This window comes from Filicampus tigris, chromosome 1 (genome assembly GCF_054856515.1).
Source record: "Filicampus tigris isolate MCC_2025a chromosome 1, RoL_Ftig_1.0, whole genome shotgun sequence".
Classification (NCBI taxonomy): Eukaryota; Metazoa; Chordata; class Actinopteri; order Syngnathiformes; family Syngnathidae; genus Filicampus; species Filicampus tigris.
Window position 1 is genome coordinate 13,988,341 of NC_141217.1, and position 52,692 is coordinate 14,041,032.

Consider the following 52,692-nt stretch of genomic DNA (forward strand, 5'->3'; position numbering starts at 1 on the left):
TGCAGTCAACTGCAAGTGACAAAATGGCCGCCCCTTGAGATGGCTAAAAACGGGTGGATTTTGCTGCTTAACTCCACAAACACAATATTGATTAGAATGTTGTGTTTGGACTTGTGAATGCGCATGGAACATATTATTCCCCCAAAATTGGGGGCGTTGACTTCTACAAGTAATGGTAAAGCAGTAAATGTAGCTCATTACTACTCATTTCTGGTTTCATGTTGCTGTTGTTTTTTTTAACAGAATGACAGTTACGGTTAAGAGTTGCCTGCATTGCTTGCACTTTGTTGCACTTTAAAGCGATCAGGCAATGTTCATCACAACATGATTCACTTTTCAAGAAACCATTACAAAATTGCTAATGGAGTGAAAGAGCTCATGTTGTTACGCTGGCATTCTAAAGGCGGGTTGCCCTCCCACCACCTTACCAGTGAAAATATTGCTGTGCAACAGTGGATTCATATTGTTGTTGTTTAGCGTGGCGTAAATTTGTTCTGGGGCCACGTGATGAATGGCTGCTGATGTTATGGCAGGCTCATAAGGAGGCTTGATTTGCGTGCATGTCAGAAGCAGCATAAAATATGTTCAACCAGAAACCGAATTTGAATCACTTATATTTAAATTTGAATGACTAAACTTGAATGATTGCATTGAAAAATGGAATTTTAATTGAACAATTAGAATTTGAATTTATTAGTTTAGAACTGAAGTAAAGTGAAATAAACTTGAAACTGAATTTGGAAATGCGAAATATATTTCATTTTCTTTGAATCGGTATTTCGTTCGCACTGAAAATGCAACTCTATATATTTTCACTATTAGTTCATTCAAGGCAGATTCAGCTCTCTAAATTCAGATTTGAGTTTGCTGTGACAGACATTTGGACACTTTAGGAATCAATTTCAGCACCACCAGCACCTTCATTTTTGAGCATGTGACGCAGGCTCTCTGGAAAAATTGAAGCTCCTAAGAAGCTCGTAACATTTAAAAATCCTTCCTTTAAGCTTTGTGATACAAGTCATCAGGTCTGGGAGGGATGAAAAGGTGCTTCCTTTCAAATATAAATTTCGGGAACAGAATCCACACTGCCTTCACCCAAGTCAGGCAAACATACCACGACACAATCACTCACTACCATGGTATTTAAGATGATTTATTTATTTTATTTTTGTGCAATTCACCTTTTAGCTTTTTAGTTCTAGAAAGCCATAAAAAGTAATCCTTCCTATTTGATTTTGTGAAAAGTACAGAGGTTCAAGAGAGTCGGTGATCTGTAGCAAGCCAGAAGCTCTTTTTTATGCTCAAATGAATACATATTGTTACCCAAATCCATCCCCGTTTCCCTTGCATATATAAATTCTTTGTTTGGCTCGTTTTTATTCCTACCTTATCTGTTGTCTCGCTCTATCAAATTCCATGTCACTCCCCTTCTCCTTACATTTTCTCTGCATCTGCCTCAACATTTCAAAAGAATGAATTACTCATAGCTGTCACTTGGCCCTGGAAAATAATTCAGTTTTGTGGGTCAAGTGTTTCAAACTGTCATCCTTGACAAGAACTATCTCATACAATAACTACATTGATGGACCTTGACTTTTGAGTGCTTTCGTTCTATAGCCTCCCGCCTCCATTCTCCTCGTCCTCCCCGTGTGTATACTCAAAAGATCTCGGCCATTGTGGAATACAAGACAGGAGCAACCGGGCACCAGTGGCCAAGATAAATACTGGATTAAGAGATTCAAGTAAACCACAAGCAAATACAGTAAATGAAGATCTGCTTCTTGGGTGGGCTACTAGTTTGAAATACACGCTATAAGTTTTGGGGGGGAATGGTCACTGCATCAATGTTGCATCCAGCAGCTTGTCTCCATGGATACGGTACAGTAATGATTATAGAGCGGTGCGTTGAGCTTGAATTTGTTCCGTGATCATGCTCGTAACCAAGTTAAATCATCATTTTCCGTTGAAATGAATGAAAATGCCATTAATCCATTAGAGCCCCACTTCCCCCCAAAAACAAATATTTCTTTTATTTTTTTAATGAGCGACAATATCACTCTATATTATTTCACTTTATAAAACATAGCGTAATAACACATTTAACACGTTGGAAATCAACCCAAACATATTTTTTTTTCAAGTATATGTTCCCAGCAGGCCCACTAGTTGAAACACAGCATTCTGATTAGGATTGCGTTGGTGGAATATGCGTTAAGCAGCAAAATCCACCCCTTTTTAGCCATCTCAGAGGGCGGCCATTTTGTCACTTCTGTCAACTGAAAATGACATCACAACTACTCAGGCCTCAGGGAACAACCAATCACGGCTCAGCTTCAGAAAACAGGTCAGCTGTGATTGGCCGTTACCTGAGCCCTGAGCAACTGTGATGCCATCTTCAGTCAACAGAAGTGACAAAATGGCCGCCCCCGCAGATGGCTAAAAACGTGTGGATTAACTCTTATTCCACAAACGCAATATTTATCGGATGCCTTGTTTCAACTAGTGGGCTTGCATAGAACATATTCTTGAAAAAAATATGTTTGGATTGACTTCCCCTTTAAATACAATGCAATGAAATTAAAGTTATTGTGTGCATCATGATTTAATGCTGCAATCCAATTCTGGTGTGCTGCTCCTTCTGGTGTGCCCACCCAGGCCACCGGGAGGCAATGTAATACACACAAAGAAGAAGACTTGACATTCTACTACTACTACTGTGACTCAGTAAGATGCTTTAATATTGGTCACTTTCTGTGGAGGATAAAGAATATATGCCTGTAAATATTGTCATATCTGCCAACAAGTGTTGCTCCTTGTTTGTTAGCATTAAGCTAGCATTAAGCAATGGGGTTGTTTATGTCCGACATTGCCTTTCATAAGCATTTGTATTCAGCAAACACAATAGGCAAGCCAACAGATCACACGAGCCAGTGGGGGGGAAAAAACAGGCAATCAAAGTCACATTCACTTTTCCCATTCGAATTAGTTGCAAGCCCTAACAGCAGGATTGGACTGACAAACAAGCAAATGAATTTTCACCTTAACCTTTGAAAGGCAGGCGGACCAGCGTAGCGGCCCTTAGTTCATCTGATCAATGGTGCTCTTTTGGCTCCGACCGAATGGATTCCCATGCTAATTCTGCAGAATCAATTGACATTCATAAGGAATCGAATGAGCGGCTTTTTTTTCCCCCCTCACAGACTCCATAATAGCATGATAAAATGATGGAATTATAGATTGGGAATTTAATGATGCTGTTATGCAGAATAGCATTTCACTTTAATCAGTTGCATGGGGCGAATGGATTTCAGGCTTTTTGGATTGTACCATCTGATGTCATCATGACACGGTGGCTCTTTCATACTATCGCAACTGTAGACGTGCAATTTAAAAGCACACAGCATCACAATCGCATTAGAGTAAATATAAAACATGCTACGACAACCATGAAAAGTGAAGAAAAGAGGACAACTGTTTTGTGTGCAGACATATTTTGCTTTGTAACAAGTTACCAGAAAAAGGTATTTGACTGTAAAAAATATTATCCAAGCTGCTTCTCCTCATGCATGTTTTTGGAATGTAGGGAGGAAACCGGAGTACCCGGAGAAAACCCACGCAGGTACGGGGAGAACATGCAAACTCCACACAGGGAGGCCGTGAGGCGGACGTGCTAACCAGACGACCACCGTGCCGCCCTGTAAAAAATATTTAATTTTTAATCATGTACTTAAAGAGTAAGTCAAACCAAACATATTTTTTTCAAGAATATGTTCTGTGCAGGCCCACCAGTTGAAACAAGGCAATATTATTGAGATGAGATATGAGTTAAGCAGCAAAATCGACTCGTTTTTAGCCATCTCAGAGGGTGGCCATTTTGTCACTTCTGTCAACTGAAAATGACTTATATCTGCACAATTCACTACTACACGGTTCTATGTCACATGATGTCAGCAATTGTCTTCAAACATGGATAATCTACTGCATTTGGAAACACATCTCTGACTTCATTGACACGGTCTTTAAGATTGCTCGGAATACTTGGAATGGAATTGTGTGTCACCGTGTCCATTATTAGCCGATGTGCTGTAGTTATATCAATTTTCCTTTTTGTTGTTGCGCTCAAGATGGGCGTGGCCTGATGACATCCACAAAGCGCGCTGCCTGTGGCAACACCAGACACCTTTTCCTTCTCATCTTTGTCCTCCTCCCAATCACATCAAGCAGAACCTAAATCCCTGCTTTGACTCTAAGTCATCCTTGTGCCACATTTGTGAGTTATTTTCCCTCGGGATGAAATTTGACCGTGTACTCAACATTGTCAGAGATACTCGGCTGATAAAGGAATAATTCATGCCACATAATTGAACTCAATTAGGCGTTTTGAGATCATTCCAATTAGCAGCTGTGTTTGCATTTGCTCCCCCTGCAGGGGTGTTCTATATGCAACGGGACGACTTGATTGCCGCTATTGTTTTCAGCTTGATTAATTAGTCACAGATAATTAATTGATCCCATTAAGCGCATGCATCTAATCAAGATGGTCATATGTGGCTTGAAACCATCCCTCTTAATTTATAGTGAAGGTTGCTGCTTCTAAGGTGACTCCTTGTTAAAATCAGAGTTACTATAACTTGAGAGTTTCAGGGATAATCTGACCCAAATGTTTCTTTATTATTCTTCACAAAGTACCCAAAGCTAAGTCCGATTGGATGGAGAATGTCTGAGCAGCAATTCTCAAGTCTTGCCACAGATTCTCAGTGGGATTTAGGTCTAAATTTTGACATCCCAACATTATTTGAACAGATCCGTTATTTGCTGAAAGTCACCTATTGATTATTTTCTGTAACATGGTGGAAAAAAGTCCAAGAAATATTTTGCTTTTGTGGCAAAACACTGTCTTTGTCAGTGTTTCCCAAACGTTATCAAGTCAAGGCACCCTTTTTACGTTTGGACAATCTCACGTCACAGTGATGCCACAGAGATCAAATTTGAACGTGAAAACGTAGATGGGTCAGTCATAACAACCCAACTTCAATTGTGCCCGCTCACTGCAGAAGTGGCGAAGTACTGACACTCACAGTCATACCTTTGTACAAAACTATGGCAAAAGTAATGATCAACCTGCTGTCCTTACGCAAAATTTTTAAAAAAACAACAGTCTTTACTAGAGAAATTTGCTTGAAGCGGAAGTCAACCCAAACGTATATTTTTTAAGAATATGCTCTATGCTAGCTGAAACGCAGCATTCTTATTACTATTGTGTTTGTGGAATATGAGTTACGAAGCAAAATCCACCCGTTTTTAGCCATCTCTCTTGGGGCGGCCATTTTGTCACTTCTGCCGACTGAAAATGACATCACAACTGCTCAGGGCTCAGATAACGACCAATCATAGCTAAGCTGCAGAAAACAGGTGAGCCGTGATTGGTGATTATCTGAACCCTGAGGGTCTGTGATGTGATTTCTGCACACACTCTAAAATAGTTGGGTTAAAAATAACACAATTTGGGGTCACAAAAGTCCCGATCCACTAATTGGGTCAATTTGACCCACCTTCTTGCATTGTTTGGTTCAAAACAGCCCAATTTTTGGGGTTGTTTTGCACACAAATACCCATTTTTGCCGTTGTTTTACGCAAAAACATCCCATAGAGTTGGGTCAAATTGACCCAAGTAGTGGTTCACTCCATTCTTGACCCAAAATTGCGTTATTTTGAACACAACTGTTTTTGGAGTGCACCAGGGGTGTCCAAACTTTTTTGTTTGAGGACTGCATACAGAAAAATGGAATGATGCCAGCGCCACTTTAAAATATGTGGTCTTTAATTTATGAAATACATTAAAATCAAATTTGTATTTTTTAACTAGCCTTGCAAGCTGTGTAAAATGGCATTTTTAGTATATGCCACGGGCCGCTGAAAAATGCATGGCAGGCCGTAGTTTGGACACCCCTGCAGTAGACAGTGCACCAAGCAGAACAATCTGCTGTACAGGGAGTTTCATCTTAGTTTGACAAAAACGCCACTTAAAAGTCAATTGATTTTTCTCACTTATCGCTTTTTGGGAAAATAATCGCTAGATGGGGTGCGAAAAGTCGTTAAGTACATCACAAAGTCATTAAATTGGCAACAAGCCTGGCCATTGCTTTGTGGAATTGCCCGAGCTCAACTCCCCGTTGTCATGGTAACGAAAGCCGCATTTGGCATTGGACTAGCTATACAATGGGCTCCGGCGAGCAGTGGAAGGTTACGTGGGTCATAATGGCAGAGATATCCTTAAAACCCGTTCTGGGCGTGGTGTCACACAATTCCTCAATTAGCGTGTGATTAAATGTTGGAATGTTTGGGACTCGGGGGACTCGGAATGTCCTTGTTTGACCTGATCTCGAATATCTCTGGCATTTGAAGGATAATATTCAAATTCAATCGGATTCTTCCTAGGTTATTATTCTCACACCAGGGTGATGTTCAAGGAACGTTGAAGAAAGTTCAGTGGAGTGTTTCGGTGTCAGCCGCCACCTCCATCCGTCAGTGGATAAAAAAAACAACCGGTCTTGTCGCAGCAGGGAAAGACTCTTTTGTTTGTGTGTGCGTGTGTGTGTTTGTCAGGATGGCGACGTTTCCCACCGTGTTCACAGTCACTCTGGGACGGGCTGCCACGTTAGCAGAACGACTGACATGACAGCTAGCTTGCTTGTCTTCTGGACGGTTCCGACTGAGTGGGTGTCACGGAGTAGACTACCCTTTCCCATATTATGGTTAATTTTCGATTTCATATTGTTGTATCAACTATCTTGCCAGCAGTGTTGCAAGTTCGCATCACTGTGGGATTTTACTGCATTTGAAGGGAGGGTCGTATTCCTTTTTAAAGTAGAGCTGCTAAAAGTCAGAATTGGGTCAGATTATGGCTGCAACTCATGAAAATTGGAAGAAACGACTAATCTGTTGATTATTTTGTCGATTAATTGGATAAAAAAATGTTTTATTTTCCTTTCCTTTATTCACAAACGTGGCCTTATTTCAAATTGACGGTGCAGAAAATGCACACAAATTAATTATGACTCAGTTACTGGTTTGTATCGAAAATGGGCGTCACAGTCCGTCACCGACGAACGCGGTTAGTGATAATTACTCTGACGGATGAAAAACCACTTCTGTCAGTGGTTAGTCTTGTCATTTTTAAAAAGTGTACCGTCATTCGTGAAACGTCAGCCAACCGGGCGTCTGTCAGTAGCGGACTGCTCCATCAGTCTGCCGGAATGCCCACCTGTGGAAAAAGGCAAGCATGACTTAAAAGCAGCCGTCAAGTAGGACTTGAGAGAACGTTTTCTCATGACAGCTGGTCAAAATCCAGTCTATTGATGTCTCTTATCATTTGCTTGGTATAATTAGTCGATTCTTTGATTGGATAAATAAGTCAGCAAAATACAGTTTGAGAGAGTGGCGGTTGGGTGATTTGGTGGGGGGCTAAAAATCCTACCCAATGATGTGTGCTGCGTCACAATGGCTTGATTATTGTGGGCCTCGGAGAAGTCCAACGGCTATGAATCAGGTTTTGGGTCAAAGAACGGAGTAGGATTGGGAGTGACTGAATCCCTCTTTATCTGGCATGTGCTGGAGGTTTCTAAATCAACAGCTGTCAGTCGGATGGGCCCCAGGGCAAAAGCCACGTGCCATGTTCAGGGCTTGGACGATTGGGGTGGGAGGTTAGGGCTATTTGAGGGGAGGCGGGGGTGGTTTGACAAGGACAAGGCCTGACTGATGAGTGACGAGCATCAGAGTACAAAGTACGATGTACAATCTCCTCCACAGGTTTAGCAGCTCATCTTTGTGACTCTCTATCTTTAATTCATTAAAGCAACAATATAATTGGACCACTGGCTTTTATTTGGAGTCCACACTTGTACGTAATGAGGAAAATAGAATCTACGGTGTTGCCATGGCAACAGCTTGATGTGCTCATAGTGGTATTGGGAAAAAAATTGTCAACAGATTTTTACCACGTTTTAATCTGAGACGCATGTACGTTTTTCTGGATTCACTTTTTGCACCGATTCTAAACCTGCACTTGTTTTTTTTCTCTAGGTTTTAATAGTAGTAGTAATAATAATAATAATAATAATATATTTTGTAATGTTTTTCAATTAAGGGCTAGGTTTAGCAACAGGTGTCCTTTTTTCCCTGAAACATCCTAGCTATAAATCACAAATCATGGTCAAATTGGTATTGCGCAAGCTTTCTATCGGCCAAACTTAAAAACAATCAGCGTTGAAGGCGGTCTTCAAGTGCCCACTCAACAGTGGTGATCTGTCATCGCCCTGGGCAACTTTTTATGAGGTCTGCTTGCAGTTCCTTAGAAATGTACTTTAAACATATACATTTATACACATATTTTTTTTTAGTAACCAATCAGTTTTGTGCAAAAAATACTCTAAAAGACTTTTGGCCTTTAGTTTGCAACAATCTAAAAAATGCTTCAGTATAGCCTATAAGAATACTGTGTATAACCCTTTTTTTTTTCAATGATATGGACTCGCAGATGGACTCTTGTCATAATCGTCAAATAAGAAAGAAAGAACAAAGTTCTATTGGGAGGTGCATGTTGCCCTTGATGAAACAAAGCCAAGGCACTTAGCATGTGTTTTCCTCGTTAAGATTCCCTCTCAGCAGTTAGACAACGTTTGCTGCAAAACAAGGGGAAGGTCAAGAGCATCAAGAATAGATGTTGATTCCAATTATGTGTAATGCATTGGACAAGATGCACTAATGATGCTGTCGTCAAGAGAGGGAAAAAATACAATAAAGTAAAGGTGTTTATGTGCACACTCGAAAGGAAGGCAGAAGCAAAAATTTCCATAAAGGCTGATAGGACTTCAAATGACAAAGTGGTAAAAAAAAAAAAAAAAAAAGAAAAAAAGGAAAAACGGTTCTTGCTTAAGCACAGCAATTGTTTTGTATATTTAGCTCTGCCTACGAGTCCATCAGTTGTACTACAATGAAGACTCGCATATATAAGAAAAAATAGTTTTTCAATGAATCATGCAGGTGACCAATGATTTGTGTCCTGTGCAAAGTGGATTAACCACACGCGATGGCTCCAAAGCTCAGCCTCCCTCTGCACGACCCCCAATTCATCTGAAGCAGGCTGCATTGGCGCACAATGAGCAGAGTGGTGAGAAGATACCGCAACCAATTAGTGCATCTTCAACCATTTTGTCACAGGTAAAGTAAAGGGACATAAGAAAACAAGGAAATAATGGATGAAATAAAGAGGAAGCATCGGTGGCAAAGGAGGGATGGCACGAGGAAAAACGATGCAAACTCATTTGGAGTCACAACAGACGGGCTGAAGAACAACGCAGACAATCTTTTGAACTACCTTTGATTGTGTAAGTCGGTCATAGATTTGAAAACAAAACAAAAAGCCAAGCAAAATAGTGTTGTACTATAACAGAGTACAAAAATATGTTACTATGCAATGGTGACTTGAAATACATGTGACTCAACTTACACGTTTTTCCACATACATCACTTGGCAGATTTTTTGGTTTTATTTTTTTGCTTTTAATTGCAAGCGCAAACGTGAGATGTGAGTGACGTATGATGGCGGTGAACTGAATTCAGCTCATTTCACAATAAGTAGCAATAAGTAGTTTGGCTAGTTCATTTAAAAAGAAGTTCCGAGCCAGGGGCGGAGCCATGGGTGGGTCTGGGTGCGCGAAGGCCCACCCAGATTGACAGACTGCCCACCCAGTGAGATTCATGGAAAAAATAAATAAATAAATAAATAATTTAATTATTTAATTATTTTTAAGAAGTTTATATGTATACACACTAGGGCTGCACGATTAAGCGATTTTGAACCGAAACTGAATTTTCTGGATAAAACGATCAAATTGGCACATTCGATTTTGTTATTTTTGGTGTATCTAAGCCACCGTAGTTTCCTCTGCATTTCCTCCTCCTCCCACGAGCGCGCAGTCCGAAACAACCACAACGACAACATCCATGGCTACCGGCGATTCTGCTATTTGCTCAGGCAAGTGAGCGTTTAGTTAATAAATCGGGCAAAAATAGATCTGTTGTGTAGTGTGTCACCCGCATGTACAATACAACCCGAGAGCAAGTAACTCAACATCTGAAAGTCCTCCCTTTTTTTTCTCCTCTACAACGGACCTCGGGTCCAGCTGGACTATGCATCCGTACTTTAAGATTGACAGTGCACTTTATTATTGAGTGACAGTTTTGCACTAATCATTGATTTATGTTTAAGTAAGAACAGGGAGAAAGGTGAAAGGCTAGTCACTAGCTGGTTGGCAAAATGACTTGCTGTTTGGTTTACAGACTTGACTGTCTATCTTCTCTCATGTTGATGATTTCGTTTCAGGTGGTATATGCACTTTCTTCTTTCATTATTGGTTTGATTAAGAACAGATCTGAAATCTATTGTGTAAGTAAAATGCTGTTAATCCCAATGGATTGTTGGATGTGTATTAAGTTAAATTGACAGGCATTTTGATTTCAAAGAAAGAAATTTTAAGTTTAAATAAAAGACAATCAAAATACTTCATTTTACATTATTTTTTATTTTACAAAGAAATCGCAATCGTAAAATCGGGTTTGAGAGAAAATAATCTGTATTTTTTTGTTAGGCAAAATCGAACAGCCCCAATACACACACACACACTCCTGAGCTAGAAAGCTGATCTTTGACCTCTAACGCTGCCATCCTGGATGACGTCTTCTGACATTGAAAATCATCTACGCGCTGGAAAGAACAAAAGCACTTTTATTTTTCTGGTTATCTCATCATCTATTGATCATAGCACCAAGCAGGAACAGTGCGTTACCTCTAACAATTCACCCCCAGTACTCATTCCGGGATTTATATTTTTTCAACTTTAATCTATGGACTGTTTTTCTCACCTTCAACAACTAGATGCAGTATACTGTATGTGGTCGACACTAGGCATATAAAATCTAATCCAATACAAGCTGTAACACAAATTTAGTCTTCATAGAGAACAATGATCATTTTTAATTGATACTGTCCCGCAGATCTTCATTTGTTATTATTTTCACCTCCTTACTTTGCTACCTAGGAGGGTTGAAAATGAGAAATATTTTTGAGTGTGATGTTCCACACCACTGCAAAGGACACACTGTACATTGTAGGTAACACTACGTCACTCATTATGTGGAGTGGAGTTGTATTTCTCGGATTAAGCATACTGAAACTACACTGTGCTTGGGAAATGTGTTTATTACAAGTGATTGAGATTACACACTGTACACACGTTACGCGTTGTTTACACTTGAAGGCTTTGGTTCTGTAAAACGGCAGTATGCAACTCTGCATGAAAATTAAGTCTTGTACAGCTGCCGATAATTTTTGCTAAAATGATCGCAACAGATGCCCATGTTGAGATTATATGAACTGATACAAACACATCTTTTCAAATAAATTTTAGTGTACGATTTAGAATGACGTGTATGACACAAGGTAATAAAATACTGTACGTACTAAAACAAACAAACAAACAGCGTACAAGATTTATTCCCAAGAAAATTGTCAGCTGTCTTTTAATGACATTTGCTGCCTTCGATTACATTAAAATACATTGACTGGCAACAAGAAGGGCAGTATGTGAAAACTCATAAGTGCACATTTGGATTTGCATGTATTTACATCAAACACAACACACGCTGGGTAATTTGGGCAAGTGTGTTTTTAAAATACTGGAAAATGCAACACACTCAAACAAAAATGGAAAGAAAACAGTGAAAAGGTGCTCAGGTATATACACATTCACCAAAGTAGCTCGCAAACGATTTGACTATACATACAACTGTAGGTTTCTGTGCAAGCATCAGTTGAATGCAAATTGGCTAGTCGGATGAGATGTTAAAAGTACAGTCATTTGAGGTAGACTGCACCAAATGTCATGGTGGTATTATTCATACTCTTTTTATTATTACTATTTTTATGAACTTCTCAATGCATTTCGTCTTAAACCTGCCACCTCTCACATGTCGAAATAATTACTGTCAAGTAAACACCATGAGGGTTTCCATAGCCTTGAGGTAGAAATAACGTTGGCTGTTTTTTTTGTTTTGTTTGTTTGCTTTGTTTTGTTTTGTTTTGTTTTAACCACCCCCCTTGCAGGGGAATTGTGGGATTTTGTTTTTTGTTCCGCTCTGATGGACCACTGCACTGGCCCTCATTGTCTTTCATAGCCATCAAATCTAGCTCACCCCGCAACACGATGTGGCGGTGCTGGTGTCGCCCATTGCCCAAATAATTTACTTTCATCATTTTTGTAAGATCAGAGGTTCAAATAAAACAAGAACTGCTGGCTCTAAAAGAATGGTTGAAGGCATTGACAGTGCAGGTAGATGACAATCACTCCCAAAATACATTTCAGTGCAACATAATGGACATTTAAAAAAAAAAAACATCTTAACTTGTCATGTAATATGTATATTACTTACTTTTTTAATCATCCAAATGCAACATCATATGAGTGGTTTGGTTCAATAACTCATGCCCGCCTTCTCCATATAAAATATGTAAACAACACAAATGGGATACACAGTTCAGTTTACACATTTAAGAAATTAAAGACCCTGCAAAGTGAATTCAGAAATGTGTTTCTTAATACATTATTCATGTTTGAAGATAATTGTTGAAAAAGTGCAAAGATTTAGAATTATGTAGTACTCACATGCAGATATCTACGGTGGGATTAAACTTTTTTTTTTACAGTTCCAGTTTTCCAGATTTTTGGTGGGGTGGGGTTGTGGCTAAAACAACTCAGTGTGACGCACATCAGAGTTCCCCCAGCAACGGCCAACTATGGAAAAAAAATTAATGGCCTTTGTTCACAACAGTGGCGTAATTGTGAGTTGCTTTTTTATTATAATTACAAGTCCCATTTCTATCACTACATCGTGCTGTTAGCGAGCTAACTACTCGAGCTAACTACTCGAAAATGCATCTTCCCTGGATGCCCCAATTTACAGAACAGCTGAATGTCTTATTTAAATTCCCAAGCAGAAAGGTGACGCCGCGGACAAGACTACTGGCGGTCCACCGTCCAAGAGGAGCGCCAGTTAGCTTGCAAGCTAGCCGGCAGCTAGCGCTTCTTGTCATGGCATGGAAAGCCCCGCGACAGTCCCGTGTGACATATTCCAGCCATTTTTCGAGCAGTGGTATTCGATTTGACAGATTAGGAGGGCATGATTGCGGCCGCATTTTGTGGACAAGACCACAGCATTGACAATGGAGACAATGGCTCATATTTTCACAATTATGAAGCCTCCTCCAATACGCATGGCCATTTTGTTTTAATCATTCAAATTTGGCAAGTTGTAAACAACAACACTGTTCTCTGGGGTTCTCTATTTTCACTTTACAGGGGCTTTAAAACTTGATACTGAGAAAGAAGAAAAAAAATGGTCAGTATTGGTAATATTTCATCATTCCACAACAAAGTGCTGTACATTCGTTGTTACCGTCCCGTGTAGCTTGCCAGGCTCCCTTACACTGCTTTGCCACCATCTTGGACAGGTCTACACAAACATAGATATTTGAACAAAAGCATACATTTTCAAATGTGCTTTGACCTTTTGTCCACATGCAAACGCTCATTGAGGTCAGTGAGTCGGCTTTCATTTTGGAGGTGAAATCTTTCCCCCGAATTTTTTTGTAGTGTTTGCGTTGTAGACACACACACACAAAAAAGCTAACAACAACAGAGCTTTTCCTTGACTGGCCATTTTTACCATCTTGGCCTTAGAAGTGCACATTGGACCACCTGCTGCCTGGGCACATGGCCGACTACCTACAGATGGATTAAAGCCAGGATGTTGAGGGACTTATGAGGAATTGTGAAATTTAATTTAAAATACATAATATGTATGATCTTTCCACACGTACTTTGAGTACATCTTCTTGGAATATCTCCAGATTACAGTAGGTTTCACAAACCTTTTCCTGAGTTTTTGTTTGGTTCGAGGGGGTCAAAGCCCAGAATATTGTTGCGCCGGTAAAGACATTAAAAACGTGACTAATTGTCAAATGTTAACCCCATTGGTTTAAAGCTCAGATTTTTTCCTCAATTCCATCTATGATTGTTGACTATGATGCAAATGAAATTAGAAAGCACCACTTCAGGCACTTGGATAACCAACAAAATCTCATATGTACCCCCCTTCCTTGAGGATTGATAGAAATGTATTTCTGCGACTGAAAACATTTGGGTTTGACAGCAATCATAATATATTTGGCTTTTATATTCAAATACTAAATTTATACTGGTTCGTAACATAACCAACATGAAAACCTGAGAGCTGTCTTCGGGTGAAAAGTGAACAGTTGTGAAGCTGAGAAAGAGCCATTGTACAAACCTTTGGAACATCCTTAAGAAAATCCCATTGGTGTAGTATGAAGTATGCAGAAAACGGGTAATAAAAGAAAAACAACTGCAGTTGATATCAGAAACATTATGAGAGTTGCAAATCAAAAACCTTCAAAGTAATTTTAGCTAACTTCACTAACAACCAGTTCACAACATTTTCATGGACTGATGAGACAAAGAATACCTTTAGCAGTGATCGGCAGTACTCATTGGAGTTAATGTCATGGCTGCGGTGTACATGGCTTCGTCTGAGACGTCTCCACTGAACTTCATTAAAGAACAACATGAGGGCGGCAGCAAAATGAACTCCCAAGTCTGAAAAAACATGTCTACCGCTTTTAAAAAAGATGCAACCAAATGGATTGGGAGATCCTTCTTCATGGATTCAAATAATGAAAAAAATGACAAAGGAGTTCATCAGGGGCAAGAAATGCAAGTAAGTGATCTGATCCTCATGTAAATATGTGGAAAGAAATAAAAGATGAAATGTTGATCTCATATTCATCTTTTGAAGTCAAACCCAAATGTTTTCCAGGCTACAGAACAAATAAAGTCATTGGCCTCACTATTACAATACTTTAAGGAGGGAGTGTGTAAATAGTTGTACAGTATGTATATACAATATACATACACGGTGATATACAAATTTATTAGACCACCACTGGTTGTGAGATTTATGTTATAAATTCGTAAATTAACAAAATGTTGTTTCTGTGGCTCATTCGAAAATTAGCTCTTCAAATTAGATATTTTTAATGCAGATTGTCCAGGAATTTCACATTTCACTGTTGTACAATGAGAGGGGGAAAAAAACAATTGCATGCATTAATCCTTAATTACATTGTCAAATTAGTTATTTACTAGCATGTGTCTACAAAAAAAACGTGTTTTAGTGTTCATTAATAGTTGGAGAGTTCACTGAAATTGAAAGTCAGCATTAAAGCACTACAGGTGGTCAAATATATTTGTTAAGAATCGTATATGTAATATTAGGGGTGTAACAATACGCCAATCTCCAAGAAATGAAAGTATTGTGGAAACATTGAATCATTTCCAGTTGTGTGTTCATTGTGTAGCTCCCTCTTTTAGCCTATTCATCTCTAATCTTGCTAATTTACCTTTTGTAGCTGGCCACGGCTCCGCTGTTACGTCGCTTGCTGCTGCAGACCTCATTTTCTGTTGATTTTAAACTTTACATAAAAGTTACCTTTGGCAGTTAGCAGGTCTTCTGTGTCCCCTCCCATTTTCCGTAGCTCTGTGTCGCATGTTGCCAATCCTTGAACTCTTGTAGCAATAATGATACTTGTAATTAGGGGTGGGAACGCTAAACATTTTTTCGATGCATCCTTCGGCGTATTAAAAAGATTCTGAATCGATTCACAGGTATTAATAATCGATGTTTAAAGTTTACCTAAAAAAACTAAAAGCATGCGCAAGCGATTCCGTGCGTTTGTACATCAGACATCAGTGTTAGGCTAAGCTAATACGTGACAAGATGGCGGAACAAGCAAACCCTCATACGAGCGGAGCGAAGTCAAAGTGTGAAATGTAAATCTTTGCTCTTCCTTGAGTTTTTTGTTTTAAAAAAGGTACCAGTGTTTTACATGGGCTATAAAATGTAAGGAAATGTAGTGACGCATCGGAATCGCAGTCGAATCATAGGCCTCTGAATCGGGGTTAAATCGAATCGCGGGCCTCTGAATCGAAATCAGATCGAATCGTGAGGTACCCATAGATTCCCACCCCTACTTGTAATAAATGGATGTATATACTTTAGCTAACCAACATGCTAGCTAGTAAAGAGCAAGTTACCTTAGCACTTTGCATTTCCTCAGTGACTATCAAGAAACCAGGCAGGCTGGGTGACTCTTTGGACAGAGCGCACTGAATTATGCTTTAAGAACTGTGAAGACATCTATTGCGTTGGCTCAGTGCCCGGGAGACTCTTTTTAAATGATGTACCTGTTTCTTATCCAACGTTCGGTACCGAAAATTACACAATCAAATACATGTAGCCTACCGTTACACCCCTAGTACATATACAGTGTACATACAAATCCCGCAACACTGGTGTGAATTATATATATATATGAGGCCTTAACTGTTGTTTTTTTTCCCTCTCTCCAGCACAATGTGTCTGCCCTTAGGAAAAGGACCTCTTTACCTCAAGTACGTAGTTTCATCGTCTGCATCCAAACATTTTGTTCCACTCAGTGTGCATATCAATCTCTTTTTGCAAAACACTGGCATGAAATTTACAAAAGACCCTCTCAAAGTCCTGGTAGGTTAGTGGCCGAATCACACTAGCCATCTCCATGCCCTGTTGTGTGGATATGTGTAACAGACCCACATGGGCTTCCTGACAAAGTCTGGACAAGTCAAGTCCCGAGAAACCTTCAGTGCGTTGGACAAGCAGTGCCATCTCCTCCTCACTCATGCAGTATTTGTTTTGGGATTGGGTGAGGAGCTGGCTGACAATCTGGTGCCGGGCTGCACTATCAGGCAGGGATACCAAAACCCGCCGAGCAAAGTACCTATGCAACCCCTCATCTATGTCCTGGGGCCTGCTTGTGGAGCAAACTACTAATACTTGTTGTCTTCCATCTACAGCTGAGCCCATAAGAAGTGAGTCCAGCTGGGAAAGTAGCTCCCTCTTTAGTCTGTTAATGGGACTTTCTTCAGTGAGTTGCGTCGAAAGCAGCATGTCCACCTCACTAATGAAGAGTACAGAGGGTTGACGGCAGCGAGCTACCAGGAAGGACGCTCTGATAATTTCCTTCCCATCTGTCAGCCACTTGGTGACTAAAGTAGACCCACTAAGTCGAAGTAAGGATGCCCCAAGCTGGATGGCCAGACAACGGCCTAGCAACGTCCTGCCACTGCCTCTTGGGCCAAACAGCAGCACACAACGTGGCGTGGGTCCTAAGTTTCTGAACATGTCAGGGCGTAGAATGGGCCAGAGAACCTCGTCTTTCAGGGTCGCTTTGGCCAGTTCTAAGCCTGCAATGTCACTCCAGTCCATGGGAGGGCCCTGATGAACAATTTCAGAGGTTACCATGTCCAAAAGGTGTGGGTCACAGGTTTTTAGTTGCTCTTCAGCAGAGTGTGAGGAGGACATGGTTGAAGAGGAGGGAGCACCTGAGTGGGAATGATGGATACGGTGATCTTCAGCATTTTGCTCACTGAGGGGTGGGGGTATAAAGTTGACGAGAGGGTCTGCCATGCGAGCAACCCCGAGTGAAGAAGAGACATAGGCTGATGGAGATAGTTGATTGGGAGTTGGCTGGCTGCTATATTTTCTCTGCTGCTGCTGCTCCTCCGAAGGCAGTGTGGACTGCTTTTGTGGATTAAAAAGTAGAGATGGCTTCTCAGAACTTCTGTTAAAACCACTGCCAATGGGACTATTACAGTTTCTGTGTGTGCTGCTGCTATCTGCCACTCTGTACATTGGGCTTTCGCTTGAACTTCGAGTCTGGTCATAGGCAAAGTTTGCATAAGAGGAGTCAATATCTCCCTGGCCTGTCACGTAGAAAGCTTTCCTCTTCAGCAAGTTGGAGGAGCAACTGTTAAGAGGGTTTGGGGTGATTGGGGTCAGGTTATGGTTATGGTATGGATAAGGGGGAAGGGGTGTTGGTGCGGCAATGCCTGAGGGGAGGTAAGAGGACGGTCGGGGCACTCCTCCAGTGCTGTATCCAGGCCCGACTGAACTCTGGGCAGGGTACCCTGCAGGGGTGTAATTATAACTAGACAAGTTTGGGGAGCCTCCGTTGTATGCTGGAACTAATGTAGAGTGAGATGGTGGTGGTGGCGGTTGCAGGAGTCCAGAGCTGTGCAACGGGGAAGGATGTGCAGGAGCAGGGACGGATTGGGTATTGTAACTACTGTGCAAGTAGGAACCGCTGTAAGTGACGTCGAATTCCTGAGAAGGCAGTGAGGAAGAGTGGAGTGTGGTGGCGGTGTGACTTCCACAGCTGCTGCTGGAGTAGCTGGGCTCGCTCAGAGTGCTGGAGGCAAGACCAGGAGAGCTACACAAACCAGTTACCACCTCAGAAGCTGCTGCAACACCTCCCTTACGGATGGGAACCCCCTCAGGTATACAGCTCATAGGATAGACACCGTCCTGCCAGGGTTCCGATTCACCCTTCCGTCCGCTTATCCCTCCTGGGACACTCGGGGCTTCGGGATAGGAGACGGGCAACTCCAGGATGCCGGAATATTTCTCGGCATATTTCTTGAGCATGTTGGAGGCGGTGAGGGCCGAGATGTCATCGTTCGCCCAGGCATACTGGTAGGCGGCGGAGCACTGTAGGTGGCCGGGTAGTACACGGTATGGCTCTGCTTTGTGGGCTGGGGAGCATGTGGTCGAGGAGATGTCAAAATGCTGTTCAGCCCACTGGCTTTGCTCGGGATGCCACTGCATCTTCAACCCTGGGAAAAAGAATGAACACAAGGGAGAATACAGTCAATTCAATACGGACTCAGCCTTCAAGCATCTTACAAATCATAAAGGCCACACTATCTCTCTGACAAGTGGCCTCTTAAACTAACAGTGAACCTGAGTATTCTTCCAAAAACTGAGTTTGGGAAATTACATAACTGAAAAAAGTGTGGTCTGGATTATGATGGTACCTCAATTTCCGTCAGATTTTTGTCCGAAAAGGTTTTTGTGACTATTTATACACTTTCCATGCACCTTCCAAGTCAATTTTGTAGCTGTTGTTGCAACTTAAAGAAGCAGTAAATTATATACATATATTCAGAGCTGGGCATTCCATCTATGTGATGGACCGGTTCATCTGTCCGCCTATGACGGACACCTGTTTTGCTGACAGTTGACAAATGACGGGGGAAATGTTAAAGTAGATGGACTAAGTATAGTCGGAAGCCCATGTATTTAATCCGTCTTTCGTCTGCAGTCCGTCTTTAGTCTATTTTTTGCGGAGAGGCTTCAATGGCCGCGGCGAGGAACAACAATGAGTTGTTGTTGAGTTGTTGTTGCTTGGGGGACAGTCAGTCAGGTTGTCCATTTACCATACGGTTAGAGCGCTTTCTCCATGCTCCCTGCAAGTGTTTTCATTTTTTATTTCATTAACTGTATGTCGTGTTCATTAGATGGCTGAAAGTGCATCGGCGACTGTGGCTCTCATTTCCCCACCCCCACACCCCACTTTATGTGCATATCTGAAGCTTGCTCATAACTCAAATCACGGCTTGAAAATAAAAGCGATGGCTCGTAATTCGAAAAACTTGTCAGTTGTAAGGGGCACTCGTTAGTCAAGGTATCACTATTTGTGCAAACCTAGCAGGTATATAATCCTATAGCAGAGACCGGGCTATGGCCCTCTTAATGCACCCTGGCTAGACCAATAAGACCCCGGCCCTCGGAAGGTCACGCTATAATCGCCTGCTCATCTGAGGTGGCTGGAGGTGGTCTTAAACCCCCCCCCCCAAAAAACGAGCAGCCTCATACAAACCCATCAGATTTCTTCAAACACGTAATCAGTGTTACAAGAGTAGCTCTCGTTCACTGACCCAGATGAACAAACACAGGCATGCGATGCTGTGGCAATTGCTGCAGGCTATGAATCACAATACATTGTGTCTCAAGCTTTGGTTCCTTCCTGCGCAGTTCCACCTTGACCTCATCTCTGTAGTACCTCCCCCAGTCTGTCTTGCTACCATTGCTGCCTTTCCTCCTTCCTTAAATCCTGTCAATTGTACACCCCAAACCTCAACCACTACATTTTTTATTTTTTGAAATGTATAATCACCACCTTTTATTTCGCAATATTTCCTATTTTCAGTCTTTCTCCGCTCTTGTTTCCTAGCCACCACCCCCGCCTTTTTATTTACTGCGCTCACTCTTGCTTCTTCCCCACCCCCCCTTTGCTCTATCTCATCTCCGGCTACTTTCACCTGCCCCCTGCCAACCCTCTTTTATTGCCTCGGGAGGCTGGTGAGGGACTGTTTCCTTTAATCCCAGCCAGCGCCATCTGTAAACATGGACAGACTGCCACCGATTCACTCCACAGAGTCCGACTACCAAAGGCTGTGGGAATTAATCACAGCAGATTTCAACACTCAGTGCTACAAATATAATAAAGGTGCTTTAAAGCCATCTTGCGTCAGTTATTGATCGTTAGGGAGAAATCTACAGTTGGGAAAGGGCGAAATTGGTTCATTCACGGTAGAGCAATTCTGAGAAACCACGAATCCACGCCAAACTACAGTAAATTAAAAATACATTATACGGCCACATTCTCCGGTTTATTTGGTAACAAAACAGCGGAGCTGGGCATTCCTATCTGCTTATGCCGTCATATTTCACATATCACATTTCCCTACAAAATGCCCATTTTGTAGGCGATAAATGATCAACAGGAAATTTAGAAAATAGTTGGGATAAGCGTAGTCGGAAGACCATTCTGTAATCGTCTATTTTCGCGGTGAGGCTTCAATGTTTCTGTAACAATAGTATTGTTAGATTGAGTTGGTGTTGCTTGGGGGACAGATTTGAGTGAGGGAACAGGTAAGAGGAAGTGACGTTTTCCCAATGTTAGTTTTTTATTGTTATTAATATTTTTTTTAATAACCTTTATTCAGACAATACAATATACAAAACTCTCGATACGAGATGAATCATTTGTCTTTGTGCAGTAAGTCCATGGAAAGACCAGTAGAAAGAGAAAAAAAAAAAGAGAAAACATTCAACCTTACAACATTAAAGCCCTTTTAGTGATCCCGAGAGCCAAAAAGAAGTCCACAGGTTCTACTGTAGTGCGTTTTCTATTCGGGCACTAGTGCTTTGGAATGACCTACCCACGGATATTAAGAGGCGCTACCTCAGTGGAAATGTTTAAACCACGACTAAAGACTGTCGATGACTATTTTTTCCGGCCGCACAAAAAGGCAGGTAGAGGGACGGCGGAAGGGTACCCCGGCTGTATAGGTGCATGGCGATAAACAGACCGCAATTTTTTAGTAAAATGCCGAGTTCTGCCAAAACAGTTCAAGAGAGGGATCACAGGTCCCCAGACTATCCTTTGCGAATCTTCTCTCCAAACATCTCTCAGCAGCCGCAAATGGCTAATTAGCACACTGGTAATTGCATTCATTTGAACATTTTAGCCAAGAGGAGTCTGGCAGAGGCCGGCGTGCCTGTCAGACATTCAGTGCAGTGAGAAGCCTTACATGTCTGCTAACTCCCGATAGAATAACATGCAGCCTGATAGAATAACATGCAGTAAACAACCCGGTTTTGCGGTTGATCTTTTCATGAAACAGCAACAAACACAATTTTGGCAGGATTTTCCTCAACATAGCTTAGCATAGCGTTAAAGGACAGAGTACTGAAACATTTAGCATTCCTCCAGTTTTCCTACTTTTTTGAGTTTGTGTTTTTATGTTGAAGATAGGATTGACTGCACAGCTTTAGAGGGAACCCTAGCTCAACAACCCTTCTAATTATCTAATTAGTTTGAATTAAGTATAGAAAGCGTCAAAGTTAGGTGCGTCCAAAGTTGAATAAACAAAAACTCATTTGATTTAGCCCTGTATTTGGCACTTTGCATTCAATTCAGCTTCTTCCCTTCTTTTTTTTAGGCGAGCACATAGGACACCACTCCCGATGTCCACATGCATCAAGCTAGCTGCCCATTAGCGGGTGCAGTAGTAAACAGCTCTTTAGCGGAGGAGCTAATGAGCGCTTTTAAGTCTCGCACCACACCACCGTTTTGCCAGCTTGGTCGGTACTGGAACTCAACTGTCCGTTTTGGTCATGTCGCAATGCTCTGTAATTGTGTGCATGCGTGTGCATGTGTGAGACTAAGTGATAAGAGGTATTATGTGCAATTGGGAAATGAGGGGCCGGCAGGACATATTTAGGGTTACCGCTCACACCAACTGAGACGCTCGCTCGTACAACCACATGCACACGCGCGCACACACGCACACACAATGCAAATATTCGAATTCGAATACTACTGAAATGCTCTTAGACACACTACTGAAACACTGTCTCGCGCATTTAAATGCTCTGTCTCACATAAAACCTGAACACTCTCATAAACACAACTAAAACTCTCTCACACACCTCTAAAACGCTCTCATAATGACACACAACTGAAATGCTGTAAAACACCACTACAATGCCTAACCCTAAAAGACAATTCAAAATAAATATAAACAGAAGTGAAATTTGAAAATTGAGAACTACAGTTGTCTTTGCCTGACAGTATGTTGCCAGTTAAAAAAAAAAAGAAAAAAAAAAGAAGTGCGAAAGCACTGCATTTCAGAAGTGCTAAAAGAGACTCTAAAATGTCTCTTCTCGGCTCACTTTTCCCTCCAAACAAAACCAAAGCGGAATCCAAATGCACTTTGAAGTCAAATTTGAGCTCCTCCTCAGCTCACCATGATGACAACCAGTCTGTCAAAAGCAAAAACAACAACAGATGAGGGAAGTAAACAGAGTGAGTTCAAAGTCTCAGATGCTTGAGCGGTGACCCGAAGAAATGAGCTGTCACTAATTCAAAGACAGTAAGGGCTGCTGGTGCTTGGCTGCTCTAAAGATGACAGCTTGTGCTGGCAATATAAAGATACTTGACACATGTCAGCATCTTTTAAGAAAAAAAAAATCTAATATTCATGGTAATCAATGCTCTTTGACATCACGGTGTGACCGTCAAACTCCAATCAGTGGAATCATCAGAAGATCAGCTTTGACAAGTTTACTGGCGCTAGACAAATCCAAAATATCACAAGACAATACACAAAGCTTTTGTTAACAGTGTCGCTAAATTTAGTCAGACAAACGAGACACTTAAAAAGCAGCTTTTTTTTCTCCCTGGCTGACAGGTGAAAATGTCATTTGACTCTGCTGCTCCCAGAAAAAAATGGTGTAAATGCGAACAGCAGAGATGTCAAGACTGATTCTACACAAACAAAATGAAAACACTTGCAGGGAGCATGGTGAAGATCCTCACACTGAGCTAGGGTCCTAACATCACTCTCTAAGCCACACCCGTTAAAGCCGAGTGAAAGTTTAGTCGGACTCGCCGACAGACGGCCATTTCAAATTAGAGGCGGTCCGGCCTATGGATGGGTACTATTTTTTCCCCCGGAAAAAAAGGCGGATGACGGACGACGGAAGGGTACCCATGCTGCAGATGGATGATGAATAACGGACGCTCAATTTTTTTGTCAAATGCCCAGCTCTGGCAAAAATGTCTACACCTTTTATAATTCCATAATTTTGTACAGGAAAAAAAGCAAAGAAATCTACTTTGCCTTTCAAGCTATTCTATTCACATATTGACACTATTTAACACATTAAGGCCTACAGCGCTTGGTTCAACAGCTCCCCAAAACCTAAAGTCGTCTTTGGAATTACCCTTGAAATGTTTTCCCAGAAATTCAACACCTACAAAATAATGAATATCTCGGCCCAAGACAGACAGCCCAAAAACTTACCAAAATGTTTCTGTTCAAATAGTTGTCCACAAAGCCACACTTTTCCATATTTTGTCAGAAAACCTATGTCATAATACTAACTAAGCTTATAAATGCATCCCACGTATAGTCACATGCCCAAAATTTTCTGAGCTGTTCTCATTGTCTGTTTGACAAATTGTCTTTGACTCATTCGAAACTTTTTTTTTTTTCCCAATGCAGCTCCTCTCGTCCCCTTCAACACACATTTTAGCAAAAAACACAAATTGGCGTCACTTTCAATAATACTCTAATCTGCTACTTAACACATTTTACAAGTTGCACACATCTATTTTTAGGTGCAAATGTGATTAAAACACTCACAGCGTCAATCGCTGCCAGCCGTAGAATCACAACAAAAGATTTAAGACACCATCTCCGTAAATTTGCTTGGACAAGACAGACACGTGAGTGGGCGGGTTAAATGGCTAGGGCGCAGTTAAACAAATGCTCAGGATCAAGGAAATTGCGCAAGGCTTTGTTTGGCGTTCCGAGACGAAATTGAGAGGAGTTGTACCTGAGGGCTGTGTGCGTGTGTGTGTGTGTGCGCGATTATGTGTGTAAATAGTAGGTGGGGGTGTGATATTCTGTCTATCAGCGCGACTAGTGCAGCATGGCTAATCGCATGACTAGACGCTGGGTTACTTCCTTTAAAGAGAGCATCCCTGGTATGTAAACACACAACTACACACACTGGAAATGTTTGGGCTGCTAAAGCAAACATTTTTTTTTTTAATTGCCGAAAAATAAACATTAAGACAAATAACCACTGCTACTATGGCCATGAACTTGTATCCTCTCTTTCACTGTGGAGAAAACCTTTCAGGAAGCATCTTGGGGGGAATTAAGATGAGGATTGTTCCAGATCAACCATTACCAACATGTTCTATACCATGCATGCCTTTGTGTTAGTTAGAAAATTAATTACAATATTGTTATTGTTTTTCTGTACTGCACTGGTCTTTACGTTCAAGTTTGTAATTTTGGTGTAATAGAAAAGCACTGGGATGCTACAGATATTATGAACAGCATCTGTGTCACGGTTTTATATCCCTTCAAGCAATAGACACCCCCTTAACAAAAGAAAATATATATATTAAAGTATCGGCAAACATTCTGGGGGTGGGGGGTCTGACTCAATATGCTGAGAAACCTTGAATTATTAATGATGGCAGCACACAGCGTGATTGAGATTGCGTTTGCTGTAATTTCTTATTGTATGGATCTGTTCAAAGGCTTCACCGATTGATCGGCAAATTATGACAATACAACCGATGACTGATTTTTAACAAAATATTTGTCGATCCGATTTAGCTGATCAGATATGTGTGAAGCCAAAATATTACAGTGATTTACTGAGCAATTGTGATCGTCGCCTTCATGTATAGCCGTATGTTTGAATTATACTTGCCCCCGGGAGGCACAAAACACACACACACACACACACCAGAATGAGCAGCACAAGATCCACCGAACTGAAGAATGTAGCAAAAAGTGTTCCTATATTCATTCATTCATTCATTATCCATACCGCTTATCCTCACAAGGGTCGCGGGCGTGCTGGAGCCTATCCCAGCTGTCTTTGGGCAGTAGGCGGGGGACACCCTGAATCGGTTGCCAGCCAATCGCAGGGCACACAGAGACAAACATCCGCACTCACAATCACACCTAGGGGCAATTTAGAGTATCCAATCAACTTACCATGCATGGGTTTGGAATGTGGGAGGAAACCGGAGTACCCAGAGAAAACCCACGCAGGCACGGGGAGAACATGCAAACTCCACACAGGGAGCCCGGAGCCAGGATCGAACCCACGACCTCTGAACTGTGAGGCGGACGTGCTAACCAGTCGACCACCGTGCCGCCTGTTCCTATATTTTACATGCTATATAATGGTATCATTCCTGTATGTTTTTATAAAGTACAATCGTAAGAATAACGTACAAGATGTAGGGAATGCCGGTCTACTTTGTAATCCCGAACCAACAACCTTCCGCTAATGGTGCCAAATCTCATCAATGGAAAGTCGCCTTTCCGCAGACACAATAATGTGGGTCAGCCATGCTAATAAACATTTTTCTTTCAGTGTGACCCAGAGGTTAACCTGGGAGGGGGCAAACTCCGCCTATACTCTCGCCAATGGCCACGTCCATAGCTGGGAACCACTTTGTTTACCTGTGTGTTGGCTAATTAAAATAGATTTTATGAGCGGAGGCCTAATCCTTGAAGAAATGAGATTGATCCTGGGACCAATGAAAAAAAAAGAAGCATCAAGCTCCAGAAGAAGGCAGATAATAGAGACGGCCCTTCTGGAAGCTCATCCGAAGGCGTCCATCCCCGTAAATAAAATGAGATAATTATTGACGCACTGTCGTTTTGAACCCCACCTTTCATGCCACCGTCACCTTCCTGTCGCCCGTCTTGTAAATCTCAGCAAATGTGCCGCTTTCGGACATTAAGTGCTCGCTAAGCGTACTGCATGCATCATATTTCAAGTGATACTGAGGAGCTGTATGCCTGCGTGTGTGTGTGGGTTGTAATGGTTATCCATTATCATACAGAACATGGCGACGGCAGCCCGATGATCATTTTCGAGTGACTCATTTCTGGAAGTACCAATCTATTGGCCACTTGGAGGGAAGTGCTGGACGGGACTAATGCCAAAACAACCATTCAGGAGGTCACTCGGTGACCCCACCCACCACCTCTTACTTTGTTATTTGTCTCAGCAAGAAGTGCATCATGAACAGCGGTGTCGTGGCTACGTGTAGATGATCAAGGCCACGTACTTGGCTGCAAACGTTAACGGTGAAGGTATTTTTTTTAAATATCACTTTCCAAGTGTGTGTTTGATAGCTCAAGGCAAAAATTGAGGAAGGCGTCCATCTGTCCATTTTCTGTACCGCTGTCTTACGAAATGATCTTTGACATTTGGTGGTGGGGTTTCATTTTCAAAGGACCAAAAAAAAATCTTATTGCAATTTTGGTGTATTAGGTATCAGAGTACCCGGGGAAATTGTTCATTTCCACTCATCAGTCCTAAGAACATGAACTATTTTTGTTTTTAAGTGCAACTGATCCAAAAACGTTAAACAATGAGATTGAGAATAGTCAAAGGAGAGCTTCAAACTTTCATCATCCCTGCCAGGATGTCAGCTCTCTTTTAATCCAGCAGGCAAAGAGATTTTTTTTCACAGGTTACATTTCTCAAAACAAGGCATTTTGGTTACTAACATTTGGGAAAATTTACAGTGCTCGTTTTACATTAAAATCATCCCAAACTAATTTAGATATAAAATACAGAATAGTTCTGTAAAAAAAAAAAGAACATATATGGCCTGGTATAGTCCACAAGAATTACAGAAGCTTACTTTTTAGAAAGTGACACCTCCAGAAAGAGTTTGGGAAGCTGAGTGGCACAAAAAATAGATACACGCACACATCGCACAGAGGTGAGATCTGAACATGAGCAAAACTGCAATTCATGTTCTGTACAATTTGTATGTTGCTTGTATGTTGCGATTAATTAAAAAATTGAGAAAGATAATCAGAGTCTGAATGATGTCTTCCTTGTCAGCTCCTCTTTGTTCGTCATGGAGTCAACAAAACACAGATCACAAAGCTGACATTAAACGCCACTTTGGGCAAATAAAAATGAAACGCTTTGTCATTTTAAGTGTTTCTCATCCATGTTCACTGATTAACATACCAGAGGTGAAAAAAAACACATCAATTACTGTGTGTGTTTTAAAACAAAAACAAAAGACTGTTATTTTTGAGTAAATCAAAAATGGGGGAACAAAAAAAAAAAAAAAGGATGTCAGGCTGCTTGATATCAGATCTCGGAGGAGAAACTTGATGTGAGCTGATGAGCAGAAGGTATCTCAGGAGGGGGTCCGATGTTGAGGGGATGGGGGGGGGGGTTTAATGTGATCATAGGGGACGCTCGACTTTCAGGGAACAGGCCCGTAATGAGCAATCAATAACATCCTTAACGGAGTTAGAGCGAGCGGCTGTCAGCAGATGCGAGGCTGCGACTAACGGGCTACGTCTGATCTCGCATTACCACGCACACGCACACACGCGCACAGTAGCATATGGACACACATGCACACGGCCTCCTCAGGTGTTAGCCATCCACATGGTGTCATTGCCTTACCATCGATCGTTGTACTGTAATCACATCCACAACTGATGAACGCAGAGGCCCGACTACCTTTCACGGTTTTATCCCACCAACTGTTGAAGATCATTTCTAATCATGTTAGTTCGTCGCAATAAGAGGTAAACAACTGTTGCAGACCTCAGTGTGTGGCCTGACAGGAATGTTGATGACATGGACATGAAGTTAACAGTTGGGTTCTTGTGCCGACAAGAGAATATTAAAAAGTTGGAGGCAATTGATTGGGTCCCAAAGAGCACAAAGGACGTGTCAAAAATCCTTTGGAAATGTGCTAAAATGCGACAACTATGGCTAATAGGAAAGTAGTAATAGGTAGTAATAGGCGTCAAGCAAGTAGGTTGAAGTGAAACATCACAACTGAGATGCTAAGATCTTTGTATGATGTGGGGGAGATAAGTTAAAGGGGAAGACAAGGCAAACATATTTTTTTTCAAGAATATGTTCTATGCAAGCCCACTACTTGAAACACGGCAGTCTGATTAATATTGCGTTTGTGTAATACAGTACACCCCTTTTTAGCCATCTCTGGGGGCGGCCATTTTGTCACTTCTGTCAACTGAAAATGACATCACAACTACTCAGGGCTCAGGTAAGGACCAATCACGGCTCAGCTTCAGAAAACAGGTGAGCCGTGATTGGTCGTTGAGCCCTGAGCAGTTGTGATGTCATTTTCAGTCGACAGAAGTAACAAAACGCAATTTATTTGATTTGATATTTTTAAATTATTTAATTTATCAGAATGCCTTGTTTCAACTAGTGGGCTTGCACAGAACATATTCTTGAAAAAAATACGTTTGGGATGACTTCCTCTTTAAGTCTGGGTTGTAAGCTTTTAAGGTTACAAAGAGTCTTGCATGTGCACATTTTTGCTAAATACGGAAATCAAATAATCTTTAAGCATTTATTTTTTAAAGGTATAATGTTGTAAGGTACATTTTGAATGGCTGTGTGTTTTGGATTATATTCAGTGCTATATTTAAAGCAACAGATCGTTTAAAATTCATTTTCCAGCATTCGATTAGTCAGTGTGTCAAAGTAATAAAAGTGCAAACATTAATGGCATCTCATTTCCTGAAAAAAGGTTTAAGCCGATTGAGTATCAAAACAATGACATACCCTATACTAAGCCTTATTGGAAATGTTGGACCGCTTCATGTAATTCCTGTGACATGTGATGAGCTGAACACTAGACTGCTCATATTGGATTTGTTTACCGGTCTATTGTGCTTATAAAAATGCCGTTGTCAAGAATTCCCATTATTTAGATATCACTCAGTCAGCCTGCGAGCATCCAATGCGACTTCTGTCAAAACTCTACGTCCGTAAAACAAAACTGATTGTCACCCAAATTGATGTGGACATCGTATAAAAATATGCTCATCATTTGAATGACACTCGCAATATTTTGGAAGATGGTCACGTCGGACACATTAATATGCCTATATGAGGCAATGCTTGGGCCGAATCCTATTCATCCACGGGGGATTAGACCGACGCCAATTACGGCATGGAATGGACTGGCCGTTCGGGAATCTCCAGAAATTCCTGCTAGCCGCCAACACCCGTGGCTACGTCACATAGATTGAGCTCTCCATTAAAGGCTGGCCCTCTATCTGTCACTGAAAAGTAGTCTGGGGTTGCAATCGAAACAATAAAGGGGCCATTCTCCTAATTGCTCGAGATGATTTCTGCGCATTACAAACACTGATGAAATTCTGTTTCGAGATTCATCTGACAGCTAAATCATTATAGGCAAATCCATTACATGGGAAGTGAAAGGTAAATGTCTTCTAAGCAGCTCAGACATATGAGGCTTTTTCTCAGATAGACGACGTGTAGAAATACAGAGGTAAATACCATTGTTAGGAAATACCTCCTGAGGGATCACTTCCGCTCAACACAGATGCACTTGCAGGCCCAAGCACAACAAAATATTCACCAGACAAAAATTCCACACATAACCACAACTCCTGAGAACAAACTATGGACGTCTCTGAAAGAGGATGAAAAAGTAGAATGGATCAGCTAGTTGTATTGACATGATGCCCATTGATCTGTGGACCAGAACAGGGTTTACGCAGACACGGGTTTTGAGAATTTCAAGCACGTTTGATGGATGCTTGAAACCGTCTGCATGAATTCTTGACTCGCGGTGCTCATGGAAACTAAATGTGATGATCAGTGAAATGTAATTATTTCAAGAACCTGACTTCACCAACCTTCTTGGGCCAATGATTTTCCTTTAATATAATGGTATTTATCGAGCTTTTTATCATCATCATCATTATCCTGAAACAATTAACAACAATTAATTAAGAACTATCTATTTTAAGCAGTGAGCTTTCTGGCAGTGAGCCAAGGCCGAAATTAAAGCGGAAGTCAACCCAAACATTTTTTTAAGGAATATGTTCTATGCAGGCCCACTAGTTGAAACAAGGCATTCTGATTAATATTGCGTTCGTGGAATAAGAGTTAACCCACCCGTTTTTAGCCATCGCTGGGGGCGGCCATTTTGTCACGTCTGTCGACTGAAGATGACATCACAGATGATCATCTGTTTTCTGAAGCTGTGCCGTGATTGGTCGGTACCTGAGCCCTGAACATCTGTGATGTCATTTTCAGTCGACAGAAATGACAAAATGGCCGCCCATGAGATGGCTAAAAAGGGGTGCATTTTGCTGCTTAACTCATTTTTCACAAACACAATATTAATCAGAATTCCTTGTTTTAACTAGTGGGCCTGCTTAGAACATATTCTTGTAAAAAGTTTAAGCTTAAAACGTAGATGACAGCGTAAGATAATATACACATATAATAAAATAGGAAAATAAAAACAAATATGGCAGTACCCTCAGAAGACCACACAAACTTCATGTGACTAGAGGATAATTCCACATTCGCCACAGTTATTCATTCTTGATGAGCATGAAAATCCAGTTATCGACAGAAAGGAACTGTATACGCTCGTCACTGGACAATGGCGCTTTTATTGTCCCTTTACAAGGCCCAATTCTGGTCCACAAAGCCACCCAAGTGACTTGAGCCTGTGCAGAAAAGCCACCATTCATTTAATGTACACATCAAGAGAGACTGGATCACAAAGAACCAGAATAGAAAATGTTAAGAACACAGAGCAGGCCTTCTTTTCAGATAGATTAGGGTGACCATATTTAGTTTAAAAAAATAATTGAAAAAAATGGGTGGGCTTCTTTGGAGATCTTGTTTTGGTTTGAGTATATCACATCTAACATTTAACCCTTAATAGTTGCAATACCTTAATTTGCCTCACTTTTAATTAAATTATTTTTTGAACTTTTTAAAAATATTTTTTTGAACTATGCCCTACTTCAGCATATAAAACATCAATTTCCTCCACCGATTGTCGATAACTCAAAATATCAAATCATCTTTCCCCATTGAAATCCCCATTGCACCCCTGCAACCCAAAAAACATAGTTTTTTTATTTAATAAGGAAAACAGCACTATATAATAGTGTACTCTATAGAAATTTAGGGTAATAGCATAAAACTTAGTAGAATGTAAAGAATTAAACAGATTGTGCATCATAATTGAATGCTTCAATCGAATTTGTGCTACTCCTTCTGGTGGGCCCACATTGCTCACCTTTAGAAAACCTTTCATTCAAACAAATTTTGTTTTCACAGAATATTATGATAATCTGTCTCGATGTGTTGCTCCACCGTTTCTGTTGAAATATCTATTGATATTAATTGTTAGCATGTCAAAAGCATCTTCCATTATAAATTAGCATTAACAGGGACCTCCTTAAAGGCAAAGTTGTTTGTTTTTTCTAAATACACAAGACATTAAACAACCTGAAGCCTCTTTTTTGATGACTTGTTCACTATTTATCTATTTGTTATTGTGAAGTGAGGCCCTTTCGAGCACATGAAAGTGTGTCTGCTTTGCCTTTGTTTTATTTGAATCTATCGTTTCTGGTTTTGTTCTGTTTTGTTCTGTTTTTTTTTCTTTACTTCTACTGTATGTTTGAAATAAAGACAATCGATCATTCAAATACTCAATCAAGATGACTTTTCAACCCCAGTCAGATGCTATTTTTAGGTCTCAAAAAGGGGGCAGAGGCAAATCCGAACTCCTGCTTACCGGCAATAAATCACCCAATTTTTTAAAATTCCTCATTTTTCCAACCCCCGGAGGAGGAATTACCGTGTAATCTCAGGCACAAATGACAAATGCTGTCAAATTTAATTCAGAGGATGTGAGTAAATTCATTAAAAAAAAATAGTTTGATCAATAAAGATACATTTTTCTCAAGTCCACTGACAAATTTCCAAAGAAAATAGTAATGGTGCTAATAAGTGACAAATGCACTACCAAGGTCCGACTGCTCTGATTGTCCTTCTCAAGAGATCACGTTGCAGCGCACAGACAGATCAATACCATTTGCTCACCACCCAGGAATCTATTAAAAGGTGGCTTTTATTGAGTAATTAAGCGCCCATTAGTGTCCCGCGCAGCCAAACAGTAAAAGCGTTCAGCCTCTCATGGAGGACAATGATCCAGATGGATTTAATGCACAGTCTGTGGTGACAAGATTGATTTTAGCCACCTTAAAATTCAGATTATACGATATGACTTATCGAAACACCGATATTGTTCATTTGTGGATTTTTCTGTCACATTTATGCTCCTCGTTAACTCACCCAAAAAAAACAAACAAAAAAAAAAAAAAACGTTTCCTTTTTTTCTACGATGTGTTTATGTAAAACAAACACGGTGTGACGTGTTTAACATGCCGACTGTGTTATTTGACACACATCTGTATTCCCGGACACATCCAAAATTTGCGGTGGCCACACCATCTACAATGGTTGTCGAGGGCTGCACAAACCGGCTAATCTCAATTTGTCTTTAATATCAATTTGATGTTTTTATATCAAGCAGTAAATTATATTATCTTGAGTAGTTGCTCTGAGTGTAGCCAGAGGACGGTACGGAAAGTGCTCTGTAATTCTTACTCTTTGGCCTATTTTGACGGAAGCAAGTCAAAGATATGTCATTTTCCGATTTTTCAATTGTGAAAAAAAATACAACTGAGACACACTCAGAGGTTTCTGTTTGTGGTCTGAAGAACAAATGAATTCATCTACGTAACACTGAGCGGACATCTGTTGTATGCCTTAAGGCAGTACCCGCCTCCAGATCAGCAAACCCCTGCCATGACATTCTGTACCAGGCTAGACAGAGACATTGAACAAAAACAATTTCACTGATCATGTCACGTCTGGAAGAAGTTTCATTTTGAGGTGCATCCACCTGTGCTAAACGGCTGGTCATAAGCCACAAGCCAGGAAGCAAAAAAAAAGTTTTAAATAAATTTTTTTTTAAAAAGTATAAAAAAAAAAAAAAAGATGAATAAAACATCTCTCGAGAGCTTCTTCGGAAATGCAAAAAAGATAGAGGAAGAAAAAAAAGAGCCCAAACGACCACCTTCGGTACTCATTTGAGAACCGCGCCAAAATACCTTGTTTCCAAAACCAACTGTCAAGATGTGTCCCCTGCCTGCACCCTGAAAGATGTTTTCCACACTGGCACAATTCAAGAAGCTGCAACAATCCCATCTTTGTCGCGTTTCATTGTTGTTGAAGCAACAATATGGCATCTGTGTGATTGTCCGAAAAATATGAATGAGCCATTCATGCCGCTCAATGGAGTTGCTTGACAGCGGCCACCTAGTTTCTCTCCCTGCCTTCCTTCAAACACTCCCCTCACCCCACCCCCTGCAAAACATTTTCAATGCCTTGCCACTTGACACTTCCCCCTGGAAGCAAGTACTAAGCCTCTCTCGGTTTCAAGCACTTGGAGCAAGCGCAGCCACAATGGGACAAATCGTAACGTGCTTTGTGAGACTTGGAGGACAAAGCCCACATTAGTGAGCATGTCATCCGGACTGCCAAGAGAGGGTGGGAGTGGCCTTGAGGAATGTGGTGTGAAGAGGATAAATATATGTTAGTGGGAAAGGAGATGGAGCATTGGCAATGTGGCCCTTCATCAAGCAACAATAATGACAGTTTTGTGTTGCAAATTTTTGTTTTGCTTTGTGTTTTTTAGTTGTCGACAGATGATTTGAGTAATCGACGACTTTAAAGCGGAAGTCAACACAAACATATTTTTTTCAAGAATATGTTCCCAGCAGGCCCACTAGTTGAAACACGGCTTTCTGATTAGTTTTGCGTTTTTGGAATATAAATTAAGCAGAAAAATGCACTCGTTTTTAGCCATCTCTAGGGGCGGCCATTTTGTCTTCTGTCGACTGAAAACGACATCACAACTGCTCACAACGACCACTCACGGTTGACCTGTTTTCTGAATCTGAGCCGTGATTGGTCCTTGTGAGCAGTTGTGATGTCATTTTCAATATTGTCAAAAAGATATTTTTGAGAAAATTCAAAACATCCGAGAAGCACTCTTGTATGCTTTGATTGTTATAAGTCAATTTTGATATTTTGGGGGAAATTTAGAGGGAATATTTGCTTTGGTTTCAACTGCGTGCAACAGTGGCCAGGTGGCCCAGAAATCCAGGATTGGAATTGGCATTTAAAGATTTTAAATTTATTATTATTATTATGATTATGTTAGTCACAGGAAACAAAAGAAATATTTTATCGTCCCGTCTACTATTGTTGCGTGCACCACACTAGACAAAGAACCAATTCAGACTCGATAACAGCTTCAAGATGGGAAGTGCGTCTGTCTGCCTCCCGCCGCCCCCCCCTCCCAAGAAGTAATGACTACAACCCCCTTTTACAAGTGCATACAATGAGCAAGAACTGTGCAATATTGTCTGACCAAAAATCTGAATATAAATAAATCAAGCTTACAATATAATTACACAGACATTCTCCAAAATATGAATTTTTGCTCTGGTAAATAACTGTCTTTTTGGACAATTGTGTGCTTATATTTTTCACCTCAACTTTGCAATTTGAGAGACGCCAAACAGATTTTCATTGTTCCTGTGACAGTGACAATCAAGTGCCTTTCTTTTGTATTCACACACACGCAGGCGAGGAAGAGAATAAACAATCCTTGCTCTTGCGCTCTGCGATAGTAACAATTGAAACAGAGATCAAGAATATAGACACTGCAATTCTACAATAAGCCTTCGCTATTAGCAATGAAAAGCAATCTTATAGCCGCAGCTCGGGAAACTATTGTGACCTCTGCAATAACACCGAGGCAACCGTGGACAAGCAGACACCTACTCAAAAGTCAATACCATGCGTGAATCCTCATCCTTGCGCATGATTAATGCATCACATAGGGGAGAGGGGTGCAGGGGGACGGAATCATGCATGTGTCCATCCTGCCATTAGAATTCCGCCCTCATGCTTTCGTCCAGGGGACAAACTTGCGCTACAGAAACACATGTACAGGGACCGAAACCTGACACAAATAGCAAAAATTGGCCAGTATTTGAAGCTCCACCCTAAAAGGTTAGTAGTTACCTAGAAATGCCACAGGATGGCAGCATGAAACTCCTCAACATACCTCAACATAGTTTTGGTCGCATCAAAAGGCAGGGTGGCAAAGCACTACTTTTTGCTAAATGAATCTCCTCAAATCACTTCTGCACCGAGATGCCCTAGAACTGCTTTAGCCTGAGCACTGAAACAGATTAAAAAAAAAAAAAAAACTCTCAAAGATGCCTCAACAAATAATGAGTATTACTGCCACCAGTCACAAGATGTTTGATTACCCTTTGTTGGTTAGTTTCTTTGTTAGATAGCTGGGGTTACACAAAATTACCCAAACAATTTCTTTTAGCCAAGGGTGAATCCAGATTCACAAAAGATATTATAGTGTTCTTTCACCCATTTATCTTCTTCCACTTATTCTGTCCAGTGCCATAGCTAAGCAGGTCACCAGGTAAAGGGGAAGTCAACCCAAACATATTTTTTTCAAGAATATGTTCTATGCAGGCCCACTAGTTGAAACAAGGCGGTCTGATAAATATTGCGTTTGTGGAATAAGAGTTAATCCACCCGTTTTTAGCCATCTCAGGGGTCGGCCATTTTGTCAATTCTGTCGACTGAGAATGACATCACAGTTGTTTGTGCTAGAGAAAAAAACAAAGGCAGATTGAGGATCAGAGCCCCCCCCCCAAAAATGCATGCACATGCTGAATGGTTTGATATATTAAATCATATCTTATCATCATATTCTTTTGATTAAAGTGTGTGACCGGGCATGTTCCGAAAAGGTGGATGGGGTTGAAAATAACTTTTAATGCAAGAAATTAACATGGAAATGAATTTTGTCCATTGAAAATATGAAGAAAAATGGCTGAGGTTGATCTTGGATCAGTTCAGCGTCTTTGATAGCTCAAATAATTCTGATGTGTTATCTGCCCGGCACACCTGACAATTTGGTGACAGAGCTAAACCTTTGACCAGATCAGAGCGGGTCAAAGTTGTGGCGCAGGTGCTGTATTGCAATTTTGCTGGATTTAATGGAGGTGCAAACAGACAGATACTGAGCTCCGTGGATGTGCGTGGCGGATGTCGTCGTATTTCATTCAGAAATATGACAGCGGCGTGCATCGAACCCGCTGAATTGTTGTAGGAAGCAATTCATTGAACGCATCAATATCATCATCATCATCATCATCGGCACAGATATGTGAAGCGCGGGGTCACACACGGACACGAACACTCACGGTGGAGTGCCAATTGACCACTTCACAGCGGTGATGTGGGGTTGTCCTGGCCAACTTTACTTCATGCTTGCAGTTCCATACTAACGCACTTTGTGCGCTTCCATCTTCTGCATGGACTCCAGCGATTTTTGTAGTCTATTTCTGCTTCTGCAATGTCAACAAAGACTATGTGTGCCGCTACCGCAGTGAAATTAAAGGGGACTAGGGGCGGCGCTTCCATTTCCGGGAAATAAGTCGGTTGTGTTCACTCCCACAATGGCGCAAATGGCCCTTTTAATCTGTGCTGGTCTATGAAAACGCCAAAAGAAAGAAAACACCATCCACTATTAGATTGCATTTTGTGCAAGACTTACGCTGGGCATGAAAAGAAACCCATTTACGTCCAAATATGGACAATTTCATACATATATATATATTTTTTTTCAATCAATACTATTGGTGTGTCCCCGTCTCATCTGTTATTTTAACACATTAACCAAATGTTGAAAACACTGTGAGCAAATATACTATCTCTCTTGGAAACTACACCTGTCTGAGAAGTGTGGGAAATTCCCGCCTCATCCTCAATGCGCGGGAGGCGTGCAGCAGTATGTTGCCTCATGATTGAAACTCTGGATGTTGTGTTCGGCTGACACATTTGAGTAGGGCTGTTTTGTCAAAAATGTGACAGCTTTAATGTTTCGGTGAAGGAGGAAGCGCGTACCGATTAATTTCCACCTTTTACACTGCTTGGTCAGCTCATCGTTTTATTTATTGCATCACTCATGGCGCCAAGACATTTTGTGAAAATGACGAGACTACAGTTGTTTGCTTTTGTGAACTATTAACGACTTTTTGTTTGGGCGCCAGGTCGGCGTGGGCACAGACTGGAGCCGGTGACGTGTACAACCATTTAAATCAGTGACAGTGTAGTAAATTAGCATTGTTGTTGGGGTTTTTTTACTTATAAAAATAGCAATTAAAAAAGATTTTGGGGTAGGGTTGTGCTGATGTTAGCGTACAACAGTTTATGATCCCGCTGCCATTGGACCGAAACCTTTAGTCAATTTCAATTTTTCTTTATTTTTTTTTTTAATTATTGAGCAATCTAAAGTGTTGATCATGTCTTGGCCTCTTTGACGATGCAATGTTAATTTTTGAATAAACGTGACGTCTTTGGGGTCTCCTGAAAAGTAATGATTTTAGAGGTATGGGGATTCCTCCCCCGACGCCAGCGAAATTATACAACACGGCAGTTTGGATTGGCTGTCATATTTGCGAAATTGCGACGCTGTTCACCTGCGATTCAAATGTCAAGTCGCAGAAAAACTATTAGCCGATGATCAGCCGCTTTTGAAAAGTAGTGGCAGAGCCCCACACATTCCACTCTTTGTTGTCCCTTCTCAAGGTTTCTTCTTTCTTTTTTTTTTCCCCACCCTAAATGGGGTTTTGAGTTTTTCCTTGCCCGGTTATGCAGTTTAGATCAGGGGACGTCGTTAATATTTGTCAGCTTGTGAAGCCCTTTGAGACTCTTTTGTGATTAAGGGCTAGTTGCCCAGACTTGCACATTTGAATGCATTGCTAGGTTGACACCAATACTTAAACTGGAGCAGCACCTAAAGATGACAAAGCAAGCTCCACGACGGAGCCAAAGCGCCATTGGGCAAACGTGAAGTGAGCAGCAAAAGACGCGGGTCAGTACAAGACCAGGAGGGATTTGTGTATTTGCATACGCCTGGGCCCTCCCATGGGTTGCAGGCGCTTACTTCCAGAGGAAAATACACTCCAACAGACACTTAACATATTTGCCTAACAATCATACGCCTTTCCTGGCTGCTGTTTGAAGGCATCGCATTTAGGAGAAATCCACTCACACATGCATGAAGAAGCCTCGCTCACACATGTACAAAAAAACAAAAAACGCACATCTCTACCATGATCTGCTGTCAGGGGTCCCATGAGGCAGGCAGAATGTATGATGGTAAAACAGCCTTTAATGGTAAACATTACAGACTGATAGAACGTGTCAGGATAATTTATCTACATGGCCCCACTGGGAGTCGCTTAAGCACCTTTAGCGGAGCGAAAGGCACAGGAGACGCTCCTCTTTTTTTTTTTTTCTTTTTTTTTTGCAACGCGCTCTCGTTCCCCTCTCTTCCCCCGGAATTACTCGACGGTGAGTTGTGAGACTATGCACTACATATATAATGAGGCCAATTACTGCCACAGTATTACTACTACACAAAAAAGACATTGTATAGCCAACAGAAAACACACTGAACAAATAGTTCAACTTCATCATATTTGTTTTACACAACAACCAACCCAAAAATGCTTTTATTGTCTTACTGTCTGGAAGTAAAACATAAATGATATTTTCCAGTACATAAATGACACCCACGTGTTACTGTGTAAAGGTCCAAAATTTACTCAGGAATTTGCAACTGCATTTTCTTTCCACTGTGTGTTTGATGCTATAGAAATATAATGCAACATTTCCTAAATAGAAAACTGTTTTTGACCAAATTGACAGCATCAAGCCCAAGTTTGCCATTCCTGGTGGCTGGATGGCATATTGGGGTAGCTACGGCTATTTTGACAGCACCAGTACAAAAGAAATGGGAGCAATTTCATTGATTTACTGCGTGCTGCCGTGCCTGCTCATCACCTTCGGTTTTAACATTTAGCATTTGTGTTTCACACATTTTACAACCAGCGCCTGGCAGAAATTTGAATTATAAAAGCATGAAATCGTGATAGAGACTGAGGGACGATGTGGTTTATATAACAAAGAGTATGATTGAATCTAATAATATAGCATGTGATTAAATGAGTCAAAAAATGTATTATTCTACGTAAATGTACTACAGTACTGTATTTGTATACAAGAACTGTCACTACATCTCAAATGCAAGTTCATTTCTTGTAAAATGAATTATTGCGCTTATAGAAAAAATAATGATTAAAATTAAACTACTATTGTGCTATGACCTGCAAGTAAATTGCAAAAATATATCACAACATATGAATAACATACGATTTTTGGGAGAGGCGGTGGGTTTTTTCCTTGATATTGCAATACGATAGAATATTGCTACGTATTTGAATTCCATCCAGTTATGCTTAATTTCTGAGATTTATTTTTTCCATTTTGAAAGTCTCCAATTTTATTTTCCTTGTATTCAATAGATTGGCAACAATGTCAACTGAATGAACATAAAGTGCTGGGAAACTAATGCAAACTAATGTAAATAACCTTACCATAGACGCTGCTACTGTTGCTGCTGCTGCTGATCATTTCGTGCTGGAAAAGGAGAGGAAACCAAATGTTTAGTGGAGGGGAATTTAAAATAACTAAATAAGCAATTTCCTGTGCAGATTATGCGTGGAACTCATTATGATTATTCTAATCAACTTGTGTCAAGTGGAGAACGCAGTTAAATAAGAACCCCCCCCCCACAAAATATGTTTGCCTCGCATTCACACCAACTTGTTCTAAAGCAAAGCGGTGAATGTTAAAAGGTGTGTGCGCGTGTTTGTGTCAATTGTCTTAACTGAAGTGGTGGAAGATCCACGAAAACAAAATCACGGCAAGCCCTGGTAGGTGCGCTCCGATAAAAATGGCGTTTCAGAAATTAATACCAAAATTAAGATCAAATCAAATCTAATAAAAAGACAATCCATGCTGACGTGGCGATTAAAAACTTGTCAAAATCATGCGATCTTCGTTGAAAACGTGCCCACACCTGCAAAATAGATCTTCTGGTTATACATACTGTCCTTACCTGTTATTTTAGCCACAGGTCGACGTCGATCTTGGGGTTGGGGTTGGGGTGGGTGAGCTGGGGTAAGGGGCTGAGGGTTTGTGTGCCGTTCTAGGGCAGCATCGGAACCAGGAGCGGTTCGGTTGGTAGCGTCAGGCCCGGTCGAAGCATCCCTCCTGAGTCCCGAGTGAGCGGCTCACCAGACGCTGACCACAGCCGCCACTGCCATGTTGAATCTCAGTGGCGGCGGCGGCGGCGGCGGCGGCGGTGGCGGCGGCGGCGGCGGCACTTCTTCCAACAGATGCTTCTTACCCTGATCCACGCCACGCCAGCTCCAGCGCGCATGCGCACACGAAGCATTCACAACGACCCAGCTTGTGCGTGCGTCTACTTTTTTTTTTTCCTTGATTCTTTTCCAGAATCAATTCATTACTGGTGGGAAATGTAACTACGGGAATCTTATTGGAACAGTGAGACGCATTCCTTTATTTTTTGTTGTATTGAACATATTTTTGCTTTCATAAGAATGAGAGGAGGAATTAGTACAAATACTTGGTTACTGTACTCATGTACTCATCACTAGAGTACTTGTTTTTCTGAATATTAAAATTTACTGTTGGACAGTGTAATCATCAGGGGTGGGAAGTACTGAATACTCACGTAGTTATCTGAACTTTACTTGAGTAAGTATTTTTTTATGACTAATGTACATTTTACTTTCGGGTGTGTGCGTGTGTGCTTAAGACTGTTTTCATCATAAAATGAGTAGTAGGAAGTACAAGTACTTTGGTACTTTACTCAATTAGATTTTTCAGGTTTGTTCTTCACTCGCCTAATCACGTGGTAAATGACCATACACGCTGGAGCTCCTGACTTCACTCACTAGGCCACGCCCTTTAAAGGCACATGTTAATGTACAATTACTAATGTGTGTGCCTGCGTGTGGGTAGGCGTGTGTGTGAGTGACTGTCGGCTTAATTACAGTTCAGAAGAGTTGTTTAGTTGTTTAGTTATTATTTTAAATTGTTTTCTATGTTTTTATATCTAACAACATAGTATCACTTTGCCTTATTAAAAATGTTACAACAAAAAAGTATTTTTCGGAGGGGCTGGACCTTTGGTACATCAATCTATTTCAATGGGGAAGTTATGAGATTGGTCAAGGAACAAATTATACTTTTAGTTAGATTAGTTAAGTTGTTTGTTTTGAAGACCAGTTCTGTCAGCCACTAGAGATGCCCATTATAGGTGTGGCGATAAAGCATGTTCAGTGAATTAGTGAATCATTAGTGAATTGGTTTTAAAATTACCTTTGCGGTAAAAGTAAGAATTGGTAAAAGTGTTCCACAAAATTTTGTGATAAGAAAGTGGTCTTGCATTTGTGGTTCTCAAAAAAATGTGCGAAAACAAGAAATCACAACATGATCTAATGCGGGTGGCCACAAGGATCCACACTCACAAATGCACATCAACTTCTTGTGTCAGGTGTTTTTATCCTCCCGAAATTGCCAAGTCAAAAGTCTTATGACAGCCACTAAACCTTTTTTGTGTAGCCTGACCACATGATCCTTAGGGGGATTAGCTCATAATTAAGTACAATGACATTATTGTAGAAACAATGAAAAACATTTTACGTATTCACACTGATGCAAATAAATTGTATCCCATCTTTACTGCTGCTTTTGAAGTTGTTACTTCATGTCATCTAAAATAATTGTGATCACTTAACCCCACCCCTTGATGTCTGCAAAGGCTAAAATAACATGTCAAAATCAATTTGAGCACAGACTTGTAGTATAAAAGTGCGACAATGCAGATACAATAGACCTCATTCCCATGGTGATTACGGGATGTATAACGCTATTATTATTTTCCCCCCACAATTTAAAACATCTCACAAGTGTATGATTAAAAAGTATCGTACATTCCTTGGGCAAAAAACACAAAGGGGTACTATAAAGACTAGTTGAAATTACTAGTGTTGGGGAGTGGGAATTTGTCAATTCTGGAGCCAGTGGTTCTCAATTTTTGGGGGTCCAGGGACTCCATACAGGTGAGAAATGTTTCCAAAGACCCCGTCATAATGTCACAGGTATAAACGCGAGAAGGCAGAATATCAACGAGTTAGGAATTTATGGAGTAATTTATATTTTTTTTAAGTCTGACTTGACAGTCAGTGTGTGGACAGGGGCTTTGAGCTGTCCACTTTAGAGTGCCTCGTTGTCTGCCTTGAGTGCAAGCACAACATGGGCAAAATGGTCTAAGAGTGGGGAGGGAGGATTAGATAAGGTGTAGATAAGGACTTCAGGCTGTGGCCACTTTCGAGTGCCTTATTGTCGCAGTGGCGAAAAAGCCCTGCGATGACCTGGTGAGATACAGTATAATCCTGCCACTGGAGGCTTTAAGCGGGTATATTTGCGCGGCCCAAACATGCAGCTATGTGTAGGCATGAAAAAGATAATAGATGAGTAACATCCATTCTTCATTAAAAAAAAAAACAACTTTTGGTTATACATGATTAAAATGTGGTCAACTCGAGAAAACCTCCAACCTCCAAACATTTGGTTTCACAACCTTTTTTTTTTTAACCGGTTTCCTCGAGACAAATCAACGAGGCTTGGACAAGAGATGCAGGTGTAGGGATCTCAACTGATATGTGGATAAGGGCTTTAGCAGGAATAAAGTCTTGTTCAATAATTGCCAGGCTTCAGCTTATACAGTTCAAAGTTGTACACCGTTTGCATTATTCTAAGATCAGGCTGAATAGACTTTTTCCTACAATTTCACCATTGTGTGATAAATGTAGGAGGAGTGATGGTACATTAGCTGTTCAGCTCATACTCGGTCAGCCCAGCAAGCCATCATGTTTTGTATGGTCATTGCAAAGAGGGTCATCTTAAGAGATTGGAAGTCTACCACGCCGCCTAGCTATCATAAATGGCTGAATGATATGATGTCTTGCTTATCTTGAGGTAATTTGGTATGGTTTGTTGGATACTCCTGATACATTTGGAAAAATCTGGGGACCTTTTATTGATTATATCAAGCAGAAGTAGACTCGACCTGCAACCTCTGGGGACTGATCTGTGGACTCTGCTCCTCTCATTCTGGACGTTGGACTTTTGCTGACTTTTATTTTGTGGACTGTATGTATTAAGTTGATTACATTACGTGAATATGTTTTTGCACTGGTCGTGTTCGTTTGTGTTATGTTCGCATAAAAACTAAATAAAAATAAAAAAATGTGGTCAACTGATGTCCTTTTCTAACTCTTTACCTCAAAAATATTCAATTGGATCATCAAACTCAAAATGAATCATGTTCAACCGATGTAGATGTCCAAATGAAGTAAATCCAATAGAACCAGATGTTTTGTTTTTTTTGTCAATGTTGATTTTTCATGATTTTGCAACCTCATTTTATATACCCTACTTGCTGATTTTTGGAGTTGTTAGCAACACTCTTTGCTGCAGTGTTTTGAATTTAGAATACTTTTTTTCCCACTGCACAGGGACTTGGAGTGATATTGTTCTTTTTTTCAATCTTTGACTGAAATTAAGCATCTGCCCGGTCATGAAAAAGTTCTACATGAATCCTCTGTTCTTCATCACCAAAGTGCTAATTGTGCAGAACAAACCGAAGGAAGTTGACTGATTGGACCATAGACCTCCAGCATCTTTTATTTACAATTTAAAGTTTTAACTGTAAATTAGAAAAATAATTTCTGAACTTTTGATTAAAAGTGGAACGTTTTGACTGATATAACTGGCAGGTCTTTGACCGGATTTTGTGTAGTTTACGATTGTAAAAAAAATATTAATACCGGGTGGTTGTTAAGTAAAGTAGCAATTAAAACCAATTCAGGTTAGGGTTAGCCTAACTTTATAACCTAAAGTAAAGTATCCATGTCTAACCTCCTAAATTGAAATAAATTAGCAGTATCAATTTCCTGACTTTTTCCTGATGCAAGTTACATTTATAATTCTATGAGTAACAGGAAGTAAAACCTGGCTCCGCTGACCGGGCTTCCTGTTTGGTCCTTGCAGCTGGGAGAAGTAATGCATGTCCGCGTGTCCTGACCTCTGCCCTTCATTGTGCCGTGGTCTGCTTGTATAACGAGAGCAGCAGCTTTTTGTATTCTCATTCTGAACAGAAAAAGATGCCCTGAGGAAGCAACACTAAACAACACTATTGGGACATCGTATGCTTGGACACTCATGCAAAATTCAGCATTTTCGTGCCGAGACGCCTCCAACGCAAGACAGGGGTTATATTTCAACTGGCAAACGCATCTTGACTCATTTTCATTCTGCAGGAAATGTTTGTCAATTTGATCCAGGAGACTGAACCTTAAATATTAATTGCTGCACTTGTGCAAAGAATTTTATTAGATGTACCAATTCTTATGAGTTTACATCTCACCAGTCTCCATCTTTGTCTCAGGTCCTTAATGGCTTGATCACCATTAACTCGACTGTAAATCTATCAGGAAAAGGCTTATGGATCAAATTAACCCCCACTGAAAGTGTTTGAAATTCATGAAATGTGGTACTACTTACATTACAAGATACATGAAGTCATGTCTCTGTCTCCATAGTTCAAATATTGGAAATACAAAGTAGTCCCCTGGTAGGCTTGTGATGTATTCTTACAGACTGTAGTGGTCAACCTCCACTTGCGCAACCTTACGATTAATGTTTGACAACTGAAGAACATTCAAGTGGGACAACAGAAGTCATGATGTATAATTGTCTTCCTCACTATGTTTTAATATAAGGACTTGCTGTTGTTGCTTTCTGAGGTGTAATTGTTGGGATGTGGCGATAGTGAGGAAGCAAGTTCTGACTTGCCTGGTAGAACTAAAAAGATCTACAACAAATAGCTGGGTTGAATTTGAACATCTTACTCATCTTATGATCAGTTAAGCAAAGGCACAACTGTCAGATGTCTCTGGAATATTATCCAAACCGATTATCATACCGACAATCGTAGCTGTTAAACTAGTTCAATGGTTCTGATCCCATATCCATATGCGATTGATCCATTTCACATCACAATCATTTCCATGACGGCGAAGTGGATCAACAGCCATTCAGGAAGCCACCTGAAGCACTCAGTGCAGTGGCCCGAAGGTTGGGGGTTCGATCCTCAACCCTTGTGATCATGTCAAAGAGTCCTTCAGCAAGATACCGAACTGCCAGTTGCTCCTGATGCTGCATCATCAGTTGGCGAATGGGGAGACAGTTTTAAAGTGCTGTAGGTAGAAAAGTACAAGTCTGGGCATCCTCCCTCCGTCCCCGAGTTCCCGTTCTGCATATTTAATTGACTCACGTGGTCCCGTTCCGTCCCTGGTCGGCGACAGCCAATCGGCGTGAGAACGTCATTTTCACGTCGCACACGTGAAAAGTGCCGCACGAGCAGACACGCCGTCTAACGAAGAAAAAAATACTAAACAAAAACAACGGACAGAGACACACGCACAGCGTGGTGATCGGTGAAATAAAAAGAATCTGGGGCACACGCCATTGCGTCTGTACCTTTTTTTCCTTACTCTGCCGCGTGTCAGGACTGCGGCACCTGCGTTTGACGTGGTGTCGGTTAAGTCCTTTCTCCTCGCCATTTGGCTGACTCCGAACGACTGGGACCACGTTAGTTGATTCAATATGCAGGACGCGAACTCGGGGACGGCGGGATGATACCGAGCTCTGGTAAACGACTATACAAGTGGAAGCCCATTCATCATTTGGACATGAAGAAAGGAGCAACTGGTTCACATCCGGTCATTCACCACGAGAACAATTACAATAGGAAGAGTTTGCAATGTAGTTACCAGAAAAGCTAACCGTGAGCCTTGCTACACTGTGCTGCCTCTCATATCTTAGTCTTGGTTCTACGACAGACATCTGGTGTGTGAGAGGTGACTCAAGATCAGTCCGTGGAGCTAAGAAGGCTATGTGCTAAGAAAGCAGCTGGCCCAGATAGAGCGTGTCCAAGACTGCTCTGCTCAGCAGGCTGAGCCTCGACTGAGGCTAATCAAACCCACTCTACAATCTACCACCCTGGTGATCCTGTGGAAGATCTTGTATCCAAGGTAGGATGCCCAGCCAAGACTAATGACTTTGAACCAGCGGTCATCGCATCTCACATCATAAAAAACTTGGAGAGGCTGGTTCTCTGGCTACTTGGATGCCTGGTGGAACACGTACTTGATCCCCTGCGATTTTCTTATCGGAGTAATATTGCTGTGGTGGACACTGTCCTCTAACTTTTCTAGCTGGGCTTACACCCACTTGGATTTGTTCTGAGGTTATGTTGGGCTAATGTTCTTAAGTGCATTAAACACCACCCAACTCTAGATATTCAGCGACAAGTCACCCTGTATACATAAGACTTCAAATACAACTCTGGATCTTAGCAATTCAGAAACGAGCATTACCCACAAGCAATTTTGGCCTGGACAAGGGACGGGCGGGCGGGAGAGGAAGCAGTGGGCCCTGACGAGGGCATTCAACGACTGCAGTGAAAAGAACTGCCTTCAGATGAGAACCTCCAAAACCAGGGAGTTGATTGTGAACTTCCACATGGTCAAGACAGGTCCTTAAGACTTAAAAATATCTGAGTGTACCTGAACCTGAATAATAAACTGGACTGGTCTGGTCACACTGATCTTCAGAAAGGGGCCTAGCTGGATCTCCTTCCTCCAAAGATTGAGGTCAGTTGACATCTGCAGCAAAATTACAGCCAAGGACCCCAGGAGACGATGTATTTTCTTTTCGGGTTTTACTTCTTTTTGGCTATCACGCACAACATTCTGTATTGTCGGGAAAGCCAACTTAGAGGGTCGGCTCCTATCCCTCCGCTACAAAACCAAATGCCTCAGGAGTCCCCCCCGCCCCATCAGTAATCAGACTTTACAACACCTCAGCCGGTGTTAGGTGTGGACTTAGATTTATCTTAACTCATACATCTCAGTGCGTTCCACATCTCTGTTTATAGCTATGGTGCCGGGCACCTAACGCATCTCATCTGTGCAGGCTCAATGAATACCCCGAGGCAGACAGTGAGCAATTCTCCAGCGAATCTTCTTTCAGAGTATCGTGGGTTAAGTAAATCAGACATAATGTCTCCAATTTCTCGCTCCCAGACCACGTGTGAAACACAATGGATTCACCACTTGCGTCATGGCTAGCTGAAGGCTTTTCATCTTGTCACAGGAGGTGATAAGGTCTCAGAGCCTGATGTAATTGTCACCGGTCGGACGCAGGAAACGTAACATAGATAGAATGTATCCACGCCACAGCCGAGATCTCAATCAACATAGGTAGAAATGTATTCGGAAACACTGGAGATGATGGCATCATGTCACAGCTAACAAAATCATTTTCACCACTAAATCAATCTTCAAAGTCAATGGTATTTTGATCGCGTGCAATTAAATGTGTGTGCGTGTACTTGCTGGACACACTTGATCCATTTCCTGCCTACTGTAGAACCAGCCAACTGAGACAAGGCTGCCATCGCAACCAGTTGAGTTGACCCTGTCAGGGAGACGACCCCCGCGTCACTCAACAAAACTTGCCACCATGACACGCAGGAAAAAGAGAAATGTGTGCGTTTTTAAAGCTCTACTCTTAAAGCTGGAGTGTGTAGTCTTGAAACCGCTAGCCCAATTTCAATATAGCATCACTTCAGTCAACCAAATCCTCTTATGTGCTCACTAATGCTCATCCACGGCACCACAATGAGGTAGCTACATTCCTAACATGACTTGTTCACGATGGAGTATTGGGGAAGTGTACAATCCCTTAAAAAATACTGTAAGAGAGGATGATCAACTTACCCATTGACTTGATGGGAACAGTAACTTTGACATCGGTGGTTGCAGCCGTATTCAGTCGTCCGTATGCAGCCAGTATAAAACAGATTGTAGCCACCTTTTTGTATTTTATTTTTTGTATGAATTAATCACTCTTTGCCAAAGCGCTTCTTATTGTCAAATGTTTGAAATTACTACCATTTTATAATTCTAGGAAATGGAACGAGTTTAATTTTGTTATTAGAATACGCGGCGGGCCATGAAAAGAGGAAATCTACCCAAGCATATTTTTTTCAATCGTATGTTCTATGCTGACCCACTAGTTGAAGCAGTTTGCGTTTGTTTTCAGCCATCTCAGGGGGCGGCCATTTTGTCACTTCTATTGACTGAAAATGACATCACAGTTGCTCAGGGCTCGGGTAACGACCAATCACAGATCAACTGTTCTCTGAAGCCGAAGCCATGATTGGTCGTTATCTGAGCCCTGAGCAGTTGTGATGTCATTTCAGTTGACAGAAGTGACAAAATGGCCACCTCCTGAAACAGCTAAAAACGGGTGGATTTTGCTGCTTAACTCATATTCCACAAATGCAATATTCATCAGAATGCTGTGTTTCAAATAGTGGACCTGCATAGAACATGTCCTTGAAAAAAAATATGTTTGGGTTGACTTCGCTTTTTAATAAATAAATAAAACCGTTCCGGACTGCAGTCGACTATCATAAAAACAAACCGGTCATCTCTGGGTTTGCCATTGTCAAAGTCTTTGCGAATCTTTGTGATGAATTTCCAATTGCGAACACCCTCATTCACACACATGCCTTTGCTCCAGGGTTCTCAACAAAACAGAAGACTATGGAGAATCATCAGAAGATGCTGGAAGGTGCCCTCTACCTGCTCTCTTATTCGTGCGCCTGGAGGAGCCTGAAGGCAGTGCTATCACACAAACACACCTGCACAAATCAATAGACTCACGCACACACAAACTCACCCACCTACGTATGTTCCTGTCGTTTTTTTCACATGCACCCTCAACCCATATCCTGTTGTTTGCTAACCCAGAACACAAATGCGCTTTCCCACCTGTCAGGTAGAAAAGCGACGCCGCGGTATGGTTTAAGGAGGCTCACGGCAGGATTGACTGCCCACTTCCGTCCCACCCAGCACATGACGTGCTTTAATGACCTTCATGCACGCCGTGGAGTGTGCGGAGGGAGCACTGGAGAATCTGACAGTCAGACAAGAACAAGAGATGAAAAGCGCTGAGAGGAAGTTCTTGGAAACGGATTGGCAGAATCAGCCCGGAGGGCGTCAAATTCTTCAAGAAATCGGCATGAACGCTGGCAGCTGACATTTGTTCGGATCTGTTGAGGTGAGCATCAGCCCTGCGGACCACCAACATGAAGAACATTTCGAATTTGACACTTTACATTTTCTGAGCCTACAACAACATCCTTCTAACATCTATTTTGTATACCGTTTATCCACTTGAGGGGAGCGGGTGGGCCGAAGCCTATACCAGCTAACGTTGTGGTGAGAGGTGGGGTACACCCTTTACTGGTCGCCAGCCAATCACAGGGCATATAGACAAACAACCATTCACATTCCCACCTTTGGGCAATTGACAGTTTTCAATACACCTCTGTACTTGTAATGGGCGTCGTCAGCTTTATGTGGATTTTGATTTGTGATTCTTATATAAAGTGGAAATCAACCCAAACATATTTTGTTCCAAGAATATGTTCCCAGCAGGCCCACTTATTGATACACGGCATTCTGATTAATATTGCGTTTGTGGAATCTGAGTTAATCCACCCATTTTTAGCCATCTCAGGGGGCGGCCATTTTTTCACTTCTGCCGAATGAAAATTACATCACAACTGCTCAGTTCTCAGGTAACAACAAATAAAGGCACACCTGTTTTCTGAAGCTGAGCCAAGATTGGTCATTACCTGAGCCCTGAGTAGTTGTGATGTCATTTTCAGTTGACAGAAGTGACAAAATGGCCGCCCCCAGAGACGGCTAAAAACTAGTGGATTAACTCTTATTCCAAAAATTTATCAGAATGCCTTGTTTCGACTAGTGGGCTTGTATAGAACATATTCTTGAAAAAAAAATGTTTGGGTTGACTTCCGCTTTAAAAACACCCCCAATTTATTCCTCTTTTTTTAGAGGGTGTGGGGAGGCTGGAAGGGCTTAAAGGCATTGCCATCCATTTCAATGAGGAAAGATGACTTTTGATGAGTATCAAGTTATGAGCATGGTCACCGAATGAATTTAACTCCTATGTCAATGACTGCACAACAGTATTTTGGTGTCAAGGAAGTATGGTGAAGTGCAACATGTGCTACTGTGAAGCCCGTTAAGGCTCGTTGTGATTAAGGGCTATACAAATGAACTTGACTTGCTTGACTAGTAGCATTAGGCATGCAGAGCGAATGTTTTGGCTTTGATCCAATGTTGACAAGATGGCCATTGAAAGAAAGTCTTTTTTTGAATTCTAGAAATAGGGCGCGATAAAATGGCTTTTGGCAAGCTATGACAGGAAAGTGAAATAAAAACGCCTCAATATAGAGGAGACTGAGGCTGTCTTATATTTGGTTTTACAGTTGTGAGTGCAATCCAGACATTTTTTTTTTCATCGTGTAAATGTTAGGACTGAGACTACACAACTGTTTGCAATTACAAATTATTGCCTCAATTCTAACAGAAGCCGCTGCATTGTCGGGCGCGTGGCCAAGGTGACACTCGGACTAACAATAGTTGGCCATAATATGAGACGTATGCGCCTTGACTGCACGGTGCCGAGAAGTCATTGTTTATCATACCATCCACAGTCAGGGTTTCAGGAATTCAAATTCGAATGCAGAATCTCACAGAAATGTTCACAAGAAACCATCCTGGAAACTTCTCACTTCAACCTACTTCCTTGGCAACAAATTACAGACTGATTATTTTTTTTTTTTTTGCTATGGTGCAATTGGTTGTTTTCCACCACACTCACATTTCACAACTAAGGACAATGGACCATATCCAGGACAACACATTAGGAGTGGAGGGGAGGGTTGTGGCGCTTGTCTAGGCGAGGCGTCTTGCAGCAACTAATTACTTAAGCAGTTGTCAAAGGTTTGAAGCAAGCTCTTGAATTCCAATGAACAGCGTCCGGTGAACAAGCTGTGGTTTTTGCATATTTTATAATCAGTTCAGCTTCTCTTCCGTAACCTTGGTGTCATTTAGGCAAATCGGGCCTGGCACAGAGCCATTGAAAAGCTTCTCTTGTTGCAGATGGCAGGAGGCAAGACTTTAAGGTGTATCTGGTCTTGGCATAATATGAAAGGAGATAATTTCAAGTGATTTATGGTTCAGGAGTGAATTGTGGACACTGACTTGTACTTTAAAAGCAAAAGTTAACTGGTCAGAGGCATACTATGTGTCGAGTCCATTTATGTTGTAAATTGCAAAGATGAATCAAGAATTTTTTTTTTTTTCTGGCAGCTGCCAGAAGTAAGTAGCAGTGTGAAACGTTTCAATTCATCAAGTCTCAAGCTGACTGCTGCAACCTGACTTGAATGCAATTATGATTTATTGGTGGTCATGTACACATCATGGTTATAACAGTTTTGGAATTTCCTTTTATATTCTTTAATTTAGTGCTGGTCGTTTTAATTAGTTGTCAGAGCAAGTTTGTCAGATTTATCAGTTTTATTTTTAGAACTGCTTAATTTTAGTTTAGTTTTTGTATAAGATCGGATTCCCTCTCTCTCGCTCAAAAATTTCCTTTACAAGAATATGCTTTATACAGACCCATCATCCAAAACATGGCACTGATTAATATTGTGATTGGGGAACATGAATTAAGTAGTAAAGTCCACCAGTTTTTGTCCATTTCACAGGACAGCCATTTTGCCACATGATTGGTCGTTCCCTGAGCAACTCTGATGTCATTTTAAGTTGACAGAAGTGACAAAATGGCCGCCCACTGAGGTGGCTAAAAATGGTTGGATTTTGCTGCTGAACTCATATTCCACAAACGCAGTATTTATCTGAATGCCATGTTTAGACTAGTGAAGGCGCATAGAAGATATTGAAAAGATTTTGGGGGGGTTTGACTTCCCCGTTAAAACAAATTCAGAGATTGGTTTCATTTCTTAATAGTAATGCTTGAAGAAAACTGCTGAAAACCCGACAAGACCAGGTTGAACTTTTTTGTCACCATTTCAGCTTTCCTGATATTTTGGGGGTGTGGCCAAAACATAGCACGCATTGCCACACTTAGGCACCAAGCGTGAGTCCCCCCTCCCCTACTATATAATTTCTACCAATACAGCCTGCAGTTTGCTAGTTA

The 52,692-nt window shown here is 41.3% G+C and overlaps 1 protein-coding gene across 3 annotated transcripts; it reads right to left on the reverse strand.

The window, feature by feature from the left end:
• Positions 1 to 11,266: 11,266 nt before the first annotated feature.
• Positions 11,267 to 40,883, reverse strand: LOC147152896 (fidgetin-like). 3 transcript variants are annotated; one of them, XR_015088111.1, is made up of 4 exons: positions 40,553 to 40,883; positions 40,029 to 40,071; positions 13,513 to 18,845; positions 11,267 to 12,851 (listed from the first exon to the last, which is right to left on the reverse strand). XR_015088111.1 is itself a non-coding variant. In XM_086040366.1 (4 exons), exons 2-3 carry the CDS (start codon positions 40,063 to 40,065, stop codon positions 16,597 to 16,599), a joined length of 2,286 nt encoding a protein of 761 aa, XP_085896492.1. In that variant the 5' UTR covers positions 40,066 to 40,071; positions 40,553 to 40,883; the 3' UTR covers positions 11,267 to 13,569; positions 16,582 to 16,596. The 3 variants fall into 3 exon arrangements, 2 of the variants coding, with proteins under 2 accessions (XP_085896492.1, XP_085896411.1); XM_086040366.1 differs by having other exon boundaries at positions 11,267 to 13,569; positions 16,582 to 18,845; XM_086040285.1 differs by having other exon boundaries at positions 11,267 to 18,845.
• Between the last annotated feature and the right edge of the window lie 11,809 nt (positions 40,884 to 52,692).

What these genes read in the sequence shown, in the direction of transcription:
- LOC147152896 (XM_086040366.1), bottom strand. Translation starts at nt 40,065, where the DNA reads ATGATCAGCAGCAGCAGCAACAGTAGCAGCGTCTATG. An exon ending in CAACAGTAGCAGCGTCTATG is followed by an intron (nt 18,846 to 40,028) that starts GTAAGGTTATTT and finishes TCTTTTTCCCAG; the next exon opens with GGTTGAAGATGCAGTGGCAT.